Here is a 54474-nt window from a genome sequence, read left to right as displayed (position 1 = left end):
GTCCACTCCAGCATGGCAGTCTAGTGGCTAACCTGGGATCTGAGCTGTTTGGTCCACTCCAGCATGGCAGTCTAGTGACTAACCTGGGATCTGAGCTGTTTGGTCCACTCCAGCATGGCAGTCTAGTGGCTAACCTGGGATCTGAGCTGTTTGGTCCACTCCAGCATGGCAGTCTAGTGACTAACCTGGGATCTGAGCTGTTTGGTCCACTCCAGCATGGCAGTCTAGTGGCTAACCTGGGATCTGAGCTGTTTGGTCCACTCCAGCATGGCAGTCTAGTGACTAACCTGGGATCTGAGCTGTTTGGTCCACTCCAGCATGGCAGTCTAGTGGCTAACCTGGGATCTGAGCTGTTTGGTCCACTCCAGCATGGCAGTCTAGTGGCTAACCTGGGATCTGAGCTGTTTGGTCCACTCCAGCATGGCAGTCTAGTGACTAACCTGGGATCTGAGCTGTTTGGTCCACTCCAGCATGGCAGTCTAGTGACTAACCTGGGCACTCGAGTGGACACTACAGCATCTATTGGATCAGCCCAGAAAGTTTACAGCTACACAGTTATAGGTTAACCTGCTATACCGGATACATCATTGGAATGTTGCCTTTTGGCGCATTAGAAGTTAGCAGTGTGAACGACAGGAGTAACAAGAATACATACTACTGTACACTCAGGGCTAAATCACACATATATAAACCCAACCTGTCACATAAATCATGGACAGATTTCAATTGGAGATGTGCATGTTTAGGATACAGCCCTTTTCTCTTTCACCTGTTTCTCTGTGCCTAGGTCTCACACACATACACCCGTGTGCGTGTGCATGCGTGCGTGAGTACGTGTGTGTGCATGCGTGTGTGAGTACGTGTGTGTGCGTGCGTGAGTACATGTATGTGTGTGTGTGTGTGTGTGTGTGCGTGCGTGCGTGCGTGCGGGGTTAACAGGTTAGGTTTGGGGGATAACCAGGCAAAAGCCATGCTATATGAGTGAGAAAGAGAGTATGGAGGCTTTAGTTCTCAGCCCTGACCTCCCAGACCTCTCTCTAACTCACATCTTACCAGCATACTTCTCATATTAAAAGAAAACAAGTTACACAAATGAGACAGATGGTTCTTGTTTGTGATGACAGTTGCAATTTTTTGGGTTTGAGGAGCGCCAAGTTGTGCAACACACAGAGACTGACAAAAACCCAGCGCTGAACCCCACACCCCGAGGATGCAACACCTAGCAGACCTGTACTGGCTGATAGATTTACAAGCTTTCTCTCTGTATTTGTATTTCAATTCTTCTATTTGTGTAGTAAACTACAGTGAGGAAAAAAAGTATTTGATCCCCAGCTGATTTTGTACGTTTGCCCACTGACAAAGAAATGATCAGTCTATAATTTTAATGGTAGGTTTATTTGAACAGTGAGAGACAGAATAAAAACAAAAAAATCCAGAAAAACGCATGTCAAAAATGTTATAAATGTTATATTTTCTTGGAATAGAAACACCATAATATTAATCAAATTAATCCCAAACTCTAAAAGTCATTGGAAAGGTAAATACAAATTATTTGTGACATTGTGGTTACAATAAAGAATGTAAACAAGATGCTGTGTTATTATTTACAGTAGTGATGGACAGCTGGTGGCATTTTGAAAACAGGTTTTCAAACACTTGTAGCCCAATTTGCAGGACAGTAGACTCTCAATAGCCCGGCTACTGTAGGTGTGAACATCCCCCTTCCTGCAATGTATTAGATTCTGAAGTGTTACATTTCTAACTCAAAACAGCAGTACAGTATTTCTTCATCAACATCTTTACGCTTTCGTTAATAAAATGATGATAAAAATATTCTTCAAAATGCAAATGTTTATTTAGTTATGGATCCATAATAAATTACTATGGGAATAAATATCACTGAATTACAGAAATATTGGAACAAAGTTGTCTAATGAACGTAAACAAATTGTTGCTTACTGGAAAATACTCTTTCAAAACACACGGTCACATTGTACAGCTATGTTATGGCTATTAGCGTAGCTGGACAATAGACTTGCCTGGAAGGAAGGTAGGGGGAGAATTGTATCATCAAATGTATTTCTAAGTTAGGTTGGCTGTATCACAACCGGCCATGATTGGTTGCAATTTCAGTTTAGTCCACCAGAAAGACAAAACAAATAATACATCAAAAACTATTATTATGTATCACATCCGACTGTGATTGGGAGTCCCATAGGGCGGCGCACAATTGGCCCAGCATTTCTCTCCCTCTAAAAACAGAAATAAATATTTTGGCCTTTACAAATATTATTTTGGCCTTTACAAATATTATTTTGGTCTTTATTCAGATTACAATCGCTCACTTTAGTTTTTTTTAAACAAAATAACCTCCAAAATATCATTAAATATTATCAAGTTGATGGCAAAGTCATGTAGCGGCACCTACATTAAGCTGAGTGACTCACTCATTCATAGCTTTGGATCAAAATAAATAAGTACCAACATTCTTTCTGATAGTCTTTAATAAAGGAATGTTTTGGGTATCCTGACCTGGACACCATGTACAGTATTATAATAGCCCATTATGGGCTATTAGCAGGACAATATACCTTTACCAACACCTCTCCGTATTTTGATACTTTGTGGATGGGGGCTCCAGAGTGGATGGGGGCTCCCGCAGTGCAAAATGCGTTGCAACAGATGCATGTTCGATACCCATGCTGGCCGCCACTGGGAGACCCATGAGGCGGTTTTTGGATTTAATTTAGAATCCTCCAATCCTCTATATGTAATTATTGGCGGAGTGTCACGTCATATTTTTCGATGTACTGTAGGCCTACCGTAGGCGACATGAGTCTCACTAGTGTTGAGTAATGTGCTGTTAAAAGTGGTGTAGGTCTTATTTATTTAAAGAACATATTGAAGTTAGAAGCAATAGGATTTGAAGCAATAGTCTACACCTATTTTAGCACCGTTTCGCACTGCTCTGAGACAAGCATGGGGACTGGTCTTGATAAATCAATTAAATTTTTATTTTCACTGAATCTCCGTTTAGGTATTGGTTACACTACAATTAAGGTGTAGAAATGTTATGCTCTTAGTGTAACCTTTATTTAACTAGGCAAGTCACTTAAGAACAAATTCTTATTTACAAGGACAGCCTACTCCTTCCTCCCCATCGGGGAATTGAACCCCGGTCTCCCGCGTGCCCGCACGACACGGGGATTCTTTAGCTAACTAGCCCAGTACTTTAGCCTACTCCCAACCGTCACGTTGTACAGCGCCATATTTTCCATTCCATCCTAACGGAAATCCAGAGGGTTTAACTTTTTCTTGGAAAAGAAACACCATAATATTAATCAAATTAATTAAGCAACATTTCTTAAAATCAGTCTCATATGCTATGTTCTAAAAAAAAAAGGTTTTAAATTCTCTAGTACAGCCACTATTGAAGACTATAAAATGCTTCTCAAAGATGCCCTCTGGTGGTCAAACTAGCACTAACTAGCATTAATGGTACCAGTGTTTGGCACCACGCAAGATTCTGCGGCACTACTCAAGATGTGCTGCAGTTCACTGCAACTTTTAAAGGACGAACCACTGTATGTAAGAAGTCACAGAAAACGTTGTCCATTGATTATATATTTATAGTACAGTACCTTTACAAGAACTATAAATAATGTTCTAATAAATTAAAATCAAATAAAAATGATCAGGTCTGCCACCAATGATGGATAAATGTAAATACACACACCACCATATTGTCTCTTCTTATCATAGAAGGTCGTAGCCTAGCAATGCTCTAAAGTTCCTGGTAGTCTGCTTTGTGTTGTACTGTACCCTCTGAGGCTACGGCTGGGTTAGGATGTCCCCCTCTACAGCCTGAGGCCTACAGCTGTTGCTCTGACCTAATTCTACTGCTCTAGATCCAGGGGTAAAGAGACATACTAATTCCATTTAGAGAGAAGGCTATACTCTTGTCTGGACCAACAGGTTGGAGAGTGATGGGCTGAGTTTCAATCCCTATGCCCTTGTTCATTCCAGCTTCACTGATTTATACATGCATAAGCAATAGCTCCACCTAGCTCCTACCACGAAGCATGCGGGATGTGACGTAGGTGCGTGACCCACAGCATCTTAGAGCCTGCATTCCTGGCCTAACCTAGTAAACCCCTCTGGATACACACACATTGCTATGATAAACAGGAGAAAGTCTGAGGCCGAGGTTGCATGGACAAATTGATGGCTCATTGTAGATCATGGATTTTGGATTGTAACGAGTCCCTGTTGGGTTAGTGAGAAACATGATTCTGTCTATTTGGTGGGCCTCAAGAAACTCTAGAGGGCTTTAAATGGGTCACAGCCCCTGTACGTTAGGGAACAGACGTTCTAAAGGGACAGCACTGCTGACCTCACTCTTTCCATGAACTCAGGGAATCAGCCAGGACATGAGAGGAGAGCAAGAGAGGAGAAGAAAAGAGAGGAGAAGAAAAGAGAGAGCGAGAGAGGACAGATACTGCATCAGTGTGGCAGATGGTGAGTGACCTCACTGATAACATCATCTCATCCCTGAGTGGATAAATCCGATAAGGTGAACAGCGTGGATCAGATAGGGAGTGAAAGTGACAGGAGTGTGGTGGTCCAGAGCGTTCCAGGCACTGTGTTCATGTGGGCTGCCGGCTGTTGGCTTGGCCAGCACTGTTTATTTTGGTTCAGCTGCACTAGCTCTCTTGATGCTGGTAGATCTATCTATGGGGGTTTGGACTCAGTGTTGGTTCCCCTTGGCCTGCATGACACCCACCACCTGTCCTTCCCCCTCTCCCTCACACACACACAGCTGTGGACAGTGAATTTGTGACGACCACCTCAGGCAGGACGGTCTGTCGACACATCATACGGGGGAGGAGAGACGTGTGAGATTTTCCTCACACCTGGACAGTGCTAGCACCTGTGGGAATTCATCTGTGGTGTGGCAGGTGAGGGGAGACGGACTGTGTGTGTTTTTGTTGGTGTGTGTGTGCGTGTGGTACAGCTGAGGGGAGACGTACCATGAGTGTGTTACATGAATCTGTTAGCCGGTGGCGACTTACAGCGTCACAACAAGATGTGCTTTGACAGGAGCGCAGTATCCATGGTCTCCAAGCTGTCAAATAGCCTCTCCAACCCACATCTCAGCCACATATCTCTCTCGCAAATGCAAACAAATAAATATTGCCAAAATTCTGAGTTAGTAATGGAATTGATAGAAAATGACATCAAGTGTGGTGGGGAGGTTTTGCCTTGGTATATTTATTTTCCTGAAAGTCAAAGAGAACCAATATGCAGAAACATCGATATACAGAGACATGCTGGTCCTGTTGAAATACTTCAATACTCCCTTCCTCCCTCCCTTCGTTGAGGTGGTCACTGACCTGTGAGATAGTGAGATTATGAGATGTGATTACTTCAAGCAAGCAAAGAAGGATTGTAAAAGGATTCAGCTGAAATATAGCGTCATAACTCAGAATCGTTCCTTTCCCTTTGCCATCCCTGTGGCCATCTTTACCATGGCTACATGGGCAGTGCACGCACCTAGACATCACAGTCAGCATACCTACACGCATGTTCCCCCCCCCCCCCCTTCCCTGATGAAAAACACATTGTCTTCCATATGTTGACAGGAGTGTCTGGCAAAAGACAGTGCAGATAGAGGGCTGAATACCATAATGGCTAAGTGACTAACCCTGACACCTAGAGGCTCAGATGTGACGTGGAATTGTTTAATGACAGGCAATTAACGCAATAGAGACAGACAGGCAGAGAGATAAATAAGCAGTCGCGCACGCATACACACATCACACACACACTCACAAGTTTGAGCTGGCATGCCCACGCATCTCCTAGACATCGGTAGTGATTTACTGTATCGCTTTAATAAACTGCTAAAACCTTGACTGTGCTTTTCATCGTAAGTCATCTTCTGTGGAGATCATCATAAAACGCTCGGGTCATATAACGCTGCATAGCACACGCAGTTCCAGTGTTCACCACTGCACTTCTCTCCTGGGACATGGCTCTCCACCAGCTGTGTGTGTGGGTGTACACTACATGACCAAAAGTATGTGGACAACTGCTCGTTGAACATCTCATTGCAAAATCATGGGCATTAATATGGAGTTGGTCTCCCCTTTGCTGCTTTAACAGACTCCACTCTTCTGGGAAGGCTTTCCACTAGATGTTGAACATTGCTGCGGGGACTTGCTTCCATTTAGCCACAAGAGCATTCGTGAGGTTGTGCACTGATGTTGGGCTATTAGGACTGGCTCGCAGTCTGCATTACAATTCATCCTAAAGGTGTTCGATGGGGTTGAGGTCAGGGCTCTGTGCAGGCCATTTAAGTTCTTCGACATCGATCTCGACAAACCATTTATGTACGTTCTACTAGCATCCGTCAAAACAAAAGATTAATCCGTCGGACTGCCAGATGGTGAAGCGTGATTCATCACTCCAGAGAACACGTTTCCACTGCTCCAGAGTCCAATGGTGCTTTACACCACTCCAGCCGATGCTTGGCATTGTGCTTGGGGATCTTAGACTTGTGTGCGGCTGCTCAGCCATGGAAACCAATTACATGAAGCTCCCGACAAACAGTTCTTGTACTGACTTTTCTTTCAGAGGCAATTTGGAACTCCGTAGTGAGTGTTGCAACCGAGGACAGAGGATTTTTACGCTCCTAGACATTTCCACTTCACAATAACAGCACTTGACTGGGACAGCTCTACACGGGCAGAAATTTGACAAACTGACTTGTTGGAAAGGTGGCATCCTATGACGGTGCCATGTTTAAAATCACTGAGCTCCTCAGTATGGCCATTCTACTGCAAATGTTTGTCTATGGAGATTGCATGGCTGTGTGCTCAATTTTATACATCTGCCAGGAACAAGTGTGGCTGAAATAGCCGAATCCACTAATTTGAAGGGGTGTCCACATACTTTTGTATATATAGTGTCTGTGTCCCCCATGTTGAAGGGTTCCTTTTGGGCTTCCTCAGTTATTTCTCAGCTATGATTGGTTGTCCCAGAGATGTTTAAACATGCTCGATAGTGATTGGCTGTCCCTAAGGGGACAATTAAACAGGCTTGATCTTGATTGGCTTTCCCAGAGGAGATACTTAAACCTGTCTGTCAATGAGGAGCGATGGAATATAGTGGGACTTTCCACTCAACTTTATATTAACACAGAGTGCTGAATACTCTCTCTCTTTAGATAGTTTCTAAGCTCTTTCCCTACAGACACATACCGCACTAACAGAGAGCCAGGCTCAGACAGATCACCAGCTCAGCTTTAATCCGGATGTGGAGTAATGGTGCCCATGGGGCTCTGATCTTATGACTTATGGGAGAGTTAGAAAGTAGATACTTGTGCTGGCAAACAGTCCACAGCATATCATAGAGAGTAATGAAGAAAATACTTATTTTTCTAGTTTGGTTGTGCAATGTGAAGTGTAACAGGCCTGGACCTTGAAAAACAGCACAGGAGCTAGTGTGCATATCAGCAGATTTTGCTATCACCACTGTACAGCCATTTGCCCACTAAGCTGTGTGCTTGTATGGAAAAGCTTGAATAGTGACAGTGTTAGCTGAATCTCTCTTCTGCAGGTGGTTACCCCTAGCTAACACACACAGGAATGCCCTTAGTTCAGCCTGTGGGATAATTAATGGGTCTCAGCAGCTCTTTAGTATAAGGCACTGACAGATAGCACTCCAGAAACGCACAGAATGTGTGAAGGCCTCGCAGGGGTAGAGGTATGTGTAAGGAGCATATTTCAACACCCCTCAGAACCACCCCTACACACCCCTCAGATCCATGTGCGTCTGTGAATGAGTGTGTATCACCAAGAACATAGAACCTGATACGTAAGTATTTCAATTTATTATACGTATGCATCCATAATCAAACAGCGCTCCCTGGTGGTTAAAGGAATATCCTACACAACCTAAAAGAAATATGGCATCTGGCTGAAGGGAAGACACGCTACCTCACTCTCCAACCAAGGTGCATGAATTGAGGAGCAAACTGAAGTGAAGAGGAAATTCAACTTTTGGGCTGTGTTTAGACAGGCAGCTGATCTTTTTTCCACTAATTGGTCTTTTGACCAACCAGATCATTTTCCAGAGGTGATCTGATTGATCAAAAGACCAACAAGATCAGAATTGGGCTGGCTTCGTAAAATCAGCCAGAGTATTTAATATAAACGGTCGAAGAGTTGATGAATTTCTTCTTCACTTGTGACTGTACTCATGCCTGCAGCTTCCCTTCTATCTAGTATCCATGGGGCAGGATACAGTGCCATGTGATGTGGTAGTTAAGTCACTCCACCAGAGATGTGTTGACATGCCCCACACATTTACCTCCTGCACTCTCAGCCCACCCTTTAGGCTATAATTATTTTTAGAAAGTAATACTTTTAAATGAACTTCCATTTTCCTCCACAAGTGAATGGATATCTCCTATATCATGGTTGGACTGCGAGATGGGGGTAGTATACCTTTGTCTATGCTAACCACACAGAGCAGTAATGGGTATTTGACCCTTGAGCACCACCTTGTTTCTGTAAACTGCCTGATAAGAATGGCCAAGGAAAAATGAGTAAAGGCAATTAAGGTATAAGTTTAATATTTTTTTTAAAGAATGCATATACAAAGAACAGACGTCAGACAAAGCATTTGGTTTTGCACCAAAACAACGACAGGTTATAATAATAACAATATAATAAATGACTTGGGCTGGATGTCAACCCAACTCTGAGCCACCAGTCAAATCAACCAATCACGATCCAGGTTTGACAGACATTCTTCTGTCATTGGAAGGTTTAAATTAACTCCAATGAGTGTTTCTAGCTGGTGGGTCAGAGTTCAGCTGAGTTCCAGCCCCTAAAATGTAAAAGGAGAGGAAGTAACCTTTTTATAAAATCAAAAACCGCACAACTGAAAAGAAAAAAAAAAGATTTTGGTAAAAATATCTGGAGCCTATATCGACATGTGCCAGCTTACATTATTAAATCTGTTAACCAATCATCTCAGAGACCAGGGGCTCATCTACATGCATCACCACCAGGTTCAACAACATTTCGACAACGTTAACACCATAGAATTAAAAAGTAATCGAACAGACAAATCCCTCAGACCACAGATTTTTTTGAGGTACACATACAGTAGCATGGCGGCACCACAGCATTGCCATTGCAGCATGACAGTATGGAACACTGAGAAAGGCACAGAATTCTGATGTGGCACAGAATTCTGATGCAATAAGCATCAATTAATTTACAATCCAAATAGGTCATAAAATATGGCCGCAGGTGTACCTACTATAGAACGTTGCTTTGAACAGGGCATGTCAGCTCTACCAATTCTAATTCTATGGTTATCATAACGTTTTGACAATGTTGGACCTTAGCAACACATTAAGCACACACCACTTGTTCTGCTAACACTGTTTATGTTCCCTGCTTCAAAAGGTCAATTCCTGCATCAAGACCCATTGCTACGGGATGCCTTTAGTTTAGATCTTTAGTAATGCCAGTCCCTAATTTACACCTAGCCTCTTCCCCTACAGTACAGTCCTACAGTACAGTTCTGAAAGGATTGGATAGGTATAAGCAATATGGTAATAAAATGTTTCCCTAACCAGTTTATTAAGATCTACAAAAGTGCCCCAGGGGTAGGGGCAGATTTGAGATAGAAACTTCTATGATGAGACTTCTGTTCTGTCACGTGGAGGAGAGAAGTTGGCAAAGAAAACAAGAAAATGGCTACTCAGCACTTCTTCAGGTGGTTTTGAAGGTGGAGCAGCAGGATTGGGCACTTGACGTGCTCATCAAGAGGGGTGGGGCTTAATAATGCAGCAGCGTGACTAGCTGTCACTCAGGCAGCCATTTCATTTGGGGGTGGAGCATAGGTCTTTCAGAACGGCTAACTGGCCAACAGCTACAAAGAAGATGGGTGACTAAGAGCCAATCGACATCACTGACAGGACAAGCTGTCAAAGACAGTTTAAAAGTCAAAGTTTAAATTAGCCCGATTTCCTAAATCACCAAAGAGATGACACTTATGAGAGCCTATGTCACCTGTGTGTTGCCGGCATGGTTCAAACCCCTTGAATAGTAAAAAGGGACATGGTCTTGGCCTTCCCTTGAGTGCAGGGCTGAATCTCAATAGTCTATAGTTACTGCCTCTCCTTGTCTCCTGCCCTGATGTTGAAAGTCAATGCTCAGTGGGCATCCATCATATTGCTTTCACTAACTTTACTGTGAGATCAGTGTAGATGAAGATGAGGAGAGGAAGCCACTTTAGCCTACTGAGATGCACTGATTACGCAGGACTGGGCTGTCTGTCACACATCTAAAGGCTCGTACTTACTGTTCTAACTGGAATGGGAGTGTGGCTATGGTAGTCACGGTTACAAGCTGGGTTAGGTTCACTTCTGTCTCTCCAGCCGTCGGCCCGCTGGTTTATTGCAGTCTAATCGGAAACTGGTTTGTTTCTATACTTCGCTTCAGAGTAAATGGCTGTCAATGAGCCTTAGCAGAGCAAGGGATGGGATGGGCGGGTGAGGGGAGGGTGTGTGTGAAGTGGTAGGGTGTGTGTACATGTGTGTGAGGGGTGGGGTCACTCATAGCAGCACACATTTGCGTTTCTTCTTGGGCTCGGGAGGCTCCAGCGCAGCCAGTATCGCCTCATCAAACACATTCTTTAGGCCTTTCTGTGGATACAAACAAACACACAGGCTCAATGAAGGGGCAGCATACACACACACGACCCACGAGTGCATCCGCTGGATAAGAGCGTCTGCTAAATCACTAAACTAAAAAATGTAATGATCAATGAAGGGGTAACACAGACACACATGAAAGGGAAACACACAATAGCATGAATACAGAAAGGTATTAAACAAAAAAAACAAAGGGTTAAATGATCAAGTGCAAACAAATACATAGCACTGGCAGAAATGAAAACCCAGGATACTTCATCTTCACAGACAGATGTGACAATGAAGTCAAGAGCAGTTGGGGATATAATCAACCTGAATTCATTCATATCAAAGTGAAGAGCGTTCAAAACAAAGGCTGGGCAAACAAGAAAGTGGAGGTAGGAGAGAATATGGGTTCTGAGAGAGACACTCCGCAACACACACACACAGTGGGAAGGGAAGTCAAATTAAACAACTACACCAAGACAGACCACTCAAACACAAACAGTTTCACCAGATCACTAAAGAGCCTACTGTTAGCTGGAACTTCCCTTGGCTTTTGCTGATTAACATGTAATTAGTTGGAGCAGCATGTTTCTGCGCTCACTGTTCGTTGGTAGAGCAGCTTAGGATAGGAAGGATGGCCTCAAGCCATGTCATGTAACGGGAGAGTGGTACAACAGCTCTATGAGCAGAGCAGGAAACCCCTGTATCCCTCTGTTTAAGGAAACTCAAGGAACCCTGTAGAAACAAACTATGGCAAGACATGTTTTACCCAGAGATCAGGCTCTATGTATGGAACAAACTATTAAAAATGAGTCTAGGAGGCTATGTAGCAATACGACGTAGCACTATTGAGCTGCTATCCAGCTGTCCCCGTAGATGGAGGAAAAGACAGGCGGAGAAAAAGGATAGCAATTTCAGTTGTCCTTTATTCATTCATGTCACAAATAATTTCACATGATTATATTAGCTTTTTAATTATTTTTACTCCCAAGGCGGCTAGATATGAACTGCAGCAAATGGCACATTACAGAGTGGTACATAGAAAGTTTGGCCAGTTTTAGAGCTGGACGCCATAGTGCTGCCTTGGAGGATTCCATTCAGGATGACTATTTGGTAGGGGTGTAACGGTTCATTAAACCCATAGTTCGGTACAAAGTGTCGTTGGGGGGGGGGGGGGGGGGTCACGGTACAACGGCAAAATGAAATGCCATTCCCAGCGTTCAGACACTGCTCATCCATATATTTATATATATTCTTAATTCAATTTCTTTACTTAGATTTGTGTGCATCGGGTATATGCTGTGAAATTGTTAGGTATTACTTGTTAGATATTACTGCACTGTCGGAGCTAGAAAGACAAACATTTCACTACACCCGCAATAACATCTGCTAAACACATGTATGTGACCAATACAATTTGATTTAGATTGTTTTGTTGGGCGTTTCACGGTTCCACTAATGCTGCATTTGTAACCATGTGGGAGGTAGGAATTGACCAGTTGTGAAGTCGTAAATGCATGTGATTTGAACTCATTGAGAAACGCCGATTGGCTTATGGCCAATAAGCTGTGTCAACCAAAACTAAAAGTACAGCTATCATGCTTGTAAACAGATTATGAAGGTCAAAAACCACATTAATAGATGGCCTTTTATAAAAAATGCTTTTAACTGCGGTTAGAGGCCATTTCCATAGTAGGTGACATCAGAGGTCCCCATGTGGGAGAAGTGGGTGCTCATTGTACCCAATTTGTTCCCGGCTGTGCCTCACAAAAGGAAAGTTTGAAATGTGCCAATTATGATTCAAATTTGGATTACAACACGTGCAATAGCTTCAGTTGATTTAATGGAAGACAAATGTTTTTTTCAGCTCAGATTCACTTAAGGGAAAGGGAGATGCCTAGTTTTGTACAACAACACATCTCCCGCATTTAACCTGAGACAGCCCTCCGCACCTCTGATTTAATCGACATCCAAGTCTTCTGCGCCCAGGGAACAGTGGGTTAACTGCCTTGCTCAGAGCCAGAACAGATTTTTACCTTGTCAGCTCGGGGATTAGATCCAGCAACCTTTCGGTTACTGGCCCAACGCTCCTACCAGATGCCCTGAAGAGGCATATGCCTTCAACGTAGCATAGACATAGCCTATAGGCCTAGTGTTTTATTTTGTAAATATACGTTATGTATTAATTCGGGTTCACAGTGCGGACCGAATCGAGGTTCCCATGCCAAACGGTTAGGTATGAATACATGTACCGTTACACCCCTACTATTTGGGTTCTAGCTCTAAATGGTTGCCTTTGCCAGTTTGGCTTTAAAGTTTTGGTCTGCCATGGGTCAGTACTGCCCAAAAGGTTCCAACATGGCTGCCATGATATCATCAAAGAGCATTATTGTAATGCTTCTTGGTTGAAACCGTGATGGCCAAACTCTCTATGTTGCTCTGGCACAGACCTAAATGTAAATGGTCAGACCGCAGGCTTGTCATACATCAGCAGTAGTACAAAAAACACATGAATATTAGGAATCATGGAGGCTCGTAGAATTGGTGCTTAAATCACAATGCTGTGGAGCCAAGTAAATAAGGACACTCCCTTACCTCTGGACTCTCCAAATAATATAGCATGGGGAGGAGGAGAAACACTAACCAAAGGAGAAGAGAGACAGGGGCTGTCTCTCAAATCACATCCTAACTCCCACAAAGTACACTACTTTGTCCACTCTATGGTAACAGGATGTCATTTGAGATTCGCCCAGGGAGGATAAGTGATGAGATTAACCAAACCAAAACAGTCCTTCAGGCACAGTAAGGCCCATGAGGACAAGTAAACAAAAAGAGAAGGGAAGGAAGAGCAATGGGACACAATAGAAAGTAGCACTGTCGTAAAGAGGGAGTGGATACAGGGGATTGCTTTAAGGAGGTTCTAGGCTGGTTGGGTAAAACAACGACAGGTTTAACCTAAAAGTAAGCAGCAAACAATTGGAGAGAAAGGAGGAACGGACTTTAGAATATACAGCACTTCCTCTTTCTTTGCGTCTCTGGTGGCTCTAGGGCGGCTAGGATAGCTTCATCAAATACATTCTTCAGCCCTCGCTATAACGACAAAGGAGAAGGGAGAAAATGACAGCACAGTTAGCACAGCAAACAGAGAAAGAGGGGAGATGAGCAGAGAGAAGACAAGAAAAGAGGAGAGCGGAAGAGGCAGTGGAGGAGAGTTAGCAGTGGAGGAGAGTTAGCAGTAGAGGAAAGAAGAAATTGAAATGGCAAAATACAGATGAGGGCGAGTGAGGTTAGGAGAAAGAGTGCAGGCAACATTGTGTAGAAAACGTAAGGACAGAGCATTAGGAGACTAGAGCGAGGACTAGAAGATGGATCTACTGTAAAACAAAGTTGGTAGAGATGAGGAAGCCTCTAGAGAGATACCGCCCTGCGAAATAGGAGCTGATGAGCTTGAGATAGAAGTTTCCGTGACCAACAGATCTAGGATCAGATTACCCTATACCCCCGTTACAACCGTCACCATCATGTGGATAAAACATCTGACCCAGGTCCAATGGTTAGGGGCAACTTCTGTCCTGCCTACTGGGGAGCCAGTTAGTGACACAGGAAACAGGATATTGCATCAGCATCTGTTACGCCAGTGGAAGCTGGTCTAGAGAGGAAGGAAGGCGGCAAGACGCCAGGCCAGTGTAGGAGAGAGAGACACGATGGGGAGGGAGTGGGGACCTAAACTAAAACTGGGCCACAGCTCACATCCACTGGGACCCATTGTTTCCAGCCACAGTACAGCCCAACTCCGACAGAGTAACACCATCAGACACAAGATGGCCGTATGAGATGGTGGTGATAGCTGCAGACCTCTTTCCATCTTAGAAATGGACATCGCTGATAAGCACAATCGGGTGATAATGAGGACAATATTTTTACATCTAAAAGGACAGCCTGTTAATATAATAGGACTGTTTGCCAATACGCTTTGTGACTACCAAGAGTTATATGTGCCATTGGTGCAGCTCAAGCACACCCCTGTACCACAAGCTGATGGAAATGTTGAATTTTGGGTGTAAAAAAAAAAAAAAATCAACACCAACAAATAACTTCATCAGACCAACTTTTTATCTGCAACTAAAAATACTGCGCCTTCCTGAATGAGGCCAACAACTGATAGACTGCAGACAGCAGCTGCTAAACACTTTAGAGTAGGGCTATGCAATATAGGTCTATCTATACTTATCGTAAAACAATATGCATATTGACCGATTTCACCACTGTTTCTACTACTGTAGCGATTCAAAGGGAACAGCCAGAGTGGGACGTGAACCAGAGACCATGTGGTTCCAGGGTACTAGTACCTCTTTTGTCACAAAAGGTCTGGGTAGATCAAACAACGTATCAGATGAATACACAGACTAGAGCATGCAGTCTACCCCACTTTCTTGTTTCTTTGAGCAGTGACAGATGATATAGGGCATCTATTCAGCTGAGCAGAAAGAACACTAACCTGCAGGTGGCCTGTGTAATTTCAAGATTGAGTGAAGATGTGTGGGAGAGTCTCAGGCTGTCTTACCTCGGTGAAGACGATGTTTTTTTGTGTGTGTATACAGTTTACAAGTTTACATACAGCTTAGCCAAATACATTAACTCAGTTTTTCACAATTCCTGACATTTAATCCTAGTAAACATTTCGTGTTTTACGTCAGTTAGGATCACCAGTTAATTTTAAGGATGTGAAATGTCAGAATAATAGTAGAGAGAATGATATATTTCAGATTTGTTTTCTTTCCTCATATTCCCAGTGGGTCAGAAATTTACATACACTCAATTAGTATTTGGTAGCATTGCCCTTAAAAGTTGTTTAACTTGCGTCAAACGTTTCAGGAAGCCTTCCACAAGCTTCCCACAATAAGTTGGGTGAATTTTGGCCCATTCCTCCAGACAGAGCTGGTGTAACTGAGTCAGGTTTGTAGGCCTCCTTGCCTGCACGCTTTTTCAGTTCTGCCCACAAATTTTAAATAGGATTGAGGTCATGGCTGTGTGATGGCCACTCCAATACCTTGACTTTGTGGTCCTTAAGCAATTTTGCCACAAATTTGGAAGTATGCTTGGGGTCATTGTCCATTTGGAAGACCCATTTGCAACCAAGCTTTAACTTCTTGACTGATGTCTTACGATGTTGCTTTAATATATCCACATAATGCCATCTATTTTGTGAAGTGCACCAGTCAATCCTGCAGCAAAGCAACCACACAACATGATGCTGCCACCCCCGTGCGTCACGGTTGGGATGGTATTTCCTCCAAACAAGACAATGGTCATTATGGCCAAACAGTTCTATTTTTGTATCATCAGACCAGAGGACATTTCTCCAAAAAAGTACAATCTTTGTCCCTATGTGCAGTTGTAAACCGTCATCAGGCTTTTTTTATGGCGGTTTTGGAGCAGTGGCTTCTTCCTTGTTGAGCGGCCTTTGAGGTTATGTCGATATAGGACTCGTTTTACTGTGGATATTGATACTTTTGTGCCTGTTTCCTCCAGCATCTTCACAAGGTCCTTTGCTGTTGTCCTGGGATTGATAAGCACTTTTCGCACCAAAGTACGTTCCATCTCTAGGAGACAGAACGCGTCTCCTTCCTGAGCGGTATGACGGCTGCGTGGTCCCATGGTGTTTATACTTGCGAACTATTGATGGTACAGATGAACGTGGTACCTTCAGGCGTTTGGAAATTGCTCCCAAGGATGAACCAGACTTTTTGGAGGTCTACATTTTTTTCTGAAGTCTTGGCTGATTTCTTTTGATTTTCCCATGATGTCAAGTAAAGAGGCACTGAGTTTGAAGGTAGGCCTTGAAATACATCCACAGGTTCACCTCCAATTGACTCAAATGATGTCAATTAGTCGATCAGAAGCTTCTAAAGCCATGACATCATTTTCTGGAATTGTACAATCTGTTTAAAGGCACAGTCAACTTAGTGTATGTAAACTTCTGACCCACTGGAATTGTGATACAGTGAATTATAAGTGAAATAATCTGTCTGTAAACAATTGTTGGAAAAATTACTTGTGTCATGCACAAGGTAGATGTCCTAACCGACTTGCCAAAACTATAGTTTGTTAACAAGAAATTTGTGGAGTGGTTGAAAAACAAGTTTTAATGACTCCAACCTACGTGTATGTAAACTTCCGACTTCAACTGTACACGACCGTTCAAATGTTTGGGGTCACTTAGAAATGTCCTTGTTTTTGAAAGATAAGGAACTTTTGTCCATTAAAATATCAAATTGATCAGTAACAGTGCAGACATTGTTAATGTTGTAAATGGCTATTTCAGCTAGAAACGGCGGACTTTTAATGGAATATCTACATAAGCGTACAGAGGCCCATTATCAGCAACCATCACTCCTGTGTTCCAATGGCACGTTGTGTTAGCTAATCCAAGTTTATCATTTTAAAAGACAAATTGATCACCTCCCACTCCTCTTTCTATTCTGGTTAGAGACAGTTTGCGCTGTTCTGTGAAGAGAGTAGTACACATCGTTGTACGATATCTTCAGGTTCTTGTCAACTTCTCGCATGGAATAGGCTTCATTTCTCAGAACAAGAATAGACTGACGAGTTTCAGAAGAAAAGTCTTTGTTTCTGGCCGTTTTGAGCCTGTAATCGAACCCACAAATGCTGATGCTCCAGATACTCAACTAGCCTAAAGAAGGCCAGTTTTATTGCTTCTTTAAATCAGAACAACAGTTTTCAGCTGTGCACACATTTGCAAACAGGTTTTCTAATGATCAATTAGTCTTTTAAAATGATAAACTTGGATTAGCTAACACAACGTGTCATTGGAACACAGGAGTGGTGGTTGCTGATAATGGGCCTCTGTACACCTATGTAGATATTCCAATTAAAGAAAATCTGCTGTTTCCAGCTACAATAGTAATTTACAACATTAACAAGGTGTACTTGATATTATTTTAATGGACAAAAAAATAATAATTGCTTTTCTTTCAAAAACAAGGACATTTCTAAGTGACCCCAAACTTTTGAACGGTAGTGTGCGTGTACATATGTGGAAGTGACTTGAATGTGCTAGGCTGGGGCATGTTGTGTACGCGTGTCTCTCTGCTCGTCACTGTGTGGGGATTGTGTGTGTGGGTTTGTATGCGAGTGTGTGGTCTTACCTGCGTGAGAGCTGAGCACTCAACGTATTTGACAGCCTTGAGGTCTCTGGCCAGTTTCTCTGCTGTCTCAGGAGTGATAGGCTTTTGCTTGTTCTTTGCCAGCTTCTCTATGGTGGACGGGTCGTCTCGCAGATCTATCTGAGTCCCCACCAACAGGAACGGGGTCTTTGGACAGTGATGGGTGATCTCTGGAACCCACTGGAACACACACACACAGGTTAGTGTGTGTGAGTGATATGGGGAGGAGGAGAGACTAGAAGAGAGGCAGAAGGAGGATATGGGAAGAAGAGGGGGAGAGTAGACCCACCTTTTCTTTGACGTTTTCGAAGGAAGAGGGGGATACGACGGAGAAACAGACGAGGAAGACGTCTGTCTGGGGGTAACTCAGAGGCCGTAACCTGTCATAGTCCTCCTGACCTGGAGAGAAAAACAAACATTACACACACACACAAAGGGACTTTAGCGTCAGTATTCAGGCTGTCCAGAGAAGGCAGGGTATGTCTCTGAGCAGACTGAGGCAGAGTCAAACCTCTCCACTGTATAGAAACCAAGACAAACCCCAGTCTAAAATAGCAAGGACACACACACACACACACGTGTAGAATGCAGCTGATGGGAGGCTGTTTCTATAACACTACCAGTCCCTTTACTACAGCTTAGTGAACCTAGCTACCCTTAGTCATCAGTAGGACACACACGATAAGACAGGGCATTGAAGAGGAGCATACTTTACCTGCAGTGTCAAACAACCCCAGGGTGTAGGGCTCCCCTCCTATCATTACAGTTACAGCATAGTTGTCAAACACCTGCAACAGAGAGAGAGCGGAGGGGGGGGTTAGAGACAGTGTGTGAGTGTCAGTGTTAGTGTCAGTGTGCATAAAGTACTTACCGTGGGTACGTATTCAGAGGGGAACTTGTTTGTGGTGTAGGAGATGAGCAGACAGGTTTTACCTACAGCTCCATCCCCCACCACAACACATTTGATCGTCTGCATAGCTGTGCTTTAGAATCCTCTTTACTCATTCAAGATCTAGAGAGAGAAGGGGAGAGAAAGAATAGTGACGGTCAGATTTAGAGCCGTGGTGGTAGCTAGTAGCATCAAAACGACAGGCTAACATGAGCATTCCTGAGCACCCTGTTTAAACTATTCTAAAATAAGATTAAACTTGAATGAAAATTTGATTGCAGTGCTTTCCACAAGCACATGGAGCAGCCAGCCAAATAGAAAAAGTAGCCAGCCAGGCTCCCGGGGCTGGGGGAAGTTACGTTTTTTTGACCGAACAAGCTCTATTTCGGTAGCCTCTGGTACATTCAAATGCTAGATTGTATTTCAACCAGCAACTCAAGAAATATCACTGATAAAAATTAAAAAAAAAAAAAATCACACTTTAGTGTTAGTTTCATCAGCTGTTTTACAATATAAAATACATAAAAAACACATTTGTTTTGGCTGCACTGGGCCTTTAACTTCTCTAGGGTAGGTGGCAGTATTTTGACGTCCGGATGAAAGACATGCCCGTAGTAAAACTGCCTGCTACTCAAGACTCAGAAGGTAGGATATGCATATTATTAGTAGATTTGGATAGAAAACACTGAAGTTTCTAAAACTGTTTGAATGATGTCTGTGAGTACAACAGAACTCATATGGCAGGCAAAAACCTGAGAAAAATCCAACCAGGAAGTGTGGAAATCTGAGGTTTGTAGTTTTTCAAGTGATTGCCTATACAGTGACTTAGGGTTCATTTTGCACTTCCTAAGGCTTCCACTAGATGTCAACAGTCTTTAGAACCTTGTTTCATGCTTCTACTGTTACTGGGGAGAGAATAAGAGCTGACTCAAGTGGACTGCCTGAGGCCAATGAGTTGTTTACTGTGCAGGCACGCCGTTCCTTCTTTTTCCTCTGTAATGAATACGCTATTGTCCGGTTGGAATATTATCGAATATTTATGATAAAAAGACCCTAAGGATTGATTGTAAACATCCTTTGACATGTTTCTACGAACGGTAATGGAACTTTTTGACTTTTCATCTAGGGTTTTGCGCTCGCGCATTGTGCCTTTGGAATAGTGATCTGAACGTGCAAACAAAACGGAGGTATTTGGACATAAACAAGTGAAGATTTATAATACTATTTCTGAGTTTTGTTGACTCCAGGACTTGGCGGGTAACTGTATAGCTTGCTTTGATGGCTGAGCTCTGTAATCAGAATATTGAACAATGTGCTTTCGCCGTAAAGCTATTTTGAAATCTGACACAGCGGTTGCATTAAGGAGAAGTGTATCTATAATTCTTTCAATAACTGTTGTAAATTTTATCAACGTTTATGATGAGTATTCTTGTAAATTAATGTGCTCATTCACCGGAGTTTGAGGCAAAACATTTTCTGAACATCACGCACTAATGTAAAATTCTTTTTTTGGATATAAATATGAATTTTATCGAACAAAACATACATGTATTACCGTAATTTCCGGACTATTGAGCGCACCTGAATTTAAAAAATATTATTTTGAACATAAATAAGCCGCACATGTCTATAAGCCGCAGGTGCCTACCGGTACATTGAAACAAATTAACTTTACACAGGCTTTAACGAAACACGGCTTGTAACAAAAAATTTGCAGTAAACAGTAGCCTACCAAGAAAGTCATTGGTCACCATCTTCCTCCTCCTGTGCACTGAAACCACTGAAGTCATCTCCTTCAGTGTCGGAATTGAATAGCCTCAGAATTGCTTCATCCGATATTGGATCGTTTTTATTGTCGCTCTCGTCACTTTCATCCGGAGGCAAATCCCCCGCTGAGCACTCTTCAACACGCAGCAGTTCAGCCTTTCGAAACCTGTTGATGATAGTGGATTTTTTGACAATGCTCCACGCTGTCAGGACCCACAAATTTGAAAGCGGGAAAAATCCATATATTAGCCGCGTCATTATTTAAGCCGCAAGGTTCAAAGCGTGGGAAAAAAGTTGCGGCTTATAGTCCAGAATTTACGGTATGTAACATTGAGTCCGGGGAGTGTCATCTGATGAAGATCGTCAAAGGTTAGTGATTCATTTTAGCTGTATTTCTGGTTTTTGTGACACCTCTCCTTGCTTGGAAAATGGCTGTGAGGTTTTTGTCTCAGCGCTGTCTTAACAATCTAATGTTATGCTTTCGCAGTAAAGCCTTTTTGAAATCGGACAATGTGGTTGGATTAACGAGAAGTGTATCTTTAAAATGGGATAGAATAGTTGTTTGAGAAATTTGAATGAGATTGTTGTTTTGAATTTGCCGCCCTGCTTTTTCACTGTCTGTTTAATTAGTGTGTCCCACATACCCCAGAGGGGTTAAAGAATCCTGTAGGAGTCTGCTGACTTACCAGGCTTTAAGCTTCCCTTGAATAAGCATTTTCTCAGGTACAGTGCCTTTGGAAAGTATTCAGACCACTTGACTTATTCCACATTTTGTTATGTTACAGCATTATTCAAATTTATTTTTTAAAGTCCCCTCATCAACCCACACAATGACAAAGCAAAAACAGGTTTTTAGAAACATTAGCAAATCTATTAAAAATAAAACTAATACCTTATTTACTTAAGTATTCAGACCCTTTGCTATGAGACTCAAAACTGAGCTCAGGTGCATCCTGTTTCCATTGATCATCCTTGAGATGTTTCTACAACTTGATTGGAGTCCACCTGTGGTAAATTCAATCGATTGGACATGATTTGGAAAGGCACACACCTGTCTATATAAAAGGTCCCACAGTTGACAGTGCATGTAAAAACAAAAAACAAGCAATGAGGTTGAAGGAATTGTCCGTAGAGCTCAGGGACCGGATTGTGTCGAGGCACAGATCTGGGAAAGCATACCAAAAAATATCTGCAGCATTGAAGGTCCCCAAGAACACAGTGGCCTCCCATTATTCTTAAAATGGAAGAAGTTTGCAACCTCCAAGACTCCTCCTAGAGTTGGCCGCACAGCCAAACTGAGCAATCGGGGGAGAAAGGCCTTGGTCAGGAGGTGACCAAGAACCTGATGGTCACTCGGACAGAACGTCAAGGTTCCTCTGTGGAGATGGTTGTCCTTCTGGAAGGTTCTCCCATCTCCACAGCACTCCACCAAATCAGGCCTTTATGGTAGAAAGGCCAAACGGAAGCCACTCCTAGGTAAAAGGACTCTCAGACCACGAGAAACAAGACTCTCTGGTCTGATGAAACCAAATTAACTCTTTGGCCTGAATGCCAAGCGTCACGTCTGGAGGACACCTGGCACCATCCCTAAGGTGAAGCACGGTGGTGTCAGCGTCATGCTGTGAGGACGTTTTTCAGCAGCAGGGACTGGGAGACTAGTCTGGATCGATGGAAAGATTAACGGAGCAAAGTACAGAGAGAGATCCTTGACGAAAACCTGCTGATTAGTGCTCAGGACCTCAGGCTGGGGGCGAAGGTTCACCTTCCAACAGGACAACGTCTTGGCTGTGTGCTTAGGGTCAACGCAGGAGTGCCTTCGGGACAAGTCCCTGAATGTCCTTGAGTGGCCCAGCCAGAGCCCGGACTTGAACCCAATCAAACATCTCTGAAGAGACCTGAAAATAGCTGTGCAGCAACGCTCCCCATCGAACCGGACAGAGCTTGAGAAGATTTCCAGAGAAGAATGGGAGAAACACTCCAACTACAGGTGTGCCAAGCTTGTAGCGTCATACCCAAGAAGACTCAAGGCTGTATTCACTGCCAAAGATACTTCAAGAAAGTACTGAGTAATGGGTCTGAATACATATACAGTTGAAGTCAGAAGTTTACATACACTTTTAGGTTGGAGTCATTAAAACTCATTTTTCAACTACTCCACAAATTTCTTGTTAACAAAATATAGTTTTGGCAAGTCGGTTAGGACATCTACTTTGTACATGACAAGTCATTTCTTCAACAATTGTTTACAGAAAGATTATTTCACTTATAACTCACTGCATCACAATTCCAGTGGGTCAGAAGTTTACATACACTAAGTTGACTGCCTTTAAACAGCTTGGAAAATTACAGAAAATGATGCCATGGCTTTAGAAGCTTCCGATCGGCTAATTGACGTCATTTGAGTCAATTGGAGGTGTACCTGTGGATATATTTCAAGGCCTACCTTCAAACTCAGTGCCTCTTTGCTTGACATCATGGGAAAATCTAAAGAAATCATCCAATACCTCAGAAAAAAATGTGTAGACCTCCACAAGTCTGGTTCATACTTGGGAACAATTTCCAAACGCCTGTTGGTACCACGTTCATCTGTACAAACAATAGTACGCGAGTATAAACACCATGGAACCACGCAGCCATCATACCGCTCAGGAAGGAGACGCGTTCCGTCTCCTAAAGATGAACGTACTATGGTGTGAAAAGTGCAAATCAATCCCAGAACAACAGCAAAAGGACCTTGTGAAGATGCTGGAGGAAACTGGTACAAAAGTTTCTATATCCACATAGTCCTATAACGACATAACCTGAGAGGCCGCTCAGCAAGGAAGAAGCCACTGCTCCAAAACCCCCATAAAACAAAAAAGCCAGACTACGGTTTGCAACTGCACATGGGGACAAAGATGGTACTTTTTGAAGAAATGTCCTCTGGTCTGATGAAACAAAAATAGAACTGTTTGGCCATAATGACCATTGTCATGTTTGGAGGAAAAAGGGGGAGGCTTGCAAGCCGAAGAACACCATCCCAACCGTGACGCACGGAGGTGGCAGCATCATGTGTGGGGGTGCTTTGCTGCAGGAGGGACTGTTGCACTTCACAAAATAGATGGCATCATGAGGGAGGACAATTATGTGGATATATTGAAGCAACAGCTCAAGACATCAGTTTGGAAGTTAAAGCTTGGTTGCAAATGGGTCTTCCAAATGGACAACGACCCCCATGCATACTTCCAAAGTTGTGGCAAAATGGCCATGATAACTTCATAAAGTTGACTTGAAATATAATGTCGAGAATGGCTTTGCATTGATACAAACAAGCGACGTATAAAAAGACGCTTACAATTAAAATCAGAGATGTCTGCATTAAAATATAAACCATTTAGGCTATAGGCCTATTTCAATCATATTGAAAAACATTTAAATGTTCAATAAAATGTGTAATTTTTTGCTACCTTGTAGGCTACAGTCTAATTTGTCTCAATATTCACGTGTAGCCTAACATGCGCCAAAATCGGTGATTAGAATAAACCGCATCAATATTTGTAATCTCTCTAGGAGCGGAGCCTTCATAAATATTATAAAATCATTTTACAGTAAGATTTGAAACGGGCCCAGGTAAATATTAAACGAATGCAAAAATCCACTGAAAAAAAGTACTTTCCCTATCAGGCCAGTGACTGACGAGATCCACTGTCCCGTCATGCTTTTACTGGCCCCATGCTTTTTACTGGCCATCGTTAATGCCGGATCCTGCAAACAAAATAAAATGTGCCAGAAAACAATAGGCTAAGTGGATTTCGACTCACTCTTACCACATCATATGGGACGTGCATAAACTTATTTGGGATCGGTGTCATCGCCACAGGACGGTTGAGATAACGTAGGCTAATGCGATTAGCATGAGGTTGTGAATTACAAGAACATTTCCCAAGACATATCTGATATTGGCACAAAGCTTACGTTCTTGTTAACTTCTTTGGGATAGGGGGCAGTATTTTCACGGCCGGATAAAAAAACGTACCCGATTTAATCTGGTTACAACTCCTGCCCAGAAACTAAAAGATGCATATAATTAGTAGATTTGGATAGAAAACACTAAAGTTTCTAAAACTGTTTGAATGGTGTCTGTGAGTATAACAGAACTCATATGGCAGGCCAAAACCTGAGAAGATTCCTTACAGGAAGTGCCCTGTCTGACAATTTGTTGTCCTTCTGTTGCATCTCTATCGAAAATACAGCATCTGTGCTGTAACGTGACATTTTCTTAGGCTTCCATTGGCTCTCTAAAGCCGCCAGAAAGTGGAATGGGGTGTCTGCTGTCTCTGGGCAAAGAACAGCAGCAGAATTTGTAAGTGGTCAGCCTGGGGACAGTGAGACTGAGATGCGTTCACGAGACTACTCCATTTTATTCTTTCAGCCTTTGAATGAATACAACGTTGCCCGGTTGGAATATTATCGCTGTTTTACAAGAAAAATAGCATAAAAATTGATTTTAAACTGGGTTTGACATGCTTCTAAGTACAGTAATGGAATATTTTGAATTTTTTTTGTCACGAAATGCGCAAACGGATAGTGACCTGAACGCACAAACAAAACGGAGGTATTTGGATATAACTATGGATGATTTGGAACCAAAACAACATTTGTTGTTGAAGTAGAAGTCCTGGGAGTGCATTCTGACTAAGAACAGCAAAGGTAATCCAATTTTTCTAATAGTAATTCTGAGTTTACCGAGCCCCGACATTGGCGGGTCTGAATAGCTAGCCGTGATGGCCGAGCTATGTACTCAGAATATTGCAAAATGTGCTTTCGCCGAAAAGCTGTTTTAAAATTGGACATAGCGTTTGCATAAAGGAGTTCTGTATCTATAATTCTTAAAATAATTATGTATTTTGTCAACTTTTATCATGAGTAATTTAGTAAATTCACCTGAAGTTTTTGGTAGGTATGCTAGTTCTGAACATCACATGCTAATGTAAAAAGCTGGGTTTTGATATAAATATGAACTTGATTGAACAAAACATGCATGTATTGTATAACATAATGTCCTAGGAGTGTCATCTGATGAAGATCATCAAAGGTTAGTGCTGCATTTAGCTGTGGTTTGGGTTTGTGAGACATATATGCTTGCTTGGAAAATGGCTGTGTGATTATTTGTGTCTATGTACTCTCCTGACAATCTAATGTTTTGCTTTCGCTGTAAAGCCTTTTTGAAATCGGACAATGTGGTTAGATTAATGAGAGTCTTATCTTTAAAATGGTGTAAAATAGTTGATTGTTTGAGAAAATTGAATTGTGGTATTTTAGTTGGTTTTGTATTTCGCGCCGTGCGATGCCATTGGCTGTTGGCTAGGGGTTCCGCTAGCGGAACGTCTAGATGCAAGAAGTTAATCTAACTGCTCTGCTCAATTTACAGTAGCTTTTACAGTGAACGAATACCATGCTATTGTTTGACGAGAGTGCACAATTTTGAACATGAAGTTATTAATAAACAAATGAGGCACATTTGGGCAGTCTTGATATAACATTTTGAAAAGAAATGCTGTGGTCCATTGGATCAGTCTAAAACTTTGCACATACACTGCTGCCATCTAGTGGCCAAAATCTAAATTGCACCTGGGCTGGAATAATACATTACGGCATTTCTCTTGCATTTCAAAGACTATAAAAAAATCCTTTACCAGATCTATTGTGTTATATTCTTCTACATTCCTTTCCATTCCCACAAAGTGTGAAGTGTTTCCTTTCAAAGGGTACCAAAAATATGCATATCCTTGCTTCAGGGCCTGAGCTACAGGCAGTTAGATTTGGGTATGTCATTTTAGGCAAAAATTGGGGGGAAAAAGGGCCGGATCCTTAAGAGGTTTAATGTGTTCTTCCTCAGCCCCATAAAAAGAAAGGTATCCTTCACGTATGTAGGAAATCAAAGAGGAAGAGGTTCAATCTGCAGAAAGTGGATTGAACTAATACAATGCAAGACGGAATACAATTACAGAATTAAAAGTTAGCAAAATGAGGACTAGGCTACAATGAGCAACCCAACAGGTAGGCTGTTTTATCTGAATGGCATTGGGAAGAAAGCAGAGCATGTGCCCTCAATTAGCCTAGCCAGCTAGCTAGCTTCTCTAGGCTACTCCACTCAAGACAGGCATGGTTATATGGGATGATAAACAACAATGTGGTTGCTACAAGTGTTCTAGTTTTGCTGTAGCCAAGTTCCCTTAGAGTCTCTCTCTCCCTCAGTCTGCTCGCCACACATGCCAACCAATACCCTCCGCAGCTGTAGCAATAGCGCACAAGCCTCCCCTTCGCGTAGTAGTGCTCAGGTTAAATATATATTTTTTAAATATCTGACAAAAAGTCCTGATACTATTTGAATTGTCAAATAGTTTCAAACACCCATCCCTTCCTGCCAGTCACAATTCAACTAAGCTTGGGCAGTATACCAGGGTATTTGGAAGGAGCCACAGGATGGTTTATCAATACAGTCAATACAGTTTTTTTTTTTTATCAATTTGAATATTTGTAGCTACTTTAAGTAAATATCTTAAGTCAACTTCTGCAATACATGTTAGGAGATAAGGACTGCGTTCTTCATTTCACCCGTCACAATTTTTCATCATGACACTTACTGGTAGTTCTCAGTCGTAGGGTGTTTGTTTACAATGACGAGAGACCAGTGCCTTGTGAGTGAGTTACTTTTATTCAGCACGCACCAGGTGATCTAGTTACAGTATGGAATTCACAACCAAATGTTCGCCAGCTAGATATCTTAAAACCTGTTGGGGATAGGTGGCAGTATTGAGAATTTTGAAAAAAATATGTGCCCATTTTTAACTGCCTCCTACACCAACTCAGAAGCTAGGATATGCATATTATTAACAGATTTGGATAGAAAACACTGACTTTTCTAAAACGGTTTGAATGGTGTCTCTAAGTATAACAGAACTCATATGGCAGTCAAAACCCTGAGACAATTTCTAACAGGAAGTGTGTATCTGATGTGTTGAATTACTTTTAAGCCTATGCCATTGAAACACACAGGGACGCATTAATCATTGAGCACTTCCTACGCCATCCACTAGATGTCACCAGTCTTTACAAAGTGGTTTGAGTCTTCTACTGTGAAAACTGACTGAACAAGAGACTTGGAACGTTGGTCATATGCGGATGGCCAATATTACTCTGGCGCACGAGTGCATGTTTGGGTACTCTCGTTCCAATACGTTTTAAAAGAGAATGCAATCGTCCGCCTTGAATATTATTCAAGTTCTGATTGAAAAAGGCCCTAATGATTTATGCTATACAACGTTTGACATGTTTGAACAAACGTAAATATTTTTTCCCCCCCTCTTTGATGAAGACAAGTCCGGCAGGCGTTGTTCATGTTTTTGAGTAGCCTACAGGACGCGCTAACAACACATAGCTTTTTGGACATAAATGAGCTTAATCGAACAAAACTGCATTTGTTATGGACCTGGGTTTCCTGGAAGTGCCTTCTGATGAAGATAATCAAAGGTAAGGCATTATTTACATAGTATTTTTGATTTTAGATGGCGCCTAGTCTGTATCGCAAAGCCTATTTTTCTGGGCGCAGTCCTCAGATTATTGCAAAGTGTGATTTCCCAGTAAAGTTATTTTTTAAATCTGGCAATGCGATTGCGTTCACGAGATGTTAATCTATAATTCTTTGAATGACAATATAATATTTTACCAATGTTTTCAAATAGTAATTATTTAATTTGTTGTGCTGATTGACTAGCGGTATTGGAGGGAAAATATTTCCTCAACATGAACGCCATAGTAAAACGCTGTTTTTGGATATAAATATGAACTTGATAGACAATACATGCATTTTTTGCTCTAACATAATGTCCTAGGAGAGTCATCTGATGAAGATTGTTAAAGGTTAGTGCATAATTTTAGCTGGTTTTCTGCTTTTGGTGATGCCTGACTTTGCATTGACAAAACATTACACACAGCTATTTTCAATGTACTGTCCTAACATAATCTAACTTTATGCTTTCGCCATAAAGCCTTTTTGAAATCGGACAACGTGGTTAGATTAAGGAGATGTTTATCTTTCAAAGGGTGTAAGATAGTTGTGTTTGAGAAATTTGAATTATGACATTTCATTGTTTTCAAATTTGGCGCCCTTGATATTTCACCTGTTGTTGATAGGGTGTACCTGGGGTGGGACGCTTGCGTCCCACTAGCCCATAGAGGTTAACTATTAAGTTAGTCTAAAAATGTGCTAAATTCTCTGTAGTGGTGCATTTGGTTTGCTAATTTAGTAGCTGGTTAGCCATCTAGCTAAGTGGTTAGCTTCTTCCAAAAATCAAGCTTCACATGATGACAGCAGAGAATCCCCTCCCGGATCAAGAGCCTTGCTTTTTAGCATTTAATTAGCATGCTCTATGGGATTTTACATGTACTTGTTAGCATTGCTAACCTTTGTGTTACAAAGGCGGAGTGGGGTATCCTGGTATGGCACAAGATTGGTATGAAGATATAACAATCTGGATACCACCCAAGCCTATATTACACCCCCCCCCCCCCATTCATCTGATAGATCTGGGTGATGGGAAGGGACAGGGGCCTGTACTGTAACTATACATCACGCCTCCACCCTCTCTCCTAATGGAGAGAACTGAGGGAAGGACATTTGGGTCATTTAAATAGAGTAGTGTTCTTCACACATACACGGCAGGGCTGTGCAGGGTCCCACATACAGCAGAGATGGGCTGCTGGCATAGATAAATGGGCTCTGTCAGTGAGATGGAGAACACAGGGTTTTGTGAGGCTAGAGAACAAAACATTGATCTTAGTAGTTTATCCATCTACTCTGTACCTATAGACTGAACAAGACCAAGGTCACAACATTGCTGACATTTTCTGTTTTACTGGGAGGGGTGGGGGAAAATCAGTAAGCACAGAGAGGAACGGGAAAGAAACCAGTAAGCAACGACAGACCGTTTTCCTTGGGGAAAAAAAAAACAGGCTCAAACTGAACGTTGGACATTGATGGCAGGTAGACCTAGATGATGCACACTAACATCTGGAAGCAAATCATTTGTCATATTTACACACACACAGAAAACTAGACTGTCAGAGGTTATTGGCACAACACATTTGAATTAGCCTAAATTCTTGTTCTCTCCGTTTGAGAGCCAGGCTGTCCTCTAGCCCAGGGAAACAGGCTGAATCCTCAGCCAAGTTGCATTAGTGTGACAGACGACCATTTACACCCACTCTGCGTACTATTGCTCGCCCTCCATCCGCCCTCTGACCAGCCAGCCTCCCCCTCCCCCTCCAGACAGTGGGTCAATGCGGCTTTAAGCTGAGGCATAACGTCATCGGTTTAGAAGCGCTGCACAGCATAGCACAGCTCAGTCAGCACACACAGCTAGATCACAACAACGCACAGCATAGCACAGCTCAGTCAGCACACACAGCTAGATCACAGCAACGCACAGCGTAGAACTCAAACCCACTCACTGACAACTCACAAAAGTGATTCAGAGTACCCAGCAGCAGGTCATAACAGACACTGCCACAATGACCATATAACAGATGGTTATGATGAAGACAGTCATGAAAATAAGATAACTGTCATAATGATTAGGGAACAAAAATACAAATGGGTGGAACGAACAGCTGACAGAATTGCCAGGCATTGTAGTTAATTTCTGCAGTAACATGGACTCTTAAAGGCCTAGTGCAGAAACAAATGTGATTTTCTTGGAAGTAGGTAGTCTAGTGGTTAAGAGTGTTGGGCCAGTAACCGAAAGGTCACTGGTTCAAATCCCCGAGCAGACTAGGTGAAAAATCTGTCAATGTGCCTTTGAGCAAGGCACTTAACCCTAATTGCTCCTGTAAGTGGCTCTGTATACGAGTCTGCTGAATGATTAAAATGTAAAAATATGGTAAATGTTTTTAAACAGTGCTTTATAAAATTGATTCAATTGAAATTGTGTCTATGCTAGTGAGACAATACCCCACCCATAATGTCAAAGTGGAATTATATAATAAATTATGTTATTATAGCAAAAAAATCTTCCAAAACATGCATCATGTTGGCAATAAACTGCAAAAAAGTGGCAAAGAAATTACCTTCATGTCCTGAATACAAAGCATTATGTTTGGGGAAAATACACTGAGTACCACCTCATATTTTCAAGTAGAGGCCGACCAATTAATCGGAATGGCCGATTAATTAGGGTCGATTTCAAGTTTTTCATAACAAATCGGAAATCGGTATTTTTGGATGCCGATTTGGCCGATTAAAAAAATAATAAAAAAAAATAGGCCTTTATTTGACTAGGCAAGTCAGTTAAGAACACATTCTTATTTTCAATGACGGCCTAGGAACGGGGGTTAACTGCCTTGTTCAGGGTCAGAACGACAGATTTTTACCTTTTCAGCTCAGGGATTCAATCTTGCAACCTTACGGTTAACTAGTCCAACGCTCTAACCACCTGCTTTACATTGCACTCCATGAGGTTACGTGAATGCAGTAAGAAGCCAAGGTAAGTTGCTAGCTAGCATTAAACTTATCTTATAAAAAACAATCAATCATAATCACTAGTTAACTACACATGGTTGATGATATTACTAGTTTATCTAGCCTGTCCTGCGTTGCATATAATCGCTTAGGTACAAGTCGCTCCAGCCATAAACATCAATGCCTTTCTTAAAATCAATAGACAAGTATATATTTTTAAACCTGCATATTTAGTTAATATTGCCTGCTAACATGAAATTCTTTTAACTAGGGAACGTGTGTCACTTCTCTTGCAAACAGAGTCAGGGTATATGCAGCAGTTTTGGCCTCCTGGCTCGTTGCGAACTGTGAAGACTATTTCTTCCTAACCAAGACAGCCGACTTCGCCAAACGGGGATGATTTAACAAAAGCGCATTTGCAAAAAAAGCACAATCGTTGCACGACTGTACCTAACCATAAACATCAATGCCTTTCTTAAAATCAATACACAGAAGTATATATTTTTAAACCTGCATATTTAGCTAAAAGAAATCCAGGTTAGCAGGCAATATTAACCAGGGGAAATTGTGTCATTTTGTGTTTATTGCACGCAGTCAGGGTATATGCAACAGTTTGGGCCGCCTGGCTCGTTGCGAACTAATTTGCCAGAATTTTACATAATTATGACATAACATTGAAGATTGTGCAATGTAACAGGAATAACGTTTGATTTTCGAGATGATAGTTTCCGGATTCGACCATATTAAAATGACCTACGGCTCGTGTTTCTGTGTGTTATTCTGTTATAATTAAGTCTATGATTTGATAGAGCAGTCTGACTGAGCGGTGGTAGGCAGCAGCAGGCTCGTAAGCATTCATTCAAACAGCGCTTTCGTGCGTTTTGCCAGCAGCCCTTCGCAATGCATTGTGCCGTTTATGACTTCAAGCCTATCCACTCCTGAGATTAGGCTGGTGTAACCGATGTGAAACGGCTAGCTAGTTAGCCGGGTGCGCGCTAATAGCGTTTCAAACGTCACTCGCTCTGAGACTTGGAGTAGTTGTTTCCCTTTCCCATGGGTAACGCTGCTTCGAGGGTGGCTGTTGTCGATGTATTCCTGGTTCAAGCCCAGGTAGGAGCGAGGAGAGGGACAGAAGCTATACTGTTACACTGGCAATAATAAAGTGCCTATAAGAACATTCAATAGTCAAAGGTATATGAAATACAAATCGTATTGAGAGAAATAGTCCTATAATTCCTATAATAACTACAACCTAAAACATCTTACCTGGGAATATTGAAGACTCATGTTAAAAGGAACCACCAGCTTTCATATGTTCTCATGTTCTGAGCAAGGAACTTAAACGTTAGCTTTTTTACATGGCACATATTGCACTTTTACTTTCTTCTCCAACACTTTGTTTTTGCATTATTTAAACCAAATTGAACAGGTTTCATTATTTATTTGAGGCTAAATTGATTTTATTGATGTATTATATTTAGTTAAAATAAGTGTTCATTCAGTATTGTTGTAATTGTCATTATTACAAATAAATAAACGTTAAAAAAAATAAAAAATACCGGCCGATTTATCGGTATCAGCTTTTTTGGTCCTCCAATAATCGGTATCGGCGTTGAAAAATCAATCGGTCGACCTCTATTTTCAAGCATTGTGGTGGCTGCATCATGATATGGGTATGCTTGTCAATGGCAAGGACTAGGAAGTTTAGGATAAAAATTAAACTTATTACAACTAAGCACGGGTAAAATCCTACAGGAAAACATGGTTCAGTCTGCTTTCCAACAGACACTGGGAGACAGATGTACCTTTCAGCAGGACAATACCCTAAAACAAGGCCAAATCTACACGAGTTGATTAGCAAGATGACATTGAATGTTCCTAAAATGGCCTAGTTACAGTTGACTTAAATCTTTGGCAAGACTTGAAAATGCATGTGTAGCAATGATAAACAAATCAACTTGACAGAGCTTGAAGAACATTAAAAAGTGCACATATTGTACAACCCAGGTGTGCAGAGCTCTTAAAGAAACTTACACAGCTTTTATCGTGGCAAAATGTGATTCTAACATGCATTGACTCAGGGGTGTGAATACTTATGTAAATTAGATATTTCTTTATTTCATTACATTTCTGTAAACATGCTTTCACTTATAGGGTATTGTGTGTAGATGGATGAGGGGAAAAAATGTTATCCATTTCGAATTCAGGCTCTAACAACAAAATGTGGAAGAAGTCAAGGGGTAGGAATACTTTCTGAAGGAACTGTATAGGCTATATTTCCTCTTTGTGAAAATTAGAATCCCTTTTAGTGTAAAAGCTGTTTGAAAAGACCTAACATTTCAGCCTGTTCTGGTGCTAAATTAGTTAGACCAGTAAGTGAGCTCGAATCCTCTCTGCCAATAACAGCTAAACTCAAAAAAAAAAGAAACGTCCTCTCACAGTCAACTGTTTATTTTCAGCAAACTTAACATGTGTAAATATTTGTATGAACATAAGATTCAACAACTGAGACAAACTGAACAAGTTCCACAGACATGTGACCAACAGAAATGGAATAATGTGTCCCTGAACAAAGGGGTGGTCAAAATCAAAAGTAACAGTCAGTATCTGGTGTGGCCACCAGCTGCATTAAGTACTGCAGTGCATCTCCTCCTCATGGACTGCACCATATTTGCCAGTTCTTGCTGTGAGATGTTAGCCCCACTCTTCCACCAAGGCACCTGCAAGTTCCCGGACATTTCTGGGGGGCCCTAGCCCTCACCCTCCGATCCAACAAGTCCCAGACGTGCTCAATGGGATTGAGATCCAGGCTCTTCGCTGACCATGGCAGAACACTGACATTCCTGTCTTGCAGGAAATCAGCCATACTGCTCGTTTTGTGCGTGGTGGCAATGTCATGCTGGAGGGTCATGTCAGGATGACCCTGCAGGAAGGGTACCACATAAGGGAGGAGGATGTCTTCCCTGTAACGCACAGCGTTGAGATGGACTGAGCTTGTTGTCATTGCAGGCAGATGATGCTGTGACACACCGCCCCAGACCATGACCGACCCTCCACCTCCAAATTGATCCCGCTCCAGAGTACAGGCCTCGGTGTAACGCTCATTACTTCGACAATAAATGCGAATCCGACCATCACCCCTGATAAGGAAAAAACCGCGACTCGTCAGTGAAGAGCACTTTTTGCCAGTCCTGTCTGGTCCAGGGACGGTAGATTTGTGCCCATAGGCGACATTGTTGCCGGTGATGTCTGGTGAGGACCTGCCTTACAACAGGCCTACAAGCCCTCAATCCAGACTCTCAGCCTATTGCAGACAGTCTGAGCACTGATGGAGGGATTGTGCATTCCTGGTGTAACTCGGGCAGTTGTTGTTGCAATCCAGTACCTCTTCCGCAGGTGTGATGTTCGGATGTACCGATCCTGTGCAGGTGTTACACAAGGTCTGCCACTGCGAGGACGATCAGCTGTCCGTCCCGTCTCCCTGTAGCGCTGTCTTAGGCGTCTCACTGTACGGATATTTCAATTTATTGCCCTGGCCATATCTCCAGTCCTCATGCCTCCTTGCAGCATTCCCAAGGCACGTTCACACAGATGAGCAGGGACCCTGGGCATCTTTCTTTTTCCAGAGTCAGTACAAAGGCGTCTTTAGTGTCCTAAGTTTTCATAACTGTGACCTTAATTGCCTACTGTCTTAACTTCTTATGGCTAGGGGGCGCTATTTCACGTCCGGATGAAAAGTGTGCCCAAAGTAAACTGCCTGCTACTCAGGCCCAGAAGCTAGGATATGCATATAATTGGTAGATTTGGATAGAAAACACACTGAAGTTTTTAAAACTGTTTGAATGATGTCTGAGTATAACAGAACTTATTTGGCATGCAAAACCCTAAGGACAAACCATCCAGGATTTGTTATTTTTTTTAGGTCACTCTTTTCAATGGGAATCTAGAATTCTAAGGCAGTTGCTTGCAGTTCCTATCGCTTCCACTGGATGTCAGTCTTTAGAAATTGGTTGATGTTTTTCCTTTGTGTAATGAAGTAGCCCTGTTCAGAATGAGGGTCGAGTGAAGTGTACTGTTTGATAGAGGCGCGTGACCTGAAAAGCACGCTCCACTTTGTTTTCCTCCGGTATTGAACGCAGTTTATCCCTTCTTAAATTGTATCAATTATTTACGCTAAAAAAAAATGACCTAAAGTTGTATTAGGAAAGTTGTTTGAAATGTTTGGACAAATATTACAGGTAACTTATGAGATATTTTGTAGTCATGTTGCGCGAGTTGGAACCGGTGTTTTTCTGGATCAAACACGCCAACAAAATGTACATTTTGGATATATAACGACGGAATTAATCGAACAAAAGGACCATTTGTGACGTTTATGGGACATATTGGAGTGCCAACAGAAGAAGCTCGTCAAAGGTAAGGCATGAATTATATTGTTATTTCTGAGTTTTGTGTCACGCCTGGCAGGATGAAATATGATTGTCTGTGTTTGTTTGATGGGGTGCTGTCCTCAGATAATAGCATGGTTTGCTTTTGCCGTAAAGCCTTTTTGAAATCTGACACGGTGGCTAGATTAACAAGAAGTTCAGCTATAATTTGGTATATTGCACTTGCGAATGTATTAAAGTTAAATATTTGTAATAATTTTGGGGGGAATTTGGCGCGCTGCCATTTCACCGGATGTTGTCAAATCGATCCCGTTAACAGGATTTGAGCCATAAGAAGTTAACACGGTGTCCAAAGAAGGGCCAGAAGTATAGAGAATGGTGTCGTCTGCATAGAGGTGGATCAGAGAATCACCAACAGCAAGATTGACATCATTGACGTATTGAGATTTTTTTTTTTAAATGAATGAATTGGCCCGCGAATTGAACCCTGTGGCACCCCCATAGAGACTGCCAGAGGTCCGGACAACAGGCCCTCCGATTTGACACACTGAACTCTGTCGGAGAAGTAGTTGGTGAGCCAGGCGAGAGTCATTTGAGAAACCAAGGCTGTTGAGTCTGACAATAAGAATGCGGTGATTGACAGAGTCGAAAGCCTTGGCCAGGTCGATGAAGACAGCTGCACAGTATTGTCTTTTATCGATGGCGGTTATATCGTTTAGGACCTTGAGCGTGGCTGAGAAAACCACTAACACTGAACTCTCCAGCAAAACATAAATACTCAGTAAAGGGGTTTTATATTAGAGATGACATCTCCAGAGACAGGCACCAGGGATGAGGGATGCAGCAACCATCAGAGATGGACAACAAAGCAGCTGCAACTGTCTGCCTCTCCATCTAGCTAACTATCGCTGTATCTATATTGCGTTTACACTTGAAATTTAAATAAAACTTAGTCACAATATTATTTTAGGTTAAAACAAAAGTTTTTCCTTATCTTTCATTGCACGTGTTGAAAACCAGTACTTTCTGGTGGATGTCATTTTCATGGACAGATGCAACTACTCCACGTTTTCCCAATCTATACTAGCCTCCCTCCACAGCAACCATCTGAACCTGAAAGATGCCTGGGCAGTGGTCACAGATAATGCCTCCTACTGCCTGAAGACATACAAGGAGGTTCTGATAGGAGTGATGCCCAACAGTGTCCATGTAACCTGTCTTTGTCATGTCATCAATCTGGTGGGTGAGACCTGGCAGCATTACAAATACTTCTCTGAAGTTGCATCACTTGTGAGACAGATCTTATGTCTTCTTTAAGAAGCCTGGCAGAAAGAGAAGATGGGTGAGCTTCCTCATTATGAAGGAGTTTGTGCAGGCCAAAGCTCCTCCTGAAGCAGTGAGCTCTAGATGGAATAGCTGGTTTGAGGCAGTGAAGTACCATGCAGAGCATGTTCATCTCTACAGAGAAAATTCGTTGGCAGAAAAGTCATCATCCCAGGCAGTCACAAACATCCTCTGCCAGCTGGAAACAGAGGTGGTGGTGCAGGCCCTCACTGTTAAGCTAACCTTCATCTCAGAGGGCTGCTCCAAACTGATGACGGCTCTGTCAATCCTGGAAGGAACCCACCGTCCCACAGCAGTGTCTGCATACAACGCCATGGAGGATCGAGATTCTTACCTAGTGAATGGAATGGCAAAAACATGTGGGTATGGTGCTAAGACAGATGAGCTATTGAGAAAGACAGGGATTGGAGACAGGAGGGAGGTGCTTGACCATCTCCATGATGCATTCCACTTGGCCTTCAAAGTTCTCAAAGCACTGGGACACACATCCAGCCACAGAGGTCTACAGGCTGGCTAGGGTGTTCGATCCTAGGCAGGCTCCAGCCATGGAAAAGCAGATTGAAGCCTACACACAACTGAAGCCCATGGCAAGCCCATCAACAGAGCTCAGTGAAGAATGGATTGCCTATCAGCTCTGTGTCCAGGGAGCCCTCACCTGCTTTGGAGCTTGCTGATTACTGGAGGAGCATGAGTGCGAGATTCCCAAGAGTTGCAGTGCCCTACATCTACTTCCCAGTCAGCTCAGTGGACTCAGGAGTATCAGCAAATACACAACTCCACTCACAGACAAGCGAGAGGCACTCACCGAGCTCAACACAAAGAGGTTGATAATCATGTACTTCAAATGGAGATGATAGATGGAAAACTTTGAAATGGACAGACATAGGAGCTCATAAGGTAGTTCCATAGATTTCGCCTATTGCTGCATAATTTGCCTAGTGAAGCACTTTCTTTTACAAAAAAAACAATGTATCATTTTGTTTTTTTACATAAGTATAACTAAGTTTTGCCTATTGCTTGCTGCATTGTTGCCTAGATTACCACATTACTTTTTCATTTATAATGAAACACTTAGAACTCTGTATTGAAAAACTTGCCTTGATTAAAAAAATAGTGCAATGTTGTGTTGCATCATTACAAATTTACTGTTATATCTTAAATTGTTGACGTTTTATAACTTCACATTAGACACCAATGATAAAATGTCTAAATGGTAAAACACAGAATTCAGATTTTTTTTTTTTTTACGGATTTCATAGGGCCCTAGGTACACTGTATTTTCAGATAACTTCTAGTTTGGTTAAGAAATCTTTAAAATAACAACTCAATTTGCAGAGCGTCACATCCATTGTTTGTGCGTAGCCACGCCTTCCTTTTAAAGTGTCTAGTAATATTTTACCCTAAGACTGAGATTGACTTTTGCCGATGTGTCTGTTCTCCAAAAAATGCCTGTCAATTTACGCGACATCCATTATCCGTTACTTCAAAGTGGTATTACTTAGAACTTGGTAATTTTGTGTCTACACTTCACCTATAAAAAAGGTTAAAAAAATGTAATTAAAAAACATTAACATTTATGCTTGATAAGTCATTTCTGTGAGACATTTTGTTTCTCATTTTGTGTGCAAATGTCAGATCCATAACACTGAAATTGCCTACATGCAGCCAGGAGCATAGGAGAAAATGTAAAAAAAAAACGTATTTTTTGCTATTCAAACGTTTATTATAACATTGACAGAGGTCATTTGGCTGGCCAATAACAGTCATCCAAAATTCCATGACCATCACAGTCCTAACAGAGAAGCCACAATTCCCTGTGAGGGTAGAAGGCCCCAGGCTTCAATAGGGCTGCAACAGGCAGTGGCCCTCTCTCCACGGTTATGGTTCCACTTCCAGGAACTGACACAGCCATTCATTTTTAGCATACAAACTTCAACATGCTGGTTATCGTGGTTCCAAACATTGAATAGCTACAAAAGTCTCTGGGGTAAACGATTAATTCAAAAGTTAGACGTCACTTTAATCCCTTACACTCTTAGAAAATGGCCTATATCCACAGACAAAAAATCTAGCGCAACAATTTAAGATGTTTACTGAGTTACAGTTCATACAAGGACAGTTCATACAAGGACATCAGTCTATTGAAATAAATTAGACCCTAAGCTATGGAATTGATGACTGGGTACAGATATGCATCTGTTGGTTACAGATAGCTTGACATGTCTGGTGACTATGTAGGCCATGGAAGAACTGGGACATTTTCAGCTTCCCGGAATTGTGTACAGATCCTTACGACATGGGACTGTGCATTATCACGCTGAAACATGAGGTGATGGCGGCGGATGAACGGCACGACAACGGGCCTCAGAATCTCATCACAGTATCTCTGTACATTCAAATTCCCATAGAAAAAGTGCAATTGTGTTTGTCCGCCACACACACCTCCAACTCAATCAAGTTTGCAGATGACAACAGAAGTAGGCCTGAATACCAACAACAACGAGACAGCCTACAGAGAGGAGGGCCCTGGGAGTGTGGTGCCAGAAAAATAACCTCTCACTCAATGTTGACAAAACAAAGCAGCTGATCGTGGATTCCAGGAAACAGCAGAGGGAGCACGCCGCTATCCACATTGACGAAACCGCAGTAGAGCAATTGGAAAGCTTCAAGATCCTCGTCGTACACATCACTGACAATGTGAAATGGTCCACCCACACAGACAGTGTGGTGAAGGCACAACAGTGCCTCTTCAACCTCAGGAGGCTGAGGAAATTTGGCTTGGCCCCTAAAACCCTCAAACTTTTACAGATGCACAATTGAGAGCATCCTGTCGGGCTCTATCACCACTTGGTACGGCAACTGCACCGCCCGCAACTGCAGGGCTCTCAAGAGGGTGGCACGGTCTGTTCAACGCATCACCGGGGGCACACTGCCTGACCTCCAGGACACCTACAGCACCCAATGTCACGAGAAGGCCAAAAAGATAAAGAGCATCAACCACCTGAGCCACTGCCTGTTCACCCTGCTACCATCCAGAAGGCGAGGTCAGTACAGGTGCATCAAAGTTTGGACCAAGAGACTGAAAAACAGTTTCTCTCTCAAGGACATCAGACTTAAATAGCCATCACTAGCCAGCTTCCACCCGGTTACGTAACCCTGCACCTAGAGGCTGCTGCCCCATATACAGTTGAAGTCAGAAGTTTACATACACTTTTAGGTTGGAGTCATTAAAACTCATTTTCCCAACCACTCCACAAATTTCTTGTTAACAAACTATAGCTTTGGCATGTCGGTTAGGACATCTACATTGTGCATGACAAATCATTTTTCCAACAATTGTTTACAGACAGATTATTTCACTTATAATTTACTGTATCACAATTCCAGTGGGTGAGAAATGTACATACACTAAGTTGACTGTGCCATTAAACAGCTTGGAAAATTCCAGAAAATGTCATGGCTATAGATGCTTCCGATAGGCTAATTGACATAATTTGAGTCAATTGGAGGTGTACCTGTGGACGTATTTCAAGTAGAGGTCGACCGATTAATTGGGGCCGATTTCAAGTTTCCATAACAATCGGTATTTTTGGACACCGATTTGCCGATTTTCTTTTTTCCCCTTTTTAAAAAATTATATATATATATATATATTTGTTTAGACCTTTATTTAACTAGGCAAGTCAGATTAAAAACACATTCTTATTTTCAATGATGGCCTAGGAACGGGGGGTAACTGCCTTGTTCAGGGGGGATTCGTTTTTGCAACCTTCCGGTTACTAGTCCAACGCTCTAACCACCTGCCTTGCATTGCACTCCACGAGGAGCCTGCATGGCAGGCTGACTACCTGTTACACGAGGGCAGCAAGAAGCTAAGGTAAGTTGCTAGCTAGCATTAAATTTATCTTATAAAAAAAACTATCAATCTTAACATAATCACTCGTTAACTACTAGTTAACTACACATGGTTGATGATTTTAGTTTATCTAACATGTCCTGCGTTGCATATAATCGATGCGGTGCCTGTTAATTTCTCATTGAATCATAGCCTACTTCGACAAACGGGTGATGATTTAACAAGCGTATTTGCGAAAAAAAGCACTGTCGTTGCACCAATGTACCTAACCATAAACATCAATGCCTTTCTTTAAAACCAATATACAAGTACATATTTTTAAACCTTCATGTTTAGTTAATATTGCCTGCTAACATGAAATTGTGTCACTCATCTTGCGTTCATGGCACGCAGTCAGGGTATATGCAACAGTTTGGGCCGCCTGGCTCGTTGCAAACTAAGATACCGGGTAGGGAGTGGTCTATTTCATTGCGTTTTTCACTCATCACGTTTATTCCGAAAAATGTCTGTCCTCACTCTGGTTGCCTATGGACAAACATTAAGAATAAGCTACGTGGTGAGTTGATGCCTATTCGGCAGCTAGTTAGCTAGGTTTGTATGCGTTGCTACTTTGTATGCGTTGTTGGTTGGCAACCTTTTACTTTACGTTTTTTGGAACAGATTCCTGTTGGAACGTTCCACAAATTACACCCACCCCTTCAAGCCTATCAACTCCCAAGATTAGGCTGGTGTAACCGATGTGAAATGGCTAGCTAGTTAGCGGGGTGCGCGCTAATAGCGTTTCAAACGTCACTCGCTCTGAGACTTGGAGTAGTGGTTCCCCTTGCTCTGCATGGGTAACGCTGCTTCGAGGGTGGCTGTTGTCGATGTGTTCCTTGTTCGAGCCCAGGTAGGAGCGAGGAGAGGGACGGAAGCTATACTGTTACACTGGCAATACTAAAGTGCCTATAAGAACATCCAATAGTCAAAAGTATATGAAATACAAATCATAGAGAGAAATAGTCCTAAAATTCCTATAATAACCACAACCTAAAACTTCTTACCTGGGAATATTGAAGACTCATGTTAAAAGGAACCACCAGCTTTCATATGTTCCCATGTTCTGAGCACATACTGCACTTTTACTTTCTTCTCCAACACTTTGTTTTTGCATTATTTAAACCAAATTGAACATGTTTCATTATTTATTTGAGGCTAAATTGATTTTATTGATGTATTATATTAAGTTAAAATAAGTGTTCATTCAGTATTGTTGTAATTGTCATTATTACAAATAAATAAAACGGTAAAAAAAATTACAAAATTTGGCCGATTAATTGGTATCGGCTTTTTTGGTCCTCCAATAATCTGTATTGGCGTTGAAAAATCATAATTGGTCGACCTCTAATTTCAAGGCATACCTTCAAACTCAGCTCATCTTTGCTTGAAATCATGGGGGGGGGAAAAAAATCAAGAAATCAGTTAACACCTCAGGAAAAAAAATTGTAGACCTCCACAAGTCTGGTTCATCCTTGGGAGCCATTTTCAAATGCCTGAAGGTACCACGTTCATCTGTACAAACAATAGTACGCAAGTATAAACACCATGGGACCACACAGCCGCCATACCGCTCAGGAAGGAGACAAGTTGTCTCCTAGAGATGAACGTACTTTGGTGTGAAAAGTGCAGATCAATCCCAGAACAGCAGCAAGGGGCCTTGTGAAGATGCTGGAGAAAACAGGTCCAAAAGTATCTATATCCACATAGTCCTATATCGACATAACCTGAGAGGCCACTCGGCAAGGAAGAAGCCACTGCTCCAAAACCGCCATAAAACAAAAAGCCAGACTACGGTTTGCAACTGCACATGGGGACAAAGATCATACTTTTTGGAGAAATGTCCTCTGGTCTGAAGAAACAAAAATAGAACTGTTTGGCCATAATGACCATCATTATGTTTGGAGGAAAAAGGGGGAAGCTTGCAAGCCGAAGAACACCATCCCAACCGTGAAGCACGGGGGTGGCAGCATCATGTTGTGGGGGTGCTTTGCTGCAGGAGGGACTGGTACACTTTACAAAATAGATGGCATCATGAGGATGGGAAATTATGTGAGATATGAGATATTGAAGCAACAGCTCAAGACATCAGTCAGGAAGTTAAAGCTTGGTCGCAAATGGGTCTTCCTTATGGACAATGACCCCAAGCATACTTCCAAAGTTGTGGCAAAATGGCATGAGGACAACAACGTCAAGGTATTGGAGTGGCCATCACAAAGCCCTGACCTCAATCCTATAGAATATTTGTGGGCAGAACTGAAAAAAAGTGCAGGCAAGGAGGCCTACAAACCTGACTCAGTTACACCAGCTCTGTCAGGAGGAATGGGCCAAAATTCACCCACCTTTTGTGGGAAGCGTGTGGAAGGCTACCCGAAACATTTGACCCAAGTTAAACAATTTAAAGGCAACGCACCAAATACTAATTGAGTGTATGTAAACTTCTGACCCACTGGAAATGTGATGAAATAAACAAAAGCTGAAATAAAATCACTACTATTAATCTGACATTTCACATTCTTAAAATGAAGTGGTGATCCTAACTGACCTAAGACAGGGAATTTTACTAGGATTAAATGTCAGGAATTGTGAAAAACTGAGTTTAAATGTATTTGGCTATGGTGTATGTAAACTTCTGACTTCAACTGTACATAGACTTGATATCACTGGCCACTAATAATGTTTACATCATTTTGCTTTACTCAGACGTATATACTGTACTCTATTCGACTGTATTTTAGTATATGCAACGCCGATATTTCTCATCCTAATATTTATAGATTCATTCATTCAATTTTTTTACTTTTAGGTTGTGTATTGTTGTGAATTGTTAGATATTACTGCACTGTTGGAGCTAGAAACAAGCATTTTGCTACACCCGCAATAACAATCTGCTAAACATGTTTATGTGACATAAAATTTGATAGCTTATGCCTGCCCATGCCCCGCCACCATGGGGCAATCTATTGACACAGTTGACATCAGCAAACCGCTCGCCCTCATGACTCCATACACGTGGTCTGTGGTTGCGAGGCCGGTAGGACGTACTGCCAAATTACCTAAAAAGACATTGGTGGCAGCTTATGGTAGAGATTTGACCATTACATTTTCTGGTAACTGCTCTGGTGGACATTCCTGCAGTCGGCATGCCAATTGCACACTCCCTCAACTTGAGACATCTATTGTGTTGTGTGACAAAACTGCACATTTTCGAGTTGCCTTTTATTGTCCCCTGCACAAGGTGCACCTGTGTAATGATATGCCACACCTGTCAGGTGGATGGATTATCTTGGCAAAGGAGAAATGCTCACTAACAGGGACGTAAACAAATTTGTGCACACAATTTGAGAGGAATACGTTTTTGGAGTATTTTATTTCAGCTCATGAAGCCAACTTTTGACATGTTGCATAGTTTTGTTCAGTGTAAATAGAAACATTACAATTTGGCCCTACCAGAACTATAAAAAGTTAAATTAAATGACCATGGTAGCAATTGAAAGAGAACACTTTGGAGAAGATGGGAAAATCAGACCAAAGGTGAGGAGAGAGTTCACCTCAGAGAGACAAGAGTTCACCTCACAAGACTGAATCCAAACATTACACTTGTTTGTTTTACTTTTCACAGGACTTGTCAATAACAAAATCTGAATATACATTCAGTAACATAACAATATTCACAGAAATGTTGGACTAGGTGCAAGATAAGAACTATTACAGGGGTTTGCGTGAGAGGTCTAACTGGTGTCTCCAAGTGACCACACACCTCTCCAAATTGCAGTCAATAAGCAATATCAATGTGTTTTTTATGTCTCAAGGAAAGCGCCATCAACTATAAGGTGTAGGAATGGACATTTCGGTCCATTTTGCTGCCGACAAAGAAACCCTCATTAACGGGTCAACAAATGGTAAAACATTCTATACAGTAAGATTACATGACCAACAGAATTTACTATGCATCCATACAAACAGATACTTTATTAAAACCTTAATGGAAACATCATCTTACAGTCAAAAGGCTATAGTCTTATTGAACATGCAGCTCTGGTAATGAAGCAGCTAATAAAACCACATTTTCAAATATTTGCCAAAACACAATTAGCAGGAAAGTACTGCTCTAAACACTGCACCTAATGTTAGTGATTCCATATGTGAGATATAAATCTGTTAGAAAACTTAGAAAGAGGTGGAATCTAATAGCAATAACTAGGACGATAATAATGACTAAGAGTGTGCCTTCGGCTTCTGGACAAGGAAAGAAAGTTGATATGAAAACCAATAGAACAGGAGAGAAATCAAAACAGTTAACACAGAATTGAATTTAGAATTATTTGTTGCGCAATGACTGGGCTTAGAAACACACATTTCACTCCAGTACCAGCTTTTTGAGGAGGTGCTCTCGCTCGGTCTGACAGGTGATAGCTATTCTGCTCCACAAACAAGGCTCTGTATGCTGTGCACGTGTGATAAATGAGATGACTAATGAAAATACCCACACAACAATTTAATTCCACTAAATTATGCAAATGAACCTTTAGACCGATAAGCATGACCGGTCAAATGTATTTTTAGCGACTAAACGATTAAAAAGGTTTGTTTTTTAATAGCTTTCCTAGCTTTGCCATTGAGGAACTGAAGCAAGCACACTTGTCGTTTTGTGTTTGGAACACAGCCCTGCATCCCCACCATAACACAATTACTGATGTTTACACTACACAAAAACATTCCATTATAAATCGCAATCTGGGTCAGGCGGGCATAATTTAAAGCTTATTCTACTGCCAACATGGCCAACTAAGTTATAAAATACAATCTTCCACTGTTGGGCTTACAAAAAGGCACTTCAGACAAACAGATTTTGGTGCACATAGAATAGAGTGATGAGTGCATTCAAGTGTGCGTTCCTTGGCAATTTTTCTTCACAATACGACAAACAGGTTAATTCTGTTTAGGACAAACCAGGGTATAACACGTCTTCCTTGTAACTGTGGAACAAACTAAACGATAATAAACTTTGACACTAAATTAGATGACTTTTCAAATATGGAAATGTGAAATACACATTTTGACTCATAGGTGTGTGGTTAGCTTGTATGACATCAAAGCAGTATTTATAATCCTCAACATCTCATCTTTCAGAACACAGACTCCTCTCAATTTACAGCATTTCCCTCACCGAGACAACAAAAAATGTGCAAAAGCAGCCCAATTAGCGGGAGGGATGGGGGGCGTTGTCATCTTGCCACACGCGGTGCCCAAGTTCAGAACGGCAGTCAGTCAAAACCTAAAGCGCTGTGAAGCGGAGAACCTGAGCTCTGACATGTATAGCATGTTACTGTACAGCCACTACGTTCCAATTTAGGCACTTATCAATGACAAAATCTGCTATTTTCAACCTGTATAAGGGATGACAGGGGCTATGACTGGAAAGGACTACAAAAACTGATATGAGGAAAATATCATCAAGGGTACAAGACGGTGTACATACCAGAGTTAGGGGGTTAAACAAACAAATTATTCCATACAGCATTGCGGTCTGTAACAGACAAGTCACGTGATCTGTTAGACTCTACATGCAATCTCGGTAATAAAAATAGAATGTCTACGTTGCACAGTAATATCGCATATATTTCATATCACCACGAGTTCCAGAAACCCTCATTGCAGCCCTATTCAACAGAGGTTAGGCCACAGCTTATCCAGGCAAGGGAGTGGGGGGCTGGCAAAGGGGGCAGAGGGACACTGGATGGGTATGTGTGGAGCCTCCGCAGAGCTCTGTAGCAATGAGGACAAGAGGATGAGCGACGAGTGTAAGGGAGAAAGAGAGCGAGGGGGAGTGAGAGAAAGCAAGACAGTGTCATATTGCAAAGTGAGCAAGAGGGTGAACGGGAGAGGGAGTGAACATAAACTAATGCACAGATGGACATCTTCCTTCCACACTCCAACAACCTGAGGATGAGGGGCTGACCCTCCCTCTGTTCCAACACACACACCAGCCTGATCAGGGTGTTTTCCTCCTACACTGGCTCCAAGCAGCTGGACACTGGCTGGGGTGATGCTGAGACAAAGTTAAAGCGTGATAGAGAGCACTGTTTAGGTCATCTGCCTGACAAGAACAGTGTTCCAAAAGTTGCCACATTCAGCCCCTCCAAGCCTACTGCTACCCACTGCTAGAGTAATGAGCATGTTCAACCAACAGCTTGCTGGGTCTAAAATGGTGTCTCAACTTCTCACTATGTGTGACTCAACACGGTTAATGCCTACTGCAATATGATGCTTCCCAATAGCATCATGACAAACCCAGATCTAATGGTTTTCAATTAAACAGCCACCACCGTTGTTGCATGTAGGCCCATGAGAACATGGAATCACATCCCGATAGAGCTGGTCACACCATATATGTTACACACACCTCTCCAAAATGTCATTTTCTGTAGGCCTCTGGCCTGTTAAAAGGAAACAACTTCAATAGTTGCCAACCAATACCTAGCAATGTGGACGTATCGCCTATGTGGACTAGAGGTCGACCGATTAATTGGAATGGCTAATTAATTAGGGCCGATTTCAAGTTTTCATAACAATCAGTAATCGGTATTTTTGGACACCATTTTTTTTTTTACACCTTCATTTAACTAGGCAAGTCAGTTAACCTGTTAGGGTATAGGGGGCAGTATTTTCACGGCTGGATAAAAAAATGTACCCGATTTAATCTGGTTACTAATCCTACCCAGTAACTAGAATATGCATATACTTATTATATATGGATAGAAAACACCCTAAAGTTTCTAAAACTGTTTGAATGGTGTCTGAGTATAACAGAACTCATTTGGCAGGCAAAACCCTGAGACAGATTCTGACAGGAAGTGGATACCTGATGTGTTGAATTGACTTTAAGCCTATGCCATTGAAAAACAAAGGGGCTGAGGAATGTTTTGGCACTTCCTATTGCTTCCACTAGATGTCACCAGCCTTTACAAAGTGTTTTGAGTCTTATACTGTGAGATCTGACCGAACAAGAGCCATGGAACGGTGATGGCCCATTAGACACCTGGCGTGCGAGTTCATGTTGGGTACTCTCGTTCCAATACAGTTTAAAAGAGAACGCAATCGTCCGCCTTGAATTTTATTCATGTTCTGGTTAAAAAAGGCACTAATGATTTATGCGATACAACGTTTGACATGTTTGAACGAACGTAAATATATTTTTTCCGTTCGTGAAGTGAAGTCCGGCTGGCTTAGATCATGTGCTAACAACACGGAGCTTTTTGGACATAAATGATGAGCTTTTTTGAACAAAACTACATTCGTTATGGACCTGGGATTCCTGGAAGTGACATCTGATGAAGACAATCAAAAGGTAATGGATTATTTACATAGTATTTTCGATTTTAGATCTCTCCAACATGGCGGTTAGTCTGTATCGCAAAGCGCATTTTTCTGGGCGCAGTGCTCAGATTATTGCAAAGTGTGATTTCCCAGTAAGGTTATTTTTAAATCTGGCAAGTCGATTGCGTTCAAGAGATGTAAATCTATAATTCTTTGAATGACAATATAATATTTTACCAATGTTTTCTAATATTAATTATTTTGTTGTCATGACTTGACTGCCGGTTATTGGAGGGAAACGATTTCCTGAACATCAACGCCATAGTAAAACGCTGTTTTTGGATATAAATATGAACTTGATAGAACTAAAAATGCATGCATTATCTAACAATGTCCTAGGAGTGTCATCTGATGGAGATTGTAAAAGGTTAGTGCATAATTTCAGCTGATTTTATGGTTTTGGTGACGCCTGTCTTTGAATCGACAATACATTACACAGCTATTGTCAATGTACTCTCCTAACATAACCTAACTTTATGCTTTCGCCGTGAAACCTTTTTGAAATCGGACAACGTGGTTAGATTAAGGAGATGTTTATCTTTCAAAGGGTGTAAGTTAGTTGTATGTTTGAGAAATTTGAATTTTGACATTTATTTGGTTTCAAATTTGCCGCTCTTGAAATGCACCTGCTGTTGATAGGGTGCGCCACGGGTGGCACGCTAACGTCCCACATAGCCCCAAGAAGTTAAGAACACATTCTTATTTTCAATGACGGCCTAGGAATGGTGGGTTAACTGCCTTGTTCAGGGGCAGAACGACAGATTTTTACCTCGCCAACTCAGGGATTCAATCTTGCAACCTTACGGTTAACAAGTCCAACGCTCTAACCACCTGCTTTACATTGCACTCCACGAGGAGCCTGCCTGTTACGTGAATGCAGTAAGAAGCCAAGGTAAGTTGCTAGCTAGCATTAAACTTCTCTTATAAAAAACAATCAATCATAATCACTAGTTAACTACACATGGTTGATGATATTACTAGTTTATCGAGCTTGTCCTGCGTTGCATATAATCGATGCGGTGCGCATTCATGAAAAAGGACTGTCGTTACTCCAACGTGTACCTAATCATAACCATCAATGTCTTTCTTAAAATCAATACACAAGTATATATTTTTAAACCTGCATATTTAGTTAATATTGCCTGCTAACATTAATTTATTTTAACTAGGGAAAATGTGTCACCTCTTGCAACAGAGTCAGGGTATATGCAGCAGTTTGGGCCGCCTGGCTCGTTGCGAACTAATTTGCCAGAATTTTACGTAATTATGACATAACATTGAAGGTTGTGCAATGTAACAGGAATATTTAGACTTAGGGATGCCACCCGTTAGATAAAATACAGAACGGTTCCGTATTTCACTGAAAGAATAAACGTTTTGTTATCGAGATGAGTTTCCGGATTCGACCATATTAATGACCTAAGGTTCGTATTTCTGTGTGTTTATTAGTCTATGATTTGATATTTGATAGAGCAGTCTGACTGAGCGGTGGTAGGCACCAGCAGGCTTGTAAGCATTCATTCAAACAGCACTTTCGTGCGTTTTGCCAGCAGCTCTTCATTGCGCTGTTTTTGACTTCAAGCCTATCAACTCCCAAGATTAGGCTGGTGTAACCGATGTGAAATGGCTAGCTAGTTAGCAGGGTGCGCGCTAATAGCGTTTCAAACGTCACTCGCTCTGAGACTTGGAGGAGTAGTTCCCCTTGCTCTGCATGGGTAACGCTGCTTCGAGGGTGGCTGTGGTCGATGTGTTCCTGGTTCAAGCCCAGGTAGGAGCGAGGAGAGGGACGGAAGCTATACTGTTACACTGGCAATACTAAAGTGCCTGTAAGAACATCCAATAGTCAAATGTATATGAAATACAAATCGTATAGAGAGAAATAGTCCTATAATAACTACAACCTAAAACTTCTTACCTGGGAATAATGAAGACTCATGTTAAAATGAACCACCAGCTTTCATGTGTTCTCATGTTCTAGTCCTGTTGGGCTAGGGGGCAGTATTTGCACGGCCGGATAAAAAACGTACCCGATTTAATCTGGTTACTACTCCTGCCCAGTAACTAGAATATGCATATAATTAGTAGATTTGGATAGAAAACACTAAAGTTTCTAAAACTGTTTGAATGGTGTCTGTGAGTATAACAGAACTCATATGGCAGGCAAAAACCTGAGAAGATTCCATGCAGGAAGTGGAAATCTGATTTGTGTTATCACCTTCAACACTTTGCCTATGAAACACACCGTGAGTTAGGATTCATTTAGCACTTCCTAAGGCTTCCACTAGATGTTAACAGTCTTTACAAAGTGGTTTGAGTCTTCTCCGGGAAAAACTGACCGAACGAGAGGCCTGGAAAGTTGGTACCCTTTCGTTCCGAAACGTTTAGTAAGACAATGCAATCGTCCGCCTTGAATATTATTGAAGCTCTGATTGAAAAAGGCCCTAAAGATTTATGTTATACAACATTTGACATGTTTGAACGAACGTAAATATATTTTTTGCACATTCGTGACGACAAGTCCCGCGCGCCTCGTACATTATGAGTAGCCTTCGGAACGTGCTAACAAGAAGGAGCTATTGGGACATAAGTTAATAATTTATCGAACAAAACTACATTTGTTGTGGACCTGGGATCCCTGGAAGTGCCTTCTGATGAAGATAATCAAAGGTAAGGGAATATTTACAATAGTATATTTGATTTTAGATGGTTCCAAGATGGCGCTAACCTGTATCGCCTAGACTATTTTTCTGAGCATAGCACCTCGTTTATTGCAAAGTGTGATTTCCCAGTAAAGTTACTTTTAAATCTGGCAATGCGGTTGCATTCACAAGATGTTAATCTATAATTCTTTGAATGACAATATTAAATGTTAACAATGTTTTCGAATAGTAATTTAGTAAATTGTAGCGCTAATTCACCGGAAGCATTTGAGGGAAAATATTTTCTTAACGTCACACGCCGATGTAAAATGCTGTTTTTATATATAAATATGAACTTTATCGAACAAAAAATGCATGTATTGTGTAACATGATGTCCTAGGAGTGTCATCTGATGAAGATTGTCAAAGGTGCATTAGCTGTGTTTTGGGTATTTGTGATGCATGCTAGTTGCTTTGAAAATGTCAGTGTGATTAATTTTGGGAGGGTACTCTCATAACATAATCTAATGTTTTGCTTTTGTTGTAAAGCCTTTTTGAAATCGGACAACGTGGTTCGATTCAGGAGAGGTGCATCTATAAAATGGTGTAAAATAGTCATATGTTTGAGAAATTGAAGTTATAGCATTTATGAGGTATTTGTATTTCACGCGACGCGATTCCACTGGCTGTTGACTAGGGTGGGACGCAAACGTCCCAGGTTCCCAGACAGGTTAAACGTTAGCTTTCTTACATGGCACATATTGCACTTTTACTTTCTTCTCCAACACTTTGTTTTTGCATTATTTAAACCAAATTGAACATGTTTCATTATTTATTTGAGACTTAATTGATTTTATTGATGTATTATATTAAGTTAAAATAAGTGTTCATTCAGTATTGTTGTAATTGTCATTATTACAAATAATGGGGGGAGAGAAAAATCGCTATCGGCTTTTTTTTGGCCCTCCAATAATCGGTATCGGCGTTGAAAAATCATAATCGGTCGACCTCTAATGTGGACTCAGATTACACCGCTCTGTCAGTCAGCTACTTTCACTGCCCTGGTTGGCCTTGTTTCAGAGCGCTGGCTGGCCTACAAACACAAATGAGTGGATTAAGGCTGATGCAATCATTATCACAACAGTAAAGTGTTGTCTCCATCTCCAAACACACACAGGTGTCTAATGTTGAACTAATGCTAGCTGATGCCCAGATATTCCAAGAATGTCAAAAGAAGATTCACCATCCCACCCCTTTGCAGATGCAGGTGTTCTCATAACTAGGACACTTTTACAGAAGGGGTAGGGACACACACAATGCAGCTATGCAATGACTTTCAGGGACTTTCCTGTCTGGGTTTACAGTACAATGCTGTGCAGTATAGACTACCAAAAGCAGCTCGATCTGCAAGGCGGTGTCTGGTATTACACCAGTTTTACTCACTCTGAAAGGCTTTAGTGATCTTTCACAGCCTCCCTGTTTCCTTCCTACAGCCTATGTAGAAAACACACTGACTCACGTACTGCTGGCCAACCCACATAACCATACTTCAAAAGTCTATGCCTTTTTCTGAGTGTAACGTTAGTCTGTCAATAAGTACAGTACACCAAACAAATGAAATCAATATACCACAAAGTCAGTTTGGTTGAATTGCTTTTCTATCAGCACTGACTGAATGGCACTGTGGAAGGGGGAAAATCAGCTCTACACAACCATATACCCGATGTACCGCTATCCATTTATTAACTAACCATGAGCTAACCAGCTAGCTAATTAAAGATGGCTCGTAGCTACTATTCGATGGCCTAATCTATCTGTCTGACAATTCTAAAACATTGGTAGAGAAATGGTCAACAATCAAAATAATAACACACCTAACTAGGTAACATTACACGCTACGTTGTCGTGAAATAATGGACCATTCTATGTGCTGGCTAGCATCGTTCAAGCATTCCTCCTGGCTTCCTCCTAGCAGTAACGTTAGCTACCCTCCCAGGCGGTTTTAAGCAGTGAGCGACCATCGCCATTCTAGCTAGCTAGCAACCTGGCTAGCTAACAGCTAGTAGTAACAGTGTCAATCAACGATGAAGAAACACAGATTAACGTTATTTAATTGTTTTCATACAAACCCTGTCAGATCGATTACTTTAAGTAAAGTACGTTAGCTATCATTTAATTGAAAAAGTCTGATTAGCGTTGATTTAGCTAGATAGTTTGGCTAGCAGCTTCCTTTCGCTAGTTTGCAGTAGCTACCGTAGTAAAAGACGTTAGATTGGCTACCAAGCGGATGCTGTTGTTGAATGAGATGACAAACTCAAACATTTTATCTCAAATGAAGTAAACAACCAGATACATACGTTGATAGTGACATGTTAGTTATAACACCGATAGTAACTAGCGGGAAGAAAGAATTTGTAAAAATAGTCATTTTCCGTACCGTATCCTCTTTATTTGTGTCTCTGCGGCGGGCGTTGGCAGGTTCACGCTAGGGGCTTTCTAGTCAAAAGTGCAGGGGCACGTGCGTTGAACGTAATGCGTGACATGTTAATAAAAAATCACTTATAACAAAATTGATTGATTGACTCCAAATTATTTACATTTAAGTAACAGTGAACATGAATATATAATTCCTAGTAAGAATAGTGCAGTACAATACTCGAATTATCTTACTCTGTGGTAATGCACATTCTTTTTTTTATGAGAAAACCTGACTTTTCCCTCTTTTCGCAATCACCTGCTATAGTGATTGGGAGAATACGGACAGCTGTTTTTACAGTAATATTGCATTCACACAATATCATTATTATTTTTACTCCACTACTCCACTACTCAAAGGGCTGCAATACAATAGCATACCGTTAGATGGCAGAGTACTATGTCAAAGATAATCTATATAGTGGTTTGAAAACTGATTGTGTCTTTGCTGTGAAGTGTCATCAAAAAATCTATTGACCATTTAATCAGTGTCTGCCATATGGACAGATAAGCACGGAATTGTAACCAAAAGATCCTATAGAAAATGGTTGTGTGTCAGCTACATAAAACACTTAGCTCTGACTGAGTTCCTTGAATAAGATGCAAAACGCATTCCAACACTGTCTCCCCTCTCAGGACTATGTCCTCAAACCGGTTACCTGACCAATATCCAACCAACACTTCTACAATCTGGGACACAATGACTGCAACATAAACTATTGTGTAAAGTTATACTGTTGATGTTTACAGTGTCTCTCTTGATAGTTCTTCTGATACTGCTTGCTGATTGACAGAGGTCTATTACTCAGCCAACACTCAAAACACCGAGCGAGAGCTAGAGAGAGAGACTGCCAGAAAGAGATAGAGAGACAGAGAGAGAAATAAAAAAAATAACATAATTTTTTATCTATATTTTATCTCCATATGCTGTTTGATTTGGCTATTAAAATGTTTTATGACAAAAGGTGCCTTCATAATAAAAGTACAATAAAATAAGTCCAGAAATTGGTGGAAATGCAATTTTCCGGTCACACAGCGGAAGTAGGCCGCTGTGTTGTTCATAGTTAGATAGAGGACTCATCTTTATATCTGTACCATTGTAGTGTCTGTGACAGCTGTACCATTGTAGTGTCTGTGACATTGAGGCTATCTCCATTTTCAAGTAGTCAATTTTCTTCTTCAAGATAGGCTGATCCCTCCTGATGACCCGGTTGGACAAGACTCCAACATGGTCACCAGGAGGGATCAGCCAATGAAGTTGGAAGAGTTGACTACATTAAAACGATGGAAGCCCT

The 54474-nt window shown here is 41.7% G+C and overlaps 1 protein-coding gene across 2 annotated transcripts; it reads right to left on the bottom strand.

The window, feature by feature from the left end:
• Window positions 1-8612: 8612 nt before the first annotated feature.
• cdc42 (cell division cycle 42) lies at window positions 8613-53216 on the bottom strand. 2 transcript variants are annotated; one of them, XM_029694162.1, is made up of 6 exons: window positions 53142-53216; window positions 18779-18919; window positions 18623-18695; window positions 18197-18306; window positions 17890-18087; window positions 8613-10726 (listed from the first exon to the last, which is right to left on the bottom strand). In XM_029694162.1, exons 2-6 carry the CDS (start codon window positions 18881-18883, stop codon window positions 10637-10639), a joined length of 576 nt encoding a protein of 191 aa, XP_029550022.1. In that variant the 5' UTR covers window positions 18884-18919; window positions 53142-53216; the 3' UTR covers window positions 8613-10636. The 2 variants fall into 2 exon arrangements, with proteins under 2 accessions (XP_029550022.1, XP_029550023.1); XM_029694163.1 differs by lacking the exon at window positions 8613-10726 and adding an exon at window positions 11627-13810.
• Window positions 53217-54474: the final 1258 nt, after the last annotated feature.

This window comes from Salmo trutta, chromosome 16, assembly GCF_901001165.1.
Source record: "Salmo trutta chromosome 16, fSalTru1.1, whole genome shotgun sequence".
Classification (NCBI taxonomy): Eukaryota; Metazoa; Chordata; class Actinopteri; order Salmoniformes; family Salmonidae; genus Salmo; species Salmo trutta.
The sequence above is the reverse complement of the archived record's forward strand: the minus strand, read 5'-3'. Positions and strand labels throughout refer to the sequence as shown.

What these genes read in the sequence shown, in the direction of transcription:
- cdc42 (XM_029694162.1), bottom strand. Translation starts at nt 18,883, where the DNA reads ATGCAGACGATCAAATGTGTTGTGGTGGGGGATGGAGCTGTAGGTAAA. An exon ending in CCTCTGAATACGTACCCACG is followed by an intron (nt 18,696 to 18,778) that starts GTAAGTACTTTA and finishes TCTCTGTTGCAG; the next exon opens with GTGTTTGACAACTATGCTGT. An exon ending in AGTGCTCAGCTCTCACGCAG is followed by an intron (nt 10,727 to 17,889) that starts GTAAGACCACAC and finishes TTGTATCCACAG; the next exon opens with AAAGGCCTAAAGAATGTGTT.